The 72,089-nt window shown below is 33.4% G+C and overlaps 1 protein-coding gene, 1 long non-coding RNA gene and 1 pseudogene across 2 annotated transcripts; 2 read left to right on the top strand and 1 right to left on the bottom strand.

Moving 5' to 3' along the window:
• The first annotated feature begins 23,114 nt into the window (after positions 1-23,114).
• LOC107960081 (polyvinylalcohol dehydrogenase-like) lies at positions 23,115-35,741 on the top strand (annotated as a pseudogene).
• Positions 35,742-47,851: 12,110 nt separating this feature from the next.
• On the top strand, positions 47,852-50,172 carry LOC107960080 (mitochondrial outer membrane protein porin of 36 kDa). Its single transcript, XM_016896293.2, has 6 exons — positions 47,852-48,008; positions 48,104-48,171; positions 48,603-48,713; positions 48,971-49,057; positions 49,229-49,437; positions 49,612-50,172. Exons 1-6 carry the CDS (start codon positions 47,960-47,962, stop codon positions 49,916-49,918), a joined length of 831 nt encoding a protein of 276 aa, XP_016751782.1. The 5' UTR covers positions 47,852-47,959; the 3' UTR covers positions 49,919-50,172.
• Positions 50,173-55,475: 5,303 nt separating this feature from the next.
• LOC121229128 (uncharacterized) lies at positions 55,476-59,801 on the bottom strand. Its single transcript, XR_005926678.1, has 4 exons — positions 59,462-59,801; positions 59,249-59,329; positions 59,102-59,144; positions 55,476-55,794 (listed from the first exon to the last, which is right to left on the bottom strand). It is a non-coding gene; the product is annotated as an uncharacterized lncRNA (long non-coding RNA).
• Positions 59,802-72,089: the final 12,288 nt, after the last annotated feature.

Raw genomic sequence — 72,089 nt, 5'->3', positions numbered from 1 at the left:
TATAATTTCATTAATCCGATATCTTTTCTTTTCCATGATCAAGTCTCGTATTTGAGTCGTCCGGATCTTTATAAATAAATTTGATCATCATTTTCATTCATTTCATATTCTAATGCATTTAATTAATTCTCTAGGCAAAGTTACCATTTTGCCCCTAAACTTTTAATTAATGACGATTTCATCCTTAGGGTCAGGAAAATAAAATTCTTGCAATTTAATCCTTATGTCCAGCTATTATTCTCATACATATTGATAACAGTCCATGAATTCTATAAAATATTAGAATTTTCCATAATTTCAACTCTTTTCAATTTAATCCCTAAAACATGTTTTCCCCCGATCTTGAACTAAATTAATAATTTCATTCAATTTTATAATTTAAATAATAAAATAATCCATTTCATGTAATTTGATCATTTCTGACCTTTTTACAAAATTGCCCATAAAGTTTTACTTTTATTCAATTTAGTTCCTGAGCCTAAAATATGCAAATTAGCCATGCTAGATGAATATTCATACATATTTTCCTCCTCCTCCTCTCCATTCCACATCCTTGATGTATATAACACACTTGTAAGTAACATCATCTATAATTTTTATTATTTACTTTTATGAATATTCAAGCTGTCTATCTTTGTCATAGTCACTAAATTATTTATATCTGGAGCTGTAGAACTCCAAATTAAGATCCGATAATTTTTCCTGAAACTAGACTTATATATCTTCTTACCATAAAATTTTCAGAATTTTTTGTTTAGTCAATAAGTACAGTTTATTCTTTAAAGTTACCCCTATTCTGCTGTCTGACAGTCGTGACCCTTCTTCACTAAAAATTAATTATCTTCTCGTACAGAATTCGAACGATGTTCCCGTTTATTTATCTTGAAACTAGACTCATTCAATATTCTAAACATATAAATTTAAGCCTATAATTTGTTTTATCCAATTTTTTGCGATTTTAAAAAGTAAGAACAGGGGAACCCAAAATCATTCTGACCTTGTCTCACAAAATTCATCATATCTCATGATTTACAATTCCATTGCTTACACCATTTCTTCTATAAGAAACTAGACTTAATAATATTTAATTTCATATTTTATTCATCCTATAATTAGATTTCTACAATTTTTTATAATTTTTCAAAGTTAGACTACTGCTGCTGTCCAAAACTGTTTTAGTGCAAGATATTAATTACCATGTTATAACACCCTTATTTTCTTTTTCTACACCATTTCTCATCACTTTCTCTTATTTTCTCTTCACTAACATATCAAGAATATAGGACCTTATGTAAGAAAACTCTACTATTACATTATTTCCATGGTTTTTCAATAATAACAAACTTAAAAACATATTGAAATCTTGATGTACTTACCTTGTTCTATTGATACTAATCTTTAACTTAATTTTCTCTCTCCTCCAGCTTCTATTTCTTGAATCCAACTTGATATTCTAACTCCTCATGGTCTCCTTAACATTTTTCTCTCTTAGTAGCTATGGAAATTCTTTTGATTTCTAGGTGAAAATGGTGAATTTTTGGTGGAAGGACCAAATTGTAAAGAAAGAAAACTTCTTTTCTTCTTCCTCTCTCTCACGTTGGTTTGCATGGGAAAGAAAAGATAATGATTCTTCATCTTTCTTTTCTTATATATACTAAATAAAATAATAATAAAATATCATTTAAAAATCAATTTAAAGTATTAATAAACTAATATTTATTTATTTAATTTATCTAAAATATCTCCAACATCATCATTGTCTCTAGATTTCTCTCTCTTCCAATTGACCATTTTGCCCTTAGTTATCTTTTAAAATTCCATTCTTGAGTCATCACTTACTTTGGTAAAATTGTAATTTAATCCCTCATAATTCTTCACCTATTCAATTTGGTCCTAATTCATCAATTTTCCTTGGTTTCTAGATCATTCCACCCTTAAAATATTTGCACTATTAGTCCTTCAACTTTTCATATTTACTTTTTAATCCCTCAAATTTTGAGTATTTACTCTTGGGCCACAAAACTTTTCTCACTTTTACAATTTAGTCTTTTCTTAAATTAGTATATCATAATATACTTCCCAGTGACATAACTCAATTTTTTTCCTCTTCTTGTCACTTTATTTCCTTATTTTACTATATTAAGGATAACATCTTACTGTAGAAATTTTCAGGGTGTTGCATTTGTAGTCAACATCAAATTGTTGCTTGTAGCCTTTAGCTACCAAACATGCTTTATCCTTGTCAACCTCGCCATTCTTCAGGCTTTTCCTTTTGGAAAGCTATCTCAGGCATCTTTCCAACAACACAATCTTTACATACTTCTGAAGGAGTATCAAATGCAAGGAGACCAACACCATCTTCTTTCATTGTAATGTTTGCAATCTTCCAAAACTCAAATGTCTATACCTGTAATCCAAAGCCATGCCGAATTAGTCTCTCATGTTGAAAAACAAGAGTGACCAGGTTCAATATTCTGAATATACAGTGGAAAGAGCTTATTGGTTGTCATGTCGACTTTAGTGATCAACCTAATATTGCAATATTAAATCTTGCTCACTCCATCCTTGATAATCACCTCATAACCCTTCTTTTGGAGTTGACACACTAATTAAATTTAACTTTATATCTGGAACATAGAAAACATCTGAAATACTCTGGACAGATGTGAACTTTGTTTGGATCTTCACCTTCCCTCGTCCGTAGATAGAAACAAGAGAGTTGTTACCAAAGTTTATTGTTGTTCAGAATGTCTCATCAAGCTCAGATAATGTTGATTGGTTTTCCACACATATGATTGTTACAACCTGTATCAAGATACCAAACATTCTTTTGGGTATTCTCCTTCAGGTCATACACCATCAAAAGAGTAACTTCCTCCTCTTCTTTAGTTGCATTTGCAAAATTTATCCTTTCTCCGCATGACATCTACCACGGCCTCTCACACGACCTCTGTTCAAATTGTTATAGCATTCACTACGATAATGATTGTATATATGGCATCGAAAGCATTCAATATGTGATTTTTCTACAGCTTTCGACTTCTCATCAGATATGTGATGATTCCAACCATTCTTTCCCACACTTTTCTCTTCAACACCATTCGAGTTTCTTCTTTTCCAATTGTTGTTACTATGCTTAAAATCTTTTAGAGTTGATACTGCCTGAAAAGCTTGCTTCTCCTTCTCCTTTAGAGTGAATTTTGACTCATTAATCATCAATGAGTTCTCTAACTCATCAAGGGAAAGTGTATCCAGATCTCTTGCTTCTCCAATTGAGCAACCAACAAAATTATATTTTGATAACAAGGATCGTAAAATCTTCTCAATGATAGCAACATCTTCAAGCTTGTCCTCATGAGTCTACATCATATTTACGATTTCCATCGTCCTGGAGAAATAGTCTAGAATAGTCTCTCTTGGCTTCATACGCAAGGTTTCAAAATCACCTCGTAGAGTCTGAAGTAATGCACACTTTCCCATTGCATTCACTTGATACTTGTTCTTCATGGAATCCTAAATATGTTTTATCATATCCTTGCAAAGAATTGCCTCAAGGATTGAACGACCAGTTGCTTGGAACAGATAGTTCTTAGCCTTCAAGTCTTTTAGTTTCTATACTTCTATAACTATCTTTTGTGCATTCGAAAAATAGGTTCCAGCTTCCGGCTCCTAACTTCCACCCTCAACGATTGGCCAATATTCTTTTGACATCAAGAAAATTTCCATCAGCATGCTCTAATGATCATAATAACCATCAAAGCGAGGAATAGATGGCTGGACGAATTTATTGGAATGATTCTGATGTTGTGACATTGTATTCGAAACAGGTTGCATAAGACGCTCTCTCAACCTGTCCCTGACACCAACAATAAAAGCTAGATGATAATTCTTAACACAGAGGAGATAGAGATAAACTTGAGGAATTCATCCAAAAAATTACTTCAACACCTAAACCTTTATACAGAATTATATAGAAGGCAAAACATGGTCATAAGACCTACTAACTTACCATTGAAAAACAGAATAATCCCACGAAAGACTGAACAAACTATTTTTGACTGATTGACTTCCTAAAAAATAGGAACCAACCATAACAAACCAAACAAAACACTTAATGTGGTGAGACATTGTCAACAAAAATTAGAAAAAAAATTATCAAATTTAGAGACTAACGTGAACCAAAAAAATTTTAGAGACCAAATAAGAAAATATTATCAAATTTAAGAACTAAATGTTGGTTTATCACTTTTACAATTTCTAAATGGATATATTGAAAATTTTTCATTTTGGAAGTAGAGGCCTTAGGCAACCCTTGACTCATTCAAAGTTCAATGCATTTTTTTCTTTAGGTAAATTATAGAAATGATCATTAAATTAAGTTAAAATTACTTCTAAAAGTTACGTAATAATCATCAATGTTATTGTGTCGTAACAATTTAGTCACTCTTCCATTAACTTTTGTTGCCTCTTGGCGAAATAATAGTGTGACATGTTGACTCAAAGAGTTAATAATTAATTTAACCATTGAATTATAGGTAAAATATTAATTTTGCACTTTTCAATTATTTAACGATAATTATAAAAAATAATTCATAATTTAATTTCTAAAATTATAAAAAAGTACTTTATAATTATAATTATGTGACAATTTAAAAAATTATAAAAAAATTTTAATCAAATTCATAACATTTATTATTAGGCATAATGATAAACTTCACCCTTAATATATTTTTACATTGTGGTCCTTTTTTTCAGAATGTCAAACCTTACTTTTTCAATTTTTGTCAAATATATCCAGTTTCAGCAGAAAAATTGATATGATCGTTGCTCGACTAATAGTAAACCATTTCTCTAATATGGCATGACACCTCATTGGTGGCTCCAATAACGTGACATGATATGACATTATATATAATTTTTTAAAAATTACAAATTTAAATTTTATAAAAATTAAAAAAATAAAGAAAATATAAAAAATCTAACCAAAAAAATTTTAATATCATGTTTTAAATCCAAACTCTATTTTGTTCTTTCTTTTTCTTTTTTCTTCTTTTTTTGCGCGCGCCAAAAGGGAAGTCTTGTCTAAAACTTGGGAGCTGACAACATTGAAATTGTCTAAGCTTCACAACCAAAAACACACTTGGAGATAGGCACTCCTAGGGATTTACAGTGTTGATGGTAGCATTCAAGGCCTTTGAGTTGTAATTAGTTGCTTTGTCTTCCTTAGGTAACAATGTTGTTTCAAGTCTAGGAGCGTGAACCCCATTAACTTTTTAGTAGGTGGTTTTTACCTTGCCAAAATTGTATTCCATGTCTTCTTATTAATAAACTTTATATACATTCTTACATATGCCTTCTAGTATGCATAGTTTGAGCCGTCAAGCATAAAAAGCTTGCAAATTGAACTTCTTCTATGATTCAACAACTAACAATAGGATCTCTCCAAGTCCATCTAGTATTTAGCTTGATACCAGTTGAAAGTATTGAACTTGCTAAGTAGTTGTTTGTCAAGTTGTAACTTAAGAAACAACTAGAATAGAAATCAATAAACAAAGAAAACAAGCAAATGTTTATGTAGTTTTGGTTCAGTTTTACATATACGAGCTTTGTTCGAAGTGTAAAAATAGAACGTCGATAATGGCAATATATCGCAAAGAAAAGAGAAATAAAAATAAAGAGCACACAGATTTTTATGTGGAAACCCTTCCGGGAAAAAACCACGGGCAGAGTACAAAAAAATTCACTATGTCAAATTCGAATGATTACAAAAGAAGTAGACTATGTCTATTTTTAAGCTTGTAAAACCATGTTATAATAGAAGTGTAGTAAGATTGAAACACCTTATTCTAATCATATCAAATAGATGGAGTTTAATAAGGTTTAAAAAAAACCTTATTCTAAAATAAAATAAAAGAAGTGTAGTTCTATATGAATTTTAATTTTATTTTATTTTACCACTGTATTTTATTTAAATAAGGATTCTAGTCACTTAATTCTAACAATCTCCACCTTGAGACGAATTCTAAATTAACAAGTTCTTCATCGAGAACTCTCAATGCACAAGTTCTCCACCTCTTCTATAAAACCCCTTAAGGGTTTAACTTCAACAATGAACACCAACCAAGAGTAAGTAATGCTCAAACTTGGTTATGAAAGTGACTTAGTAAATATATCTACAGGATTTTTATGAGTACTAATTTTGCTAACAAAAATATCACCACGAGCAATAATATCACGAACAAAATGATACCGAACATCAATATTTTTTGTTCTCTCATGAAACATTTGATCTTTTGTAAGGAAGATGACACTCTGACTGTCACAAAATACTGTACTAATTTGAATGTCTTCATTGAGTTCACTAAAGAGTCTATTCAACCAAATAGCTTCTTTATAAGCTTCAGTAATCGCCATGTACTTAGCTTCAGTGGTAGACAAAGCAACTGTAGTTTGCAAAGTGGCTTTTCAACTGATTGCACAACCTCCTATTGTAAAGATATAACATGTGGGAGATCTTCTTCTATTAAGGTCTCTAGCAAAATTAGCATCAACATACCCAATGACTCCATCTCTAGTTCTTCCAAATTGTAAGTAAACATCAGTAGTACCTCGTAAGTATCTTAAAATCCACTAAAATATTTTCCAATGTTCTTTACCGAGATTCCCCACGTATCTGCTAACTGCACTGACTGCATATGATAAATCTGGATGTGAACAAACCATAGCATACATGAGAGATCCCACTGCACTAGAGTATGGAACATGTGACATGTATTTAATCTCATCATCTGATTGTGGAGACAAAGCCGACGAAAGCCTGAAATGGGTTGCTAAAGGAGTATTAACAGGTCTAGCAATCTGCATATTGAACCTGCAAAGAACTTTCTCAATGTACCCCTTCTGACTTAGGTACAATGTACTTGCTTTTCTATTTCTGAGAATCTCCATACCAAATATCTTATTTACTGGTCCCAAATCTTTCATCTCAAATTCTTCAGTTAGTTGGGCTTTAACCTTTCTTATCTCTCCTTTATCTTTTACTGCTATCAACATGTCATTAACATAAATGAGTAGATACACAAAAAAACCATTACTGTTTTTCTTAAAGTAAACACAATTGTCAAAACTACTTCTTTTGAAATCATGAGAAGTCATAAAGTAATCAAACCTCTTGGACCACTGTCTTGGTGACTGTTTCAAATCGTAAAGTGACTTTTTCAGCAAGCAAACATAGTCCTTTTTTTTAGAGACTGTAAAACCCTCTGGTTGTTGCATATAAATACCCTCATTAAGTTCTCCATGCAAAAATGCAAGTTTTACATCTAACTGCTCAAACTACAAATCATGTATGGCCACAATACCAAGCAAAGCTTGAATAGAACTATGCTTCACAACTGGGGAGAACACATCTGTGAAGTCCACTCCTGGAAATTGACTATAACCCTTTGCAACAAGCATTGCTTTATATCTGGGTTATTCAACTCTTGGAGTCCCTACTTTCTTTTTAAACACCCATTTACAACGAACAACCTTTTTATCTTTAGGAAGTTTCACAAGATCCCAGTTTTGTTTTTGTGGAATGATTCCATCTCCTCTTGCATAGCAAACATCCACTTTTCTGAGTCTTCACACCTAACCGCCTTAGAATAATTAGATGGCTCTTGGTTTGCATCTATATCTTCAGCAACATTTAAAGTATAAGCAACTAGATCAACCTCGGCATACTTCTTTAGAGCTTTAATTTCTCTTCTAGTTCTGTTTTTAGCGATAAAGTATTGTAGTGAAGAAACAACTCTATTATGAATTTTTGTACTAGCTTGAGCAGTCGACTCTGTTGAGATTCTAGGTTAATCTGATGCTTCACTTACTTTTGATTTTCTTTATTGGAAGAGTCTTTAAGAGATAAGTTAGGTAGCATAGCAGTTTTATCAAAAACAACATCTCTGCTAATCACAACTTTTCTATTTTCATGACACCAAAATTTATACCCATTTACATCAACTTTATAACCAAGAAATACACATTTAATGGATTTCGGTTCCAATTTTCCATTATCAACATGAACATACGTAGGACACCCAAAGAACTTTAAATAAAAATAGTTAGTAGGATTACCAGACCATACCTCTTGTAGAGTCTTTTTCTCAATGGCAATGGATGGAGATCGGTTGATTAATAAATATGCAGTAGAGGCTGCTTCGGCCCAAAATGAATTTGGTAAGTTGGCATTTGAGAACATACATCAAACCTTTTCCATGATCGTTCTGTTCATTCATTCTGCAACGCCTTTTTGCTATGGAGTATAACAAACTATCAAGTGTCTCACGATCCCTTCTGACTTGCATAGTTTATTAAACTCATCAGAACAAAACTCTAAGCTATTGTTTGAACGGAGGTATTTTATTTGTTTTCCCATCTATTTTTCAATCATACTTTTCTAAAACTTAAATGCGAAAAACACATCACTTTTCTACTTCAAGAAGAATGCCCAAACTTTTCTAGAAAAATCATCAATAAAAGTTAGCATATAATTAACTCCACCTTTCGAAGGCATTCTAGATGGACCCCACAGACTAGAATGAATATACTTCAACCTTTCCTTCGTGTTATGGATTCCTCTGGTGAATCGAACTCTCTTTTGCTTCCCAAAAACGTAGTGCTCATAGAATTTTAGTTTGCAAATTCCTTACCCATCAAGAAGTCCTCTTTTGCTCAATTCTGCCATGTCATTCTCACTCATATGCCGTAGGCGCATATGCCAAAGTTTAGTAATATCATCATCTGACAAGGAAGAGGAAGCGACAGCTGCATCACTAGTTACAGTAGAACCCTGCAAAATATATAACTTGACAATCTTTCTCTGCCCTTTCATCACAACAAGGGAACCTTTGGAAATCTTCAAAACTCCACTTTCAGTTGTGTACCTTTTGAATAAATAGTACTAAATGAAATTAAACTTCTCTTCAATTCTGGAACATGTCACACGTCACTAAGTGTTTTGAAAACTCTGTCAAACATCTTAATTTTAATCGTTCCAACACCTGCAATTTTACACGAAGCATTATTTCCCATCAAAACAACACCTTTAGACATTGTTTCATAAGTTGTAAACCAATCTCAATTATGACTCATGTGGATGGTGCAGCCTGAATCAAGGATCCACTCCTCGGATACTTTAGAATTGTTAATAGAAGCGACTAGAAGTTAACCATCGCTGTAGTCTTCTACAACATCAGCTTTACCAGATTTTTCTGGTTGTTTTCCCTTTTGATTCGCAGTCTCCCTTTTGATATTGTTCTACAGCTTATAGCACTCAAATTTAATGTGCCTTTTTTTCTTACAAAAGTTACAAGTTTTACCTCTGTTTGAATACTTTGATCTACCTTTAGATTTACCACGAGGATTTCAATTTTGTATCCTTCCACGATCATCATTAGCATTTCGATCTTATCTTCCACGAACAATGAGACCCTCTCCCTGAGAGTCAGGTTTAACCACAAGATACTTCATCTTATCATACGGTGTCAAAGAATCATAAATCTCATCAACTGTGAGAGACTCGCGGCTATAAAATCGTGTCTCTAAAGATTGAATAAGATGGGGGCAACGAACAAAGTAGAATCAACCCTAGATCTTCCTTATCATACTGAACGTCCATGGCCTCCAAGTTTGAGAGAATTTCTTTAAGCACTGTTAAGTGTTCATGCACAGACGCACCTTCCTCCAAACGATGAGCATAAAGACGCTGCTTCATATGCAACTTGCTAGTTAGAGTTTTCGACATACGTATTTGTTCCAGCCTCTTTCATAATGCAGCGGCGGTCTTCCCCTTCATCACATCTTGCAAAATTTTGTTAGACAAATGCAGATGTAATTGTGTTAATGCCTTTCGATCCTTACGCTTCTTTTCTTCATCCGTTAATATCGAAGGCATTTTATCTATCCCTAGCAGGGCATTCTCTAGATCCATCTGCGCAAGAACTGCTTGCATCTTAATCTGCTACAACGCAAATCTAGTGTTGCGATCCAACAGCGGAATTTCATACTTCAAAGAAGTCATTACCGTGATTGAGATGAACAACCCGAAAGCTTTGATACCAATTTATAAAAATAGAACGTCGATAATAACAATATATTGCAAAGAAAAGAGAAATAAAAATAAAGAACACAGAATTTTATGTGGAAACCCTTTCGAGAAAAAAACCATAGACAGAGGAGAAGAAAATTCACTATATCGAATTCGAATGATTGCAGGAGGAGTAGACTATGTTTATTTATAGGCTTGTAAAACTATATTCTAATATAAGTGTAGTAAGATTGAAATATCTTATTCTAATCAATATCAAATAAATGGAGTTTAGTAAGGTTTAAAAAACTTTATTCCAAAATAAAATAAAAAAAGTGTAGTTCTATGTGGATTTTACTTTTATTTTACTTTACCATTGTATTTTATTTAAATAAGGATTTGGGTCACTTAATTATAACACGGAGAAAATTCTATTATAAATTCACAATACAATATTTGATTTAAACTCAACTAGTTTCACTCATATTGAAACTTTACTACTAAATACACTCTCCAAAATAAAAAATTTCAAAAAAAAACTTTAGAAATGATAAGAAAAATTTAATCACACTAATTTTGCACTTGTGAGATGCTCCTTACAATAAATAGAATTCGTGCTTGTGGCATCCAATACGAACAGGATAAACGAAAGGCCAATATATAGAAATCGTAGTCCCAAAATTGCCCGCATGAAAAGTGTAATCAGCCCAATTTGCCGGGGCCCATACAGAAACCAAAATAAATATAAAGTCCAAAAGTTTTAACAGTCTATTTACATATCAAGCCCAAAAACACTACCCAATTACAGCCCAAAAATTAAACCATTTTCAGTAGCAAAAAACAAAGGGAGAAAACCCTAGTCGCACCTAGGCTTGCCCTTCAGCTGTCGCTTCTCCCACGCACGCCACCACCATCTCACGCCACGTCAACCTCCGTACATCCACAGCTAGCCTCCGTACCTGCAAGGACAACAGCACAGAGAAGAAAAATAGTAGAAAAAATAAAAATTTTGTATTTATTTTCTTTTCTTCTTTCGGCTATAAAAAGCCACAAGAACCAATGTATTTTTTTTACGAACACACAATAGACAATAAAAAAACAGAATTGAAGTTGAAAAGGTGTTTGCTTTTTTTCTTCTCTCATTTTTTTCGTTTTCTGTTTATCCTTTTTATTTTTTACGAATCTATTTTAATAAAAGAAACATAGAATATAAAGAAAGAGCTCACCGTCGATTCATTTTTCGTCACTGTCGAGGAGAGCTCCGGCAATCCTTTGTGGTCTATTCCTCTTTTGTTGTGTGTTTTATTTTAAAACATAGATCTAGTTTTCAAAAGTTTTTTAAAAAAAAAACAAAGGGGGTTTGAAAAAGGTTGAAAAACCAAACTTTTGGTAGACCTGTCCACCGTCTACGACGGAAACGCGGCGGAGGCACAGCGGAGGCGCGATGGCTTCATGGCCAGCCTTTGGGCGTGTAAAAAAGGGTTTGAGAAAAAAGAGGAACCTTTCGATTTTTTTTTAAAAAAAAACAAAAGTGGTAGAAATGAGTAAAAAGAATTTTTTTTTTATTTTTATAAGGATATAAAACGACATCGTTTTGGTCCCAAACCACAGATGCCAAAACGACATCATTTAAGGCCTATATGCGTGTGACCCTACCCGCTCCAAAGGGGGATCCGCGTGTTTTCGTTCAATGGGTTATTTGCACCCCTGACCCTTCCGCATTTCTATTCTTTTAAATTTGGTCCATTTGGTTTATTTTCTTTTTATTTTAATTTGACCACAGAATTTTGTTTGGTTTTCAATCGGGTCCCCAGCCCACTAACCCCCTGGAAAATGGACACGTGTCCAGGGATTGGTTTTTTTACCTATTTGGCCCTCTGCCCTTTCGCGCCCTTTCATTTCAGTCATTCTTTGTTTATTTTATTATAGTTTTTACCTTTAATTTCATTTTTATCCTATATAGTTCCAAATTTGTTTGATTTCAATTTATTTTCACAAATTTGTTATTTATTTATTTATTTTAAAACTTTTTCTCATATATTATTTATTTTTAAATTGTTTTATTATTATTTATTTTAAGTTTTCTACATATTTTAAACTATTTCAAACTATTATCCATTTTAAATTTTTCATATATTATTTATTTTTAAACTGTCATATATATTATTTATTTTGAATTATTTTTTTATATATCATTTATTTTTAAACTGTTTTGTATATTATTTATTTTAAACTTCTTTTTACATATTATTTATTTTAAATTGCTTCGTATATTATTTATTTTAATTTGTTTTACATATTATTTACTTTAAATTGTTTTATATTATCTACTTCAAATTTTTTTATATATTATTTATTTCGTTTTCTTTTGTTGTTAATATTAATATTAAAGTGACATGTGTTGTGTGATTATTGCCATTATGTGTATTATAATTTGTTTATTCGTTTTTTCATGTTATTGTGATTCATTAGTGTAACATTTTATTCATAAATTATTTCTCCATGTAGTATATTATCATTCCATCACATTTCGTTAAAATCAATTCAAAGGTCGCGGTTAATTTTTTTTCCTTTATCCATAATGGGCCATTTTATTATATTTCAACTAAATAGCACTCATCGTTTAGGTTTTGTAATTGCTATTATTCAAAAAAAGAAATTTTGAAAATAGGCAATGTTTCGCATTTTAGAGATTCGAGAAAGTTGTGCCCTAACTTACGGGGTTTCGATTTTTCTTGTTAGATCTAAATAACCGAATATCCTTATAAATTAAAACATATAAGATTTCAAAAATAAAAAAAATAAAGACAAGCTTATTCTCAAAGGTTCAAGGTGTCATGTCCTAACTTACGGGATATGGCATTTTTCTACTTCGAGACAAGAAGGTCTTTAACATTCATTTCGATTTATTCAAGCAAATTTTTCGTAAAAATCAACATTAATAAAGGAAGGATCATGTTGTAAATTCTTTCAAGTTTTCAAATTTTCGACATTAAGACATTAGTTAATCAAATAGGTACCAATTTTAGGCACTAGGAGGGTGCTAATCCTTCTTCGCACATAACCGACTTACGAACCCGTTTTCTTGAATTTCGTAGACCAAAATCGTTGTTTTAGTAAATCAAAATATTTTATTAAAACAATCAAATTATGAGGTGATCCGATCACACCTCATAAAAAAATTAGTGGCGACTCTCATTTTTTTTATTTTTGTTTTCAAAAAGTTGACCCCAACCTTTCAAGAAAAAGGGTGGTTTCGACAAAAAAGATAAACTCTTTATCTCCACGACATCATAGATTTTTATAACTGTTAACATGTTGAACGAAGGTCAAGGTGTTGACTTGTTTTGGGCCGAACGAGTCGGAAGCCCAAAGAGAAAAGGAGAAGATAAGGCCTGTATAAAGTACTGAACTACGTGTGTGGGGCTAAGAATTAGACTTTGATTAGAGCAATGCTGGCCCATATACTTACCAGTGAAACAAAAAAGAAGGCGAACTATCAGTCTCGAACTTCGGTTAAATTTAACTATATCTTGTAAATAGATAGTTTAAAATTCGTTTAAAGTTGGTGCATATTTTTAATTGAAAATTAATTTCCGTTCTTTTTAATTTAATATATTTGATTATTATATATTTTTTCTGTTATTAAAATTTTAACATATACAACTTAACATTTTTTTTAATATTTATATTATAATATTTTATATTAAAGATTTACTTTTTTATCTAAATTACACAAATAATAAAAAATATAACAATATTAAGTTGGGTCCGTATTTTAAACGAACTCATATGTTATGTCTAAACTAATTTTCTGAGCCTAATATTTTTATATAACATATCTCATATATCAGGTGTAATCACAAGTAGCACAATGACATTGATATTAAAATAAACTCAATACTTAACCTTTAAAGTAAAATATAATATCCCGTTATTTCATAATATTATCGCTTTCTATTTTAAATATTTCAATAAGACATACATTTTGAAAATGGTAAGATTTATTTGTTGTGGGTTATTATTGTAGCTCTAAATGATGAACTCCTCTTTAAAATTGTTCAATGCGATCTGGCTGTTGATGAAGTTGGTACAACTTACACTAAATCCTTCAAAACCGACACTTTATTTCTAGATCTAGGACAAACGACAATTGCCCTTCTTACAGCTGATCGGGGAATCAGCCAGTACTCAATAGTCGTATCACCATGGATGGACATCATTGTTTATGTTGATACCTTAACTGGAACGGCATACTTAAGCTACAACCACACCCTTCCCTTTATTCCAACTACCATGACCACTATACCTCCTATAATGCATCGGTTTTTACCAAATCTCTTCGAAACCTGAATTCCAAAGAATATCTTGCTAATGTCCCTTTAAAGATTGATCATTCACTGTTTTTCACCGTTGGTGTTGGGATTAACCATTGTGTTAATTGCTCCATGTTAAATTTCAAGAATATTGAATAAAACTTCATCTATCATTTCTTCTTGTATATCATCTCATGCAAAGTACGTATGTATATTTACAGTAAGTCAACAGCAGTTACAACTGCCCTTACCTAACTAACTGTTAACAACTAACCAACACTTCTTTATCTCCTAATATTCCTCATACTCATCCATTCCCTGACTAACTAAAATCCCCCTAGTTTGTGTTAACCACTCGAAGTAAATCCCGAAACCGGTTAAACCCTGAGGCTGACAAAGGCTTTGTTAGTATGTCTGCTAGCTGATGGGTCCCTGGGACATGACCAACTTGAACAACTCCAGCAGCCACCTTTTCTCTAACAAAGAAAATGTCTAGCTCCACATGCTTGAACTTGGAGTGCATGACTGGATTTCCTGCAACTGCTATTGCTGCTGAACTATCACACCAAATTAGTGCCTTTGGTAAGCTTGGAACACGTAATTCAGTCAGTAGGGATTGTATCCACGTCATTTCAGCGGTGACATGTGCAACACTCCTGTATTCCGCCTCTACTGTGGAACGAGACACAACGTGTTGCTTTTTCGAGCTCCATGAGACCGGATTTCCTCCAAGGAAGATACAATACCCCGAGGTGGACCTTCGATCGTCAACGTCTGATCCCCAACTCGCATCCGAATAACCTTCAAGAAGGAATTTGGAAGCTCGAGTAAACTGTAATCCGTAATTCATTGTTCCTTGTAAATACCGTAGTATCCTCTTGACTGCTTTGAGGTGACCGGTTAGTGGTTTGTGCATGAATTGGCACACCTTGTTGACTGAATAGGCGATGTCAGGCCTGGTGATTACGATATATTGTAAGGCTCCTACGATGCTTCGATACTGATGTTCATCTTCAAAGGGGTTTCCTTCCTCAGCAGTAAGACGATTATTTGCAACCATTGGTGTTGAGAGAGCATTGGATCTGTCCATAGCTACTTTTTGGAGCAAGTCTCTAATGTATTTAGTTTGAGACAAAACTATCCCATTCGACGTGTGCTTGACTTCAATACCAAGGAAATAGCTCAACTGGCCAAGGTCCTTCAATGCAAACTGACCATCAAGTGTCTTGATAAACTTATCAATTTCCTGTGAGTCACTGCCTGTAACGATGATGTCATCGACATACACTAAAACGTACAACAATGCATCCTCACGATGTCGAATGAAGAGCGAGTTATCCGCTTTGGAAGTGTCGAACCCCATGGTCACCAAAAAATCCCTTAGTTTTTGAAACCAGGCTCGTGGAGCCTGTTTGAGACCATAGAGAGCCTTCTTTAACTTGCAGACCAGAGGCTCTCCATGTAAGCCATACTGTTCAAAACCTGGTGGCTGTGACATATAGATCTCCTCGCTCAAGTCTCCATTAAGAAAGGCATTGTTTATGTCAACTTGTCGAAGAGACCACTGGTGAGAGACGGCCAGGACGAGGACGACTCTAATTGTGGTGGGTTTAACGACGGGACTGAAAGTGTCTTGAAAGTCAACACCGGCTTCTTGGAGGTACCCTTTGACCACGAGTCTGCCCTTGTATCTAGCAACAGACCCATCTGCATGCCTCTTAATACGGAAGAGCCATTTACATCCAACGGCTCGTCGACCTTCAGGTAAACCAACTAGCTCCCAGGTGTGATTGGAAACCAACAATCCTGTGTTGGACACCAAGAGAGGACAACTCACGAGCTAGTACTCGATACTCACCACCACCATCAGTTTGTAGCATTTTAATAGACCTATCAAATTGCACTTTAACCAGCTGATAGAAATCTCTAAAACACCGAGCCACTTCCGATTTGTTTTGAAGAAAATAGACCCAGGTAAATCTGCTATGCATGTCCACAAATGAAACGTAAAAACGAAAGCCATTGGAAGGTAACCATGCAGGGCCCCATACATCAGATACAACGAGTTCAAAAGGAGAGGAATACATTGTTTTAGATGCTGTAAACGGAAGTTTGTGAGCTTTACCTAGTTGGCAAGCTGTACACATATGTTGAACACAGTTCTTTTTAACTGGAATATTACAAGTTTTTAAAACTCGTTTAAGAACCTCAGTACACGGGTGACCTAATCTGTCATGCCACAACGAAGAAGGTGCACACTGAACAGAATTGGCAGTATTCAATATAGTTGAATTTGACTCTGGAGATTTAGCACCTGAAGCTGACACAGGCTTTGTGAACCGAAACTTGTAAAGGCCATCATGCATGCGGCCCTCGAGAAGCGTCTTCCCTGTCTGAACATCCTTCACAAAACATAGAACAGGGTGAAATTCAAAATAAACATTGTTATCTCTAGCAAATTGACCCACAGACATTAGATTTTTGCACACTGCAGGGACATGCAGTACGTTCTGAAGCTTTAGGAGTCGGGTTCCAGTTGAAAGAACAGTTGAACCAACATGAGCAATAGGCACCGAATCACCATTACCCATGGTGACACAACTCTTACCTGTATATGAAGAGGGAGCCGCAAGATTAGACACCTCTGGTGTTATATGGTTCGTCGCTCCAGAATCGGGGTACCAGATAGAACTACTTTGTGAAGATGGATGAGGAGGACAAGAACCAGAGGAAGGCTGAGGATTTGTGTGACAGCAGTGAGACATCGCTTGACATGTTGGAGCAGCTGGCACACAACTGGAAGCGTGCAACTGATGACAATTAACTTGAACCATACCAGCTCCTGCATTCCCAGAGAACGACTCATCAAATCTATGGTAACATGTTTGAACCATGTGGCCTATCTTCCCACACAACTGGCATTGTGGCCTCGAACGTGACCATCCTCGTCCATTTCCCCGAAAATGACCACGAGACCACCCACGGCCCTGTCCTCTATCATTCTGCTTGGAGTCTTGAGAATACTTAGCAGAGGCTGCTGATTGTTTACCCGTATCATCGCTATTTCGCTGATGAGTTGCCAAATTTGCTTGACATGGGGTGTCTTTTAACAGCTCTAACTGACGTGCTTCACAGTCAAGTAACAATTCACTCAACAAATCAAGAGATAACGGAGTTGCAGTAGCTAGAACTCTAATGGAATCAAATTCAATAGAAAGTCCAGCCAATATAACGCTCACTTATTCCTGTTCGGATATAAAGCTCCCAGCCGCAGTCAAATCATCACTGAGTTGCTTAACTTTCGATATATACTCTTTAACAGAAAGATTGGACTTCTTGAGAGAGTATAAAGCATGCCGTATACTCAAGATTTTTATGTTTGATTTAGCACTAAATTTCCTTTCAATGGCATTCCACAGATCACAACTAGTTTTTGCCATTGTAAGATGAGCCAAAATATCATCCGTAATAGTAGATAAAAGCCAAGAGGCAAGAAATTTATCTTGCTTTCGATGAACGATGAAATCTTGATTCGCAATTTGTTGACCATCAGGACCATCAATAAACTGAGGAGGGGAGGAAGTGGTACCTAGTACATATCCTTCAAGTCCATACCCTTCAAGAATCAGCAAGAGTTGATGTTTCCACAAAAGGTAGTTGTGTGACGCAAGCTTTATTGTATCATACTTGGAGAAATAGTGCACTTTAGTCGAGCCTTGAGCACCATTACCTTGTGAGTGTTCAGCTTCTCTAGTGTTGGACGAGTGACGGGGAGTATCACCTGCTGCATCAGTGGCCATGAGGCACCCTTTTTTTTTTCTTTCAGAAAATCAGCAAGATTAACCTGGCTCTTGATACCATGTTAAATTTCAAGAATATTGAATAAAACTTCATCTATCATTTCTTCTTGTATATCATCTCATGCAAAGTATGTATGTATATATACAGTAAGTCAACAGCAGTTACAACTACCCTTACCTAACTAACTGTTAACAACTAACCAACACTTCTTTATCTCCTAATACTCTAATGGTTCCAGGGATGCTGCAGCTATTAACAATGTTACTTTTGACATGCCAACCACTACTATCCTTGAAGCACATTACTGTGGCATAAAAGGGGGGTTTTACAAATGATTGTCCTAGGATACCCTTGATGCCTTATGATTATACCAGTATTGTCCTAGGAAACCCTTGATGCCTTATGATTATACCAGTGTTCCACCAACCAATCTACGAAAAATGCATGGCATCAGGGTTTACAATTTGGCCTATAATTCAACAGTTGAGTTAGTGATTCAAGGGATTTCTATATTAGAGCTAGAGAGCCATCCAACCTATTTGCATGGATTCAACTTCTTTTACAGTTGGAAGACACTGCAATACTGCAATCAGATTCAAGACAAATAATCTAGATACCACCAAACCATAAAAATTATTTAATGCTTATTTGGATATTCATAATTACAAAAGAAAAATAAAACACAAGTGGGAACATCATGATTTGGTGGTTTTGTGTAGAGGTGCCTTTTGGAAGTTCACAGAACATGGCAGTCCAAGTGGAGGACAGAAAGGGTCCGAACAAGTCAGTCGTACCACCCCCGAGTGATCTTCCATAGTGCTAGAGATAAGACAAAACTTCTAAAGAGATTTCAGGAAGCTATTAGACAGTATCGATCAATAGTAAGATTATGAAGTAAGTTAAATCCCATGTACTATTATTATCTTAAATACGCGCCAGATAGGGGTCGAACCTTTGACTTTCTGCTTAGGAAACCGACGCTCTATCCACTGAGCTACAGGCAGTTTTTTGTCGCTAACTGGCATTTACTTATATAAAAAAATTATTCTTTACTTTAACTATAGCCTATAAGTTACTCGTAAGGTTGATTTTGATATATGACGAATATGCATGGACAAAACCGACTATTTCCATTTCATTCAGCAGAATTAACCAATAGTAAAGCGTTTCAAAATTTTAAGGGCGGAAGACAAGTGTAAATATTTTTGTTCAATAAAGACATGAAACGTGAGACATACCTCTTAAAAAATTAAAGAGACAGGGTACAATACTTTTATAAACAGGTGCTATATATATATATATATATTTGTTCAATAAAGACATGAAACGCGAGACATGCATATAAGTAAAGGTTTCTTTTTTTTAATAAAAATGACCTAAATATTTTATTATTTACAAAAGCAATTCACTTTGGAAATCATGTACCTAAGTCACATGTTTTGAACAGTAAACATAAGCAACGCCATTGTTATTGGTATCATCACCTATCACTTCAACTCAATGATTGACTGCAAGTAGAGATGAGCAAAACTCGATTTAACTCAAAAAAATTGAAAATTTTTTGAATTTTGAATTAAACGAATCGAGTTATTCGAGTTTAACTCGAATATTTTTCGAATTTAAAATTCGAATCGACTTGAGTTTTCAAATTCGAATAAACCGAACATCAAACTATAATATTTTATATTTTTACCCCAAATATTTTTACTTTTTCCCCCAAAACTTTTTCTCTTTCTCACTCTTCCCCAAACTTTTACTCTTCTCACATCCCATCTCCTTTTTTTTTTTGGAATATTTTTCCTTCAAAATTTTACTCCCCAAACACCCTCAAATTTTTTTGTTTTCTCCCTAAAACTTTTACTCCTCTTCATCCCATCCTCATCTACCCCAAACCCATTCCCGCCTTCTTCTTTTTTTTTAATATTTTCACTCCAAAATTTTACTTTTCCCATTTACTTTGCCCCAAAATTTTACTCCTAAAAAACCCCTTAAACTTTTACTTTTCACCTTTTATACCTAAATTAAAAATCAAAACCATCCAAAAAATCCCTAAATTTAGATAGTAATAACTTTATTTATATATACTATTTATATTATTAAATTAAATTTCACATTTGGTACTATTTACATTATTGAATTTTTAATCATAATGAATCTTTATATTAAAATTAAATTAATAATGATGCTATAAAATATTTGTGTTAAAATTTTATGTTAGTAGAAATTTCACATTTTATCTTTAAACTAATTTTTATTAAAAAATCACATTTTTACATTTAATATATTTTTTTAATTTCAAAATGCATAGTGACAAGAATCAGAAGATAATTGAAGCAACTAGCAAGCAAAGAAGCTAACCCGTATATAAAAGATTAATAAATAAATTATGAGGTGATGAAAGTTAATAACAAATTTGATTACGGTGGAACCCAAAGTTATTTTTTAAAAGTTAACTCGAAAAAATATATTCGATTTGAATTCCTTCTCACTCAACTGGATTCGAGAAATTTTCAAATCGAGTTAAGATGATAAAATAGGATTGGTCAACTTGGTTAACTCGAATTTTTTTCATTCGATTCGATCGAACGCTCACCCCTAGCTGCAGGGCATAAAAAAATATTTCTTTGGGTCACACCCATGCTTTTGGCGTCACCAGTATTTGTACATGTCCAAAAAAACATATATATTCTGAGGGGAGAATACAAAAAAAAAATTAATAATAGGTGGAGCCAAAGGCATCGCTGTCACCAATTTGTTGATAGTGCCATAGCATTTGGCATCATTAGTGTCAAGGAATTCAACAATATTCTTGCACTGGCGCCATAGAGGATGGCATGACCACCATAGTGTTTCCATAGAGAATGGCATCACTAGCCCTAAATATATTGATATTTATTTAACATGGTGTAATTGTTCAACTATAAAAGAAGAAAAGAGAGAGAAATTGTTGTGTTTAGCACAAGAGAGCCTGTAAATTGTTTTGAAGATGAATAACCTTGTGTTTTTGGTGTATGTTCTTTTTTATGGAGAAATTGTAGAAAGTGACGTTGGCTGTATATTTCAAGGTTGGCAGAGAGTAGGGATACGATTCAATAAAACTGTGAAGTAGTAGAAATGAAAAAAAAAGTAGGATTAAATATAAGATCGGTACTTGAACTTATCCACATCTCCCAAATTAATACTTAAGGTTTTTTTTTGCCCTAGATTGGTACCTGAACCTTTTTCCGTCAACTAGTTTCGTACTTTTTTTTTAACGTCGTTAAATCTTAGACAGGTGGCACAATAAGATTATGACACATGGCATGATGATATCATCATGATGTCATAATCTAAAAAATATATTATAAATTAGTAAAAATTATTTCTATTTTTTTTATTTCCTTCCTTTCTCGTATTCTTTTATTCATTCTTCCTCTTATCACTTTGCCTTTTTCTTTTCTGGGTTCTTTCAACATTTTTGAATTTCTTTGAAAAGAAATTTAAGAACATTTCTAAGCTCATTTTTTTCTTATTTCTTCCTTTTTCCGATAATTCATTAGAACACAAAATCCAGAACATCACAAACACATTAGAACACCCATCAATCCATTAAAAATATCAAGAAAATTAACATCACAAACAAAATCCATTAAAAAATTAACATAACAAACAAAAAATCCATCAATTTATAAGAACACAACCAAACAAAAAGAAAATGATGAGAAACAAATCAAAACCAATACCCATTTCAAGTTTTTGGGTTCTTAAGATTTAGGCCGGGGTCGATAAATCTAAATGGTCAAGACGCTGGATGCGGTGAGGAGAAGCCACAATCAAAGTTCCATGATTATTCAACAGTGGTGGCTCAGTTTGATGTTGAAGAGTAGCGACAGTGAAACGACGACCAGAGGCTTTGAAAACAAAAATAAAGTAGAAAAAATTAGGAGTAGAAGAAATAGAGAGAAAGAAAAGTCAGTCAGTACTTCTCCGATTGGTGAGGGAACTGAAACAGGTAGAAATGACATCAGAGCAAGGTGACAGCAATGAGAGAACAAGGAGTTCTCTGTGAAAACAAATCAGAAATGATAGTGCAAGAGGAAATTTTTGATTGATGCTATTATTTGGACTGGAGAATGAATGTCGATGATAGCGTTAGAATGCGACTGTGGTGTATGCTGACGACAACTAGGGTTTGGACAAAAGGGAGGAGATTAAGAAGAAAAGAAAAAAAATAAAAAAGAAAAGAAAATGGAAACTGGAAACTGGAAACTGGAAACTAGAAACTAGGAACTGGAAACTGGAAATTGGAATAGGAAGGGAAAGAATAAAAGAAAAGGGAAAAAAAAGTGAACTAGAAAAATAATTTATGACATCATGATGATGTTATCATGCCACGTGTCACAATCTTGTTGTGTCATTTGTCTCATATTTAAAGGCATTAAAGAAAAGTACCAACTAGTTGACGGAGAAAAAGTTCAGGTACCAGTCTAGGAAAAAAAAAGAACCTTAAGTACCAATCTGAGAAAAGTAGACAAGTTTAGGTATCAATCTTATATTTAACCCAAAGAAATATCAGTGCAAAAATAGCTTTCCATTGTGGGAGGGCGATGTCAAGATTATTTTACAAGTTTCCAATATTTGTAGATCCGTAGAAATTTACAGAGATACAATTGTTAGATGATGATGACTTGGGCACTATGATGGCAATATGGCGCTCGACTGGGACCAAGAAACCCCAACTAGTTGAGTTGTTCACTGAGTTTGTCGATTTAAAGTCCGTTGAGAATGTCACTCCAATAAGTTAATATTACGGGTTTGATTTTGATCTTAATGTCGGATGGATAGATCAGTCAAGCTATGGAGGGACATCGCAAATTTCCAAAAATCCAAATTATGGTGGGAGTTTGTATAACAACTATATTTAGGGTCCCCATCTATAGATACATCCGGAGATGATAGGCACTAATGCAGACGGTGAAAATGGGTCTGATAATGATGCAGATTCTCATCATGATATTGAAGATTATAGTGACCTCGATCCAGATGAGGTTCTAGACGATATCGACGATAAAGGCTCGGAGGAGGAGGAAGATGTACACCCCCTTCTTTCAGGAACCCAAGTCATGACATTGTTATATAGAATGACCTTGGGATGTAACACCCCCACGCCTAACCCGATCGTCGAATCTGAGTAAGGAGAGTCACAGGTTGTTTCGATTAGAAAACACACATATTCACTTTTCTTTAAAGAAAAGAACATTATCCATTTGGCAGGTACCCCCTTCATCAGAGCGGTATTCCCTTAGTTCAAGACCATTTTTTATTTGGAAACATAATTTAAATAAATACCCATTGCATTGAGGATGCACAGAATAACCCATTGGTAGCCACTTAATTAACATTAATAAGTCACGTTAGCATTATGTCGTCAAAGCTTCCATTTAGCATTCAACGTGTTCAAAATATCATTCAATACAAATTACAATTTTGAAATTGGCAGTTTCTAACAATCAACCTAACACCCTCAGCAAAATTCATGCTAACCCAAAATTAAGAAGGCTCCCAAATGGCCACAGATCTAGCTGTATCCCTTCAATCACCACACTTGACCTAATAACTTGAAAGAAAGAAGAAATTGGGCAAGCTCATATGAACTTAGTGAGCTCTAAGGAAAAACGATGCCACCTTCGTTACTATCAGACATTAAGAGAAAGGGACTCAACTAGTTCACCATATTTGGCGAATACATTACTCTAGCTTGCAAAGTAACTAGTGGATGCTGCCACAAATCAACTTGGCCTATGGCGAACAACACTATTTTCTATACTCATATATAACAATTGTAACACCCTTAACCCGTACCCGTCGCTGAAATAGGGTTACGGAGCATTACCGTAAAAACATAACTCAAATCATTCATTTCTAATGTTTCATAATCATTGCAAAATCCAATTAAACACATGCATAGCATCCCTAATTCGAGCTCTCAAGGCCTTAGAAACACTTTAGAAATGATTCAAGACTAAATCAAAAATATCTAAAACTTTATAAAAAAGATGGAAAAATTCACATTGCAGGGTTCACACGGCCGTGTGATTCATAAAGCTGAGACACACGCCCATGTCTCAGGTCGTGTAAGCATTTAAAGTAGGGACACTCGACCAAGTCCTAGCCCGTGTCTGTGCCAGTGTAACTTTCTGACTTGGTTTACACGGCCAAGCCATATGCCCGTGTGCCAAGCCGTGTAACTCTCGTAATGTAACCTTTAAAAACCTACAGGGGACACACGACTGTGTCGCATGACTGTGTGGACAAGAAATAAGTCATTTTCAAGCCATTTCTCTCACTCAAAACATGTTCATACATATAAGCCATTTACACCTATTTCAAGCATTAAAAATTGTACTTAACATATGCATAATAAAACTAGATCACTATGGCATTTTTGCATACAACCAATATTGTAACACCTCTCACCCGTATTCAACGACGGAATAGGGTTACAGAATATTATCGGACATACAATACATTTAAACAATACATGCAATCATCATTCAATCTCAACAATTTGTCCCTAATACGAGCCTACGAGGCCTTAAACATACATTAAGAGTGATTCGAGACTAAACCTTGAAAATTTTTCTGAAAACAGAGGACACACGCTCGTGTGGCCAGACACACGGCCACCAGACATGCCCATGTCATAGGCCATGTGGATATTCAAAATGGGAGCATATAGTCGTGTCCCAGCTCGTGCCTGACCCCGTGTAACTCTCTGACTTGGGTCACATGGCCAACACACATGCCCATGTGGCTAGCCCCTGTGCCCTAAAAATGGCCACACATACCCGTGTGCAAGGTCGTGTACTAGGTCGTGCCAAACCTGTAGGGTATACTGAGTTATCCCACACCGCCAAGTCACACGCTCGTGTGTGAGGCCGTGTGGAACATGCTGACTTAATTTCAAAATTAACACCATGGGACACACGGCTGTGTACTTGATCGTGTGTCACATACGGCTGAGACACACACCCATGTCTCCATCGTGTGGACAAAAATAGGCTATTTACCAAGCCAATATGCCACCCAACTTTGCATGTACCTACACAACCCAAATAGCACCAATTTAAAGCATAAATGAACATCTAATTTAGCCATAATCAAGGCTAATTCATACCATTTCCAATACTAACAACCAACATGCTCATAACTTATGTTTTACTCAATCAAAACATAACAAAACACATATACAAATCAACTAACTAAGCCTTTACCAAACATTCATCATTTTGCACCAATTCACAAGCACAACTCAAATCTAATATCAACCATATAACATTTACTATATCAATATCCACAAGCCTCATAATATAAGCTATTCACATATCCATCCATGAACTCAAAATATCAACCATATATGCACATATATGTACATAACCAAATTCACCAAATTAAGCCATATCTCATGGCTATATTTATAATTCAAACATAAACATTTACAATGCCAATTCACATGGCCAAATTCATTAACAAGTTATAACCAAAATCAGTATCAACCCATATTCAAAATGACTCTAAATACCTGTACATGCCATATATTTAAATACCAAAGTTCATAGGTACCAAAAGATAGATGGATAGTGTGACGATGTCTCCGACGATCCCCAAATCCGAGCTAGCTTTGAATTCACTATAAAACATAGAAAAGTAAACGATGTAAGCTATAAAGCTTAATAAGCTCATATGTAATAAATTTAAAGCAACTCTATAAACATAATTCAATAATTTGAATACACCAATATGTAGCTTACATTAGCTAGCAAACCTTTCAAATACTCATTCACAAAAGTATATACTTTCATCATCATTTCTTCGATCCAACGCTAAAATGATTTATGCACATACCTGTACTGTCTCGTATCAATCTCATACAAATTCTCATCTTTCATTTACCCATTGAACCATTCAGAATAGAAGTCGGATACTCAAAGGTCTCACACGATAAGTACCTATACCATGGCTCGTAGCTAAATCAAGGTAACTTATCTCTGAAGTACTGATATCATGGCTCGAAGCCAAATCGGCCGATATGTATAGCCCAAAGCCAAATCGGTATAATTCGCATCCAAAGTGCTATATCATGGCCCGAAGCCAACTCAATATATCCCCTAATGACATGTCACTAGCATCCTAAACTATTCCTAAGGTTCAATCGGGATTTAGAATATCAAATCGTCGTCGAATCACAATCATTTATATCCATAGTCTTGTATTTGCAATTTATACAATATCAAAACATATGAAATACATTTATATTGAAATTTATCTCATACGAACTTACCTCGGATGTGGAAACGACGAAATAAGTCGTTTAGTTAACAACTTTCGCTTTCCCCCGATCTAAATCCGAATTTTGCTTTTCTTAATCTAAATATATTCAAAATTAACTTATTTAATCATTTATTTATTCAATTCAATCCAAGATATACATTAGGGCTATTTTACACATTTGCCCCTAAACTTTCACATTTTTACAATTTAGTCCTTATTACACAAAATCACAAATTCATGAAATTTCAAAATACTCATGCTTAGCTGAATTACTATTATGCCCTTAGCAGCCCATCTTTTTTATTTATTTCACATTTTATCCTCAAATTTTCAACATTTCTTAATTTAATCCCTATTTTGCAATTTCACTAAAATCACTTAACAAAACTTGTATATCTATCAACAAGCATTCATAATCTATCAAGAAACTTCAAAATACACATGTATTCATCAATGGCATCATTCAAAATCTTTAACATTTTTGCAAAATAGTCCTTGTGCTAGCTTGTACTAGATGCAACGATCACAAAAACATAGAAATCATTAAAAATCGAGCAAATTGCACTTACATGCATGATATTATGTTGGCCAAACCTTAAAAAAACCCCATGGCTTCTTTATATTTTAAATTTCGGTGAATATGAAGTAAAAGTGATGATATTCATGTTTTGTTTCATTTAATTTAATCTTTAATAAATAATTTACTATATTAACCTTATAGTAAAACCATTTAAACACCTTAATATATGTCCATATATGTCCACTCATGCAATTAATGGTCTAATTAGAACATAAAGACCTTTACTTTAAGGTTATATAGCTATTAGACGCGTTTAGCTAATAGAACAACATTTTTGCACTTTACGCGATTTAGTCTTTTTTCTCAAATTAACCAACCAAACGATAAAATTTCTTAACGAAATTTTCACACCAATATAATATCATACTATAAACATTAAAATAATAATAAAATAAATATTTTGACCTCATATTTGTGGTTCCAAAACCAATGTTCTGATTTGACCAAAAATGGATTTTACAAATATGCCCAAAAGGCACCTCAAACATAAATATTAAAATCAACCTAAACACATACATGTTTTGGCATGAACCAGTATACACAACCACAAATTATCATTCCATGACACCTTAACAAAATATACCAAATTGATCATTAAAAACATACATCTACTTGACCATTTTAACATTAACCATTTAAGCACCAAAATGTCAAAATGTCATCACTCATAAAACCAAAAATATATACATGCCAACACATACCAATTTAGCCATAAAACCATGCATCAATTTGATCATATTAACCACAACCAAAAAAACATCAATAGTACCTTAAGTACCTCAAATCCAAGGCAACATTTCATGCCAATATCATCAACCAAAATGACATATACATGCCAAACTCATAAATTAAACATTAGACATAGTCCACCTATACATGCCATTATAACCATGACTAAAACATCAAAATCTACCTATAAATTCGATGGATAGTGTGATAGATCTCTGACTAGCTTCCAACCTGATCGAGCTTCGGATAATCTGTCAAGTAAAGGAAAATAACTACGTAAGCTATGTATGCTTAGTAAGTTTTTATAAACTTTAAATATAATATTTCATTTCAATAATAGACTTTATAGAGTAAACATAAATCTATGTCAATGCCATAAGATTCATAAATTGATATAATCATCAACCCACAAATGTGTAAGTTCATTAATGTCACATACATGTATCATTCATAATATGATAGGATTTCATGGGACTTAATAGATAATCATCAACTTTTCTATAGATTATACACTTTCAATTCTACTTTCTTTTTATTTCGTTCCCAATGCCTATCATAAGCCTAACCCATATTCTAAATTCCCGACTTAGTGATTTTTCCATGACATAGTTATATTCATTCATAGCATATGTAAACTTCTCACATATAATACATCATTCAAACTCATTACTCCCTTTTAATCAAATTTCATTTCAACTATGAATTTACCATTTCATTACCTTTCCTCACCCGTTTCATATACATAACACACAAGATATACGTATAATATCAACCATGACTACAAACTAGTGCATTTAAACATAGCTCGTTTGGAATCAACTACATAATCAACCATTGCACAAAAAATTACATGCTTTGATTTATTTCCCCTCTTCATGGACATAAGCACGTTACCAATTAAGCACTTGCCGTTTCAATGTATTTCATTAAGATTAAGCATGATATAATTCAACCATAAACTTGGCACAAGCCCAAGCACCAACAACAACACATGATGGCATAATTGAATATAATTCATGTGAACTTAACATAGATAACCATTATACTAGAGCATGACCCAATTGGATCTATTATCCTTCATAGCATATCATTTTTTCCATATATCATCTTTTCAATAAGTTTCATATTCACCTGTCTTGGTTCATATTGAACATTTATCATTGTCACAGGATAGTGATTAAAACATAACTTAGCAATATCATCACATGGTAAAATATGGTATATAAACATGACATCACTTAAACCATACCTTTCAAATCATGAATATTCATACTTTTATTATTGGTACATCATACCTTTCCATATTTGTCGTAGTGAAGTCAATCGAAACCCTTATTGCTCACATCAGTATGCTAAACAAAAGTCGAAACCATTTTTTTCTTTAATCGATGGTCGAAACCATCCCTTTTCATATTCGATGAACACTGTAAAGATAATTGAAACACTAGTACACATTTCATATTGTGTCATAGTCCAACTACTGTTTCACATGTGCACTGCCATGGTCTTAAGCTCATAGAGCCATAATCTGGTTATAGCCTTATCATTAGAATGCCATAGCCTAGCTATGGTCTTATATATATATATACACTGTCATGGTCCAACCATGGTCTTATGTCTGAAAAACTGTCATAGCCTTGCTATGGTCTTACATAAACATTGACATGGTCCAACCATGGTCTTGTGTCTAAAAAACTACCATAGTGTCTCATTTGTTTCCTTCAAGTTAACAAATTTGATTCAAATATATACAAAAATAGATAATAATTTATTGAAACAGTAATTAATCAAACTAACCAAGTTATGAACTTACCTGGCTAAATTGCAGAAATGACAAAGTACAGGGGCACATTGTTAATTTTTCATTCTCCTCGATTTTCCACTCGATCTTGATCTAAATTAATAATTTATTCAATCTATTAATTTATACAGTAAAACAATGTATTTATGCAATTTAGTCATTTTTTAAATTTTTACAAAATTGCCCCTAATATTTTACTTTTATTCAATTTAGTCCATGAGCCTAAAACATGCAAATTAACAATTTTTATTGAAATTTCGTAATATTTGAATATTTTTAGCTTCCAATACAGCCCAATTTGCAACAATTTCACATCAAATCCTTGTACTTTAACTATTTCAATAATTTAGTCCATAATCGGAAAATTCATAAAAATTACTTAACAAAAATTTTTTAAATCCCAACCAACATTTCATATTCATTATTTAACATCTAAAATCACAAGGTTCATCAATGGCAACATTCAAAATCTTTAACATTTTCAAAATCGAAGGTACGGGCTAGCTGGACCTAGTTGCAACGATCTCAAAAATATAAAAATTATTAAAAACGGGGCTAAAACGGACTTATATGCATCATCATCCAAAGCATGGCTGAATATTAAGCTCTAGTTATGGCTTCCTTCTTCAACAAATTCGATGGAACCAAAGTTAAAAGAAGATGATGCCATTTTTTTTATTTGTTTTAATTTTCTTTTAATAAGTCAATTACTAAATCAACCTTTGTTATAATATCAAAATTCACCTATTTAATGTCCACCTTTGTCCATTATTTATAATAATGTTCTAATTACCATCTAGGCCCATTTTCCTTCATTCAATAAGCCATTTAATTACTATAATCAAATAGTGATCACATTTTACACTTTTTACGATTTAATCATTTTTTGCTTAATTAACTATCGAAACGTTAAAATTTTTCAACGAAACTTTAATACCACTTTAATGCCATAAATATTTATAAAAATATTTACGGCTTGGTCTATAGAAACGAAGTCCCGATCCTCATTTTCTAAAATCACTTGGCCTTAGGGTCTTACCACTTGAATTTAATTAATCATTTGAATAGCATAAATTATCATATCAAAAATCTTTTTAAAACCATATTTGACTCGTAAATATTAAATAATAATATTTATGAACCTACTCGTCAGATTTGGTGGCCCCGAAACCACTGTTTCTAACACCATTGAAAAACGAGTTATTACAACAATCATGGGCACATCTGCTCCGCGAATACGCTACTTGTGTGGACTATCATTTATGACTGACAGACTTACTGCTCATGCTTTCATACATATTAAGTATTTAAGTTATTAAATTTATATATTGACCATTGTTTCTTAAATTATTTTTTTATATTATTTATATATCGTTAAATTTTTTTTTACTTCGCTTATTCTTTTTTGAATTGAATTTTGATTTTATCCTTCAATATATAATTTGTTTGTTTATTTTAGTATCCTTTATGTATTTATCATTTTAATATAATAATCTTATCTCATAAATTATTTGTTACTATTTATTGTTTTTACACATTTGCATGAAAATTGATTATTTATGGCATTACTCCAAGTCGTGTTTGCATGAATGTTATTGCACATATATTATAACTGGTATTGTTCTATTCATTATTCTCTACGTTGTATTTTGCATGGAATGATAATGCATGAATGTGTATCTTATTTACAATTACATATGCGTAAAATGATAATGTATATTGTGTGATTTACATCATTATTTATTTTTCCTCTATACTACATTTGGGTGAAAAGTTGAAGCGTATATTATATAGCTTAGTTTATTTAATATTAATCTTTTGTAATATATTAAATATATCATTGCTTTAAAAATTATTACATTCGATCCAAAGGAATTAAAAATAAGGCAATGTTTTTGGTACTAGGGAATTCGGGAAATAGTGCCCTAACATGCTAGGTTGCGATTTCCCGTTTGTCTAAATGCCTAAAATATCATTCTAAATAAGTTTTAAAAATCTCAAGATGATTTCAGTTACGAAAGTTTAAAAGTATCGTATCCAAACATGCTGGATGTGATGTTTATATTCTTTGAAGTGAAAGGATCTTGATTTTTAAATTCAAATTATTACGGTTTTAAAAGAGATCATATTTCTAAATCCTTTCAAACTTTTGACATTAAGACAAAACTATTCAATTTGGTACCAATTTTGGACGTTGCGAGGGTGCTAACCCTTCTTCGTACGTAACCGACTCCCGTGCCCGTTTTCTCATAATTTCGTAGACCAAAATGTTTTATAAGATGATCCAATCACACTTTAAAAGGTTGGTGGCGACTCCCGTCTTTTCAAAACCTTTTTCATTTAAAAGGAGGTTTCGACAACGAATTTTATTGAAACTGCATGAATTTGAGTTTACAAGGGCATGAAAAGTGTGTATATTTCGTGTTTCCAGTGTACCATTGCAGTGTCCTCTGTCGGTGGTGTGGTTGTTGGTTATGGTCCATTTTCTCCTCCCCCGACCCGTGCTGGTCATTATTCATGTACGACCCTTGAGTTGTATTCAACACATCAGAAAAATCGTACGTCGGGTTGAAGCTTTGGCCAAGCGAGGTGGAGTACACAAAATACAAGGGTGTCAATCCAAACGTATGAACCACCATTGATGATTACGATTGCTACTAATTTGAACTGCAACTGGCCATATTCGGATGATATGCATAGCTTTAGGAACTCTCCCCAAATGTGTCAACCCACAACTCTAGATGGGAAGTAGTCACCAGTGAAGTGTGTGGGCTCAGAGGTTAGGGCTTTGAATTGGACTCCGCCACAGGTTGGGAAGCACGAGATAGCTGACCTCAATGGTGGTGTCGTTCAGCCACAGGTTGAGCCCCTTTTCTATACCTGTGATTCAGTGCTACCATGAGTTGCCCACCATATAAATAAAGCAACTCATTCTTGAGCAAACTGAAAAAGACCATGTTTAACGGTAACATGAGCAAGTTTCTCAATACTAATATTTGTAGCTTGGATGCTGCTGACCCAGATAATCTCACCTGTGCTATTCAACTGGGATCCTATTGCGACCTTCAAACATTCCCTTGAACCAAGGAATCCCAGGTAATCCCACCTATTGGCTGCATAACCAATTTGAACCCGTTATCACCCTACCATAACCAACGGAAAGCACTACATAACCAATTTGAACCCTTTATCGCATAAATCACTGGCAACCAATACCCTTATTGTTACTTGAAACCGTCACCGCATACACTCCCGAAAAAAACCATTAAATTTTTTGGTGTCAGAGCTCCATCAGATCACTGTTAAATAAAACACACGTTCAAATAATAAAATTTTCTAAATAAACATAAATAAAAAAAGTCTAGTCCTGATCTCCATGTTTTCTCAACACTAAATTTTTTTCTCTTCTCTCCCCTACAACTAATCAACCAACTTTCTCACTCACATTTATCCTTCAACATAATAAAATAAAATAAAATCCTTCACCTTATCTTTCATCGGGGCCATGGGTATATATAGTCTTTTGGTGCCACTAATGTAAATGTCCCCAACCAAAAAAAAAATTCCCTCATCTGGCAAAAGGTGATCACTTCATTATCTATGGCACCACCAAGATGGTTACCCCATTCTCTATGGTGCCACCTCAAAAAAATTTTGTTGGATTCCCAAACACAGGTAACACCAAATGCTATGGCATTACCAACAAATTGGTGACGCCAATGCCTTTGGCACCACCTATTAAAAAATATTTTTTTCGTATCCTCCCATTGAAATATATATTTTTAAGACATGTACAAATACTAGTGACGCCAAAAACATTGGCGTGACCCACGGAAATTTTTTTTATGCCCTATAGCTAATTATTGGGTGAAAGTGATAGGTGACACCTATGTTTACGGTTCAAAATAGGTCATTTACGTACATGATTTCTAAAGTGAGTCATTTTCGTAAATAATTAAAAATTTTGAATCATTTTTATAAAAAAGGCATAAAAGTAAACCAACAACAATTTTTTACCACTGTGTAACTGTTTACCAGCTAAGCAGCTGGAATTCAGTCACTTTAACGCTTATAATGACTGCTTCTGTCTGGTATGGTTCACGTTTATACATGATACTTGTCTTTATTGAACAAAGGAAATAAAGAAACTAAAGACCCTTTCAATTTGATAAAAGTCACACTTCAACATTCAATAGCTTCCTTGCCATGCCACGTACCCAGACTCCCCCAAGTAATGGCTTCAGAGTCATTCTTCTCGTGGCTATGTGTTCTTTTGCAACCACGGATTGTGCAGATGCGGCTGTAAGTTTCATCATTTTTCTCAAGCTTCATTTTTGTATCATCATCTTTATTCATTATCTCATAAATTTCGGCCCTGAAACAAAGTGTTTAATTAGTAACATAAAGTTCTGCCATATGATTCTCAGTGGATAAATCATGGAGGTGACTTAACTAACAGAAGGTATGCTGCTGGAGAAATACTTCTCAACCCGCTAACTGTCAGGAACTTAGCATTAAGATGGTCATTCTTTGCTGGCAAAGACATATCAGCAACTCCAGCTGTTGCAAATGGAGTAGTCTACTTCCCATCATGGAATGGATATTTGTATGCAGTGAATGCATTCAACGGTGCTCTAATATGGAGACAGAATCTCAGCGAGTTAACTGGACAATCTGGCACTGGAGTTGTTGTAAATGTTACGGTCTCGAGATCGACCCCGACAGTTGATGGGGACCTGTTGATTGTAGGGATATATGGACCAGCGGTAGTGATTGCTGTTGCACGATCAAATGGGAGACTTGTTTGGTCTACTACACTAGATCCCTGTCCCAGGGTTCTGATCACAGGATCTTGAACAGTTCACATGGGGTTAGTCGCCTTTAGATCTGCGTTTCCAGTGTTTCTTGTTTGCTAATGATTTTATTTACCTGATTTGCTTGCAGGGCCTACTATGTAGGAGTTTCATCTCTAGAGGAAGGATTACCACCAGAGCAATGCTGCACTTTCAGAGGCAGCGTTGTAAAGCTAGCCCTACGAACTGGGGCAATGTTATGGAAAACCTATATGCTTCCAGATAATGGAGGCAGGTTGGGAGGATATGCGGGAGCAGCTGTATGGGGAAGCAGCCCTGCAATCGATACAAATAGGAGATTAGTTTATGTGGCCACTGGGAACCTCTACACAGCTCCTGCTGAAGTTTTGAAATGTCAAGAGGAGCAAAACAATCAGACAGCTAAACCAAGTCATCCTGATAGGCCCTGATACAAACTACAACTCGATTGTAGCACTGGATATCGATTCTGGAAGGATCAGATGGTCCAGGCAATTGGGGGGCTATGACATTTTTTATTTCGCTTGTTTAGTTCCAAACAACACTGACTGCCCTCCGGGTCCTAATTTAGATGCAGACTTTGGAGAAGCTCCAATGCTCCTCACTATAAGGTCTAATGGAACATCTCGTGATGTTGCAGTTGCAGTGCAGAAGAGTGGCTTTGCCTGGGCTTTAGACCGTGACAATGGTGATATAGTCTGGCTTAATGTAAGCATGAACAAAAAGAGATTCTAGTCACATGACACATTTGGATTTTTTTTGTTAAATTAAAATTTGAGTTTCTCAGCTGGCAGGTCCGGGTGGGAAGGAAGGAGGAGGACTATGGGGTGCAGCCACAGATGGGAGAAGAGTTTACACCAACATAGCAAACAGCGACCGCAAAAGCTTCATGCTCACACCTTCTAACCAAACAACAACAGCAGGAGCATGGGTAGCTTTAGATGCCAACACAGGAGAAATCATATGGTCCACGGCAAACCCAAGCAATGACACTGCCCAAGCACCTGTTATGGTGGCAAACAATGTCCTTTTCACAGGTTCCGTAGCTTCTAACGGACCCATATATGCCATCGACACCAACACAGGGAACATACTATGGACATATAACACTGGTGCTACAGTGTACGGTGGAATATCAGCTAGCTATGGGTGTATTTACCTGGGAAATGGGTATACAGTCGGCCTGGCAAAATTTCACCCTACTTGGACTCCAGGAACTTCACTTTATGCATTTTGCATTGTCTAGGCTAGGCTATGCCAAGCTAGGCTGTGACTGACCTTGGCAAAGCCTGCCACTAAGAAAGAACTAAGCAGAACCAACAGAAAACAAACAATTAGTTCAACCCTAAAAATCATATTCATTCAAACTCATTAACAACGTCAAGTATATAGTAACTGCAATAGTAATAATACTAGTAATAAGCTTTGCCTTTGATAGCAAGTACCAAAGGCAAGTGAGGACAAAGTGCTTTCGAAACTTGGCACTCCAATTCCACATCCTGATCTTTAAATTTCAAGCTCACATTCAATAAAGTACTACACCCTCTTCAATAATTTAGTGCATGTTAAACCCTAAAAATCAACTTACCGTAACCAAACATCCATATTTATGATAGTGAAAGGGAACACTCCATTTGCAGATCAAGAACACTGTATTCTTCATGGTATTAAATGGAAAGAGATTATCATGTTTGAACTTTGATACTGAAAGGGTGAAAAAGCGGGAGCTAAAATTATGCATACAACAACAACAAAAAAGTAGAAAGGATGAAAAATTAAAACCACACCTTGGAGGGAATATTCATATAGCAAAAATGATAAGCAAAGATCTTAAACATCATGCAACAAGAACTAAAAATGTTGATATGTTAACAAAGTATTAAGGAAGTCAGACTAGTTTGGCGGCACAAGAAGGAAATTTTAGGAGCACTAAAACTATCCTATAGGCCAAACATCATGCAATCTCCGTAAGCACAGAACTAAAAAATAGCAGTATCGGAAAGCAAAAATTAGAAAAAAGACTATACCTTCAGAACAAATGCATTATTTGATAAATTCTTCACCCGAGAAGATATGCTCGCTCAGCAAGAATCCAAGCTTTTAGAACCCTGCTTAAGTCAATAACAACTAACTTAGAAGCATGATATTTTGCCGTTAGCTACTTAGAAAGCCCTATAATGAAACAAAAAGGACGTATATTTTTATTTTATATAAAACCCTGAACTAAAATAATCACTTATTACTAATGCATGGATACTATCATGCTATATTCAGTGCCCATATTAATACTGATATAATCATAAATATACCTTTATTCTCAAAGGCACTTTCACATAAACAAAAAACATAGCTAGAACATAAAACAACTAGTATTTACGATTTGTTTTTCCTTTAGAAAAGCAAGAAAAGACAAGCCACATAACACACAGGTCTGTATAAGAAGATTACCTGTAGCAGTCTTAGATGTTTTTCCTGAACTATAATGACAATATCTGCAAGCCTGACCTTTTTGACCACGAGCTAGTATTGGGAACTTAGCAATTCCCCATGTAAAGCATAAAACAGCAATAGCCTTTGTTCTAACCAAGTGACCACAAATAAGTGCTGCCTTGTAATGCCCTTGAGGGATCCAAATGCCCGGTGAGCCTTCCAACATATAAAATGCATCAATAAAAGTACAATACTTTAGGGAGGATAACAATCCTAATCTAAGATCATGCAAACATTTGAAAGCAGATTCTGTGATTTTATTACACTTTTTGTATATCCATTCTTACTGAAGTTGATTTAGAAGTTTACGTGTAATACAAATCAGCAGGTAGTTGGATATTTTCAAACTGAAAGATCTAAACAAGAAGATACTGATAGGAAAATGATATATGTGTTGGTAGTAGAAGCCATAAACTAGTTTAATGTGTAGCAGACCACTCAAGTTATTGTAAGATACAGTCGTAAAAGAGTTTTGTGCTCACTATAAGTGGTTGGAAGAAGTCACGGTGAACTTTTTCTCCAAATATTTAGATTTAGTTTGGATCTTAGATTTATCACTGTCGAGAGAATTTTACTTAAATACCACCTGAGTCAGATTAAGGTTAAACTCAGAACGTGTAAAACGGATGAAGACATATGTAGTTATACCAAAAAGGTTTTGTGCTGACTTCCTTGTATTAATTTCTTCAATGGCAATTGCTTATACTAGCTTCTTCAACAGAAAGAGCCTAAATCTAATATACACAGAAATAGTTAGGAAAGTATGCAATAACCATAAAATACAGAGCCAGCTGTCATTTGTACAACTTGACTTTCACAAGCTTTTGAACCTAGAACTGATCAAATAATTTTACCAAAAAATAAAATAAGGGTCTATATACATATCATGAAAGAATGAAGGACCAAATATATCTCATTCAATCTCTCACATAAATTTACCTTTAATTCAAATATGACCAATCATCAACAACAAACACAAGGCATGATGTAGAGTGAGAAAGGTCCAACATTACCTCCCAATGGCAACTCAAACAAAAACAGCAGAATTCTTTGGAAGGGTATACCTACCTAATTGCGAAATTCTGCATATGGTAATCCAACAAAAACTAGAATATGCAGCATTGCCAATCTTCATCGTATGAAGATAATCAGTACTTTCTTACCAGCTTCTGTCTTCCTTTTGAGAGACTGGATTTTGAAGATTTCTTCCCAAGAAGCGAGGTCTTTATCTAGTAATTAAAATCCCAAGTTTCTAAATCAGGAAATCTGCGACAGTCCCCATTTTGTTGGTTTTTTTTTTTTTGAGCAAAAACCTCCGGTAATTATTACACAAGTTCTAGCATAACGTATAATTTAGAAAAGCAACCGATGTAAAATCTTAGTAGAGCTTGCCATTGATGGTAGTTAAAATTTTACAACACTACATAATTAAAAAAAACACCCACACAAAAGTGATATCCAACAAGTTAGCTACTGATAATGTGAAACCAGGATAAACAAAATACTACAAGCAAACAATGGTTAGAAACTTTACCAGCATTTGCAGATTTCCTTCACAGACTCTTTGTTGAAGTTTTTGATTGATTTATTTGAATACCATTACCAACCCAAAAATAAACACTTTCTTCTTCCTTTTTTTTCTTTGTTCTTTTTTTTTTTTCTGATTTAGTTTTTCTATTAATTTTTTATAATCGTTTTTATTGGTTTCTTTTTCTGATTTAGTTTTTTATTCATTTTTTTTAAAAAAATTATTAGTTAAATAATTTTCTTTTTATATTAATTTAATTTAGAAAAATTAGAAATAATAATAATAAATTTAGACTCAACCTTTACAATTTTTTTTTATCAATTTGACCATTATTTATTTGTTTTTAAGTTAAATTTGACTTTCGATTTATTAAAAAGAGTTAAAAAAATATTAAACCAAAATGTTGATTAAATATTAATTTTATAACCACCCATATCCGGCCTAGATGTTAAGATCAAGTCTGAAAAGCTACATCAAATAATTTCAAAAAAATTCAACCTTTAACCATTCAAAGTTTAACAGTCGAAAATCATTTAAGTAGTTAACCATAGATAATTAGAAGAGAGATGACCGAGCTCCTGCCACACCGACCCGTGTAAGCTTGTATGTTACCTGTAAACCAAAAAACAGACTAAATGAGTTTACAACTCCTTATGTAGCTTACATTTACAATTAATCAGTAACATAATAGATATGATTTTGATTTTCATTAACCAGTCAATTCTCGAAATCAAATACAGAAATAGAAACAGAAGACATCAGATATAGTTGTAGAACATTTCAGATTCAGATGCAAAGTCCTACCCCCAACCGTTATACACCATCTCCGTCCATCCTTACACACCGCATAGTGACTGTGTGTCACGTTTTAAAATAATTGTAGTCTAGCTGTCAGATCAGAATGCAATAAATCATCAAAGTTAAATGTATGTTTGTGGCTTAGCCACTAAATTCGGCAGATTATTAAACTGCCCACACTTTCTCCTTTTCACAATCTCAACCCAATGCAGATACAGATTTAATAGATATCAGATATACGTATATAGTAGTACAAATTCAGATCATGCTCATGTTATGCTATCACACTTACTTATCATATTTCATATCAAGTATTTATATGAAATAACATATTATTTAGTAACAGATCGTCAAATGACTATTACATTGTCTAATTCAAATGATATGGACCCTACAGTAGGCCTATGTTCGATTTGAACGACGATTACAGCCCTAAGGAAAAATCCTGATTGTGGATTCACATGGGCACGGCTTGGGTGACTAGACTGTGTGGTCCACACAGCCTAGCACACACCCGTATGGCCTACCTCAATGTCGTACATGACTTATCATATGGCCTAACACACGCCCATGTGGCTCAAAACAGTGAGTTACACGGTATAGCACACGACCCAGCACATACCAGTGTGGCCTACCTCAGTGTCGCACATGACCTGTCACATGTCCTAACACACGCCCATGTAGCTCAAAATATTGAGTTACACGGTTTAGCACACAGTTCAACACATGCTCGTGTGACTCAAGACCCAAAATATATCTTACACGGCCTGGACACATGCCCGTGTCTTTGGTCTGTGTGTCTCTAATTCCAAAACAGTGAGTTACACGGCCTAAACACACGCCCGTGTCCTTGGCCCGTGTGACTCTAATTCCAAATAGTGAGTTATACAGCCTAGACACACATCCGTGTCTCTGGCTCATGTGACTCTAACTTCAAAATAGTGAGTTACTCAGCTGTGTGGATCACACGGCCTACCACACGGCCATGTGGCTTCGACAATCGTGGTTCCCGCCTCTATTATTCACAAGACTTCGGGTTTTCGTTACACACCTGTTATGGATTTAATGTAGAAGCAGTACAGACAATTCCAGAACCTAAAACGACGATCAACTAATCAATTCAGACAAATTATCTGAATCAAAATGCTAATTAACCTCAAATATCCAAACTACATCAAAGAACTTCAATAGAAACCCTGAGTCAAAATTAAACACTTACCCTCGCGCAACACTACAATTACATGAATTCTACAACTCTGGAAGAACGTTACTCTTGAGAACTTCGTCTAACAAGAACTTACACAAGTCAAAAATTCATTTCAGTGAAAAGACCAAAACCTTGACAATTATCAAACTCAAGCAAAAGGAACAAAATATAACACTTACTTAATCTGAGTGAACAATTAACGGCACAAATGAAACTTGGAGCACAAAAATAAACAGATTCAACCACCATTGATATAACCAACGAAACGTGAAACACAGTTGAAAGTGTAAGAGTAAAAAGGGAAAAAAAAGAAAGGAAAAAATAAAACAAGTAAAGAAGAAGAAGACATTTTGGGGAACGGTAAGTTTTGGGAAATTAAAAAAAATTGTTAATTTAAAATAAAATTAACTTTACATACAACATAAAAAAAAATTCCTTATTACCTACGCAGAGATTCAAACACAAATTAACCCAAATTAACGTAAAAATAAACTTAATTCGAAAGTTCAATGATAGGGGTTAAACCAAAATAAACAGTAAAAATTCAAGAACAAAAACTTAAACCCCCAATTTGCATTTAACCACATATACAAATACTTAATTATAACATAATTTAGCAATCAAACATTCAAATTTTTAGTGATATTGGTATGGCAACTTACATGATAGTATATTGTATTTCATGCTAACATGACATTATTTATTTTATAAATCACCTCAACAATTAATTTAAAAATTATAAAATATACCAAAATTTTTAAAATTAAAAAAATATTATAAATAGTTCATAAAAATTTTTAAAAAAGAGAGCATGAAACACACATTAATTGCCATGCATGCCACTATGTTAAAATTTTAACATTTTAGTAAATTTTTTTGTTCTAAATAACAATTAGACTCATTTTTGAATGGTCAAATTTTAAATGTTGATGGTTAAATGTTACATTTTTTAAAAAAATATTAATGACCAAATTTAGCTTAAAAAAAAAGAAATATCAAAATTGATAAAAATGTGAAAACTAAAAATTAAGCTTGTCATTATGCCAAAAAAAAATACTTGAAGTTTAAAAAATAAAGTATAATTGTTTATTTAGTACAAAACGGTTTAAGGATATAAAAAATTTAAATAAAAAAATCAATTAAATTTTTGTTGATGAAAGGTGATGCGAGTCTCAAGCCCAATTTCAAGTCCATAGATGTGATGGGCTTACATTACCTCAAGATCCGATAATAAGGTCAAAGGTCAAGCAAATCAAACCAAAATTTGATAATAATAAATAAAAAACAATATGTGAGGATGAACCTTTTCGAAGAGAGAGGAAATGATACATATACAAAATGGGTGAAATTTATTAAAGTCAATTCAACTAAGCTGTTAATTTTAAAGCTGAAAAGATTAGTCAACTTACGATGAATTTTTGGATGGGATCCAAATATTCATGTGCTTAGATGTTTGCATAGCGTCGAAGAGCTATCTCTTAGCTTCGAAATGCACTTTGAATCATTAGATTTCAAGTTCGAGAGCTCAAGTTATAACCGTTTAGTGAAGACTGCACGAACAAAATTCTTGGACAAGATTATTACAAAAAATTATGAGTTTCAAGCTTAAATTTTATTATATACGAACCCAATATTATATTTATTAAGTTTTATTATTTTATTATTTATTTATTTCGAATTTTGAATAACTTTTAAGTATTTTGAGTTATTTAGAAGTTTTATGTCTATAAAAAAGTTTAGTTTTAAACTACTTATTATTTAAATTAACTAAAGTTTTAGTATACTTGAGAGTTTTATTTAGATGTATTTAGCTAGCCTATAAAAAGGTCTATTCATTGTACGAAAGCAATTCATTCATTATTCACTTTGAATTAATAAAATTTTATTTGAGTTTTCTTTTTTAAAATTTCTCTTGAGTTTTCTTTAAGAAAAAGTTTTAACAATCTTTTTAGATTGTAAGGATCATCTTCAAGCCTTTTTCTTACCAAGTTTTCTTTCTTGGAAGGAAAATTAGAACCGTTTGAAAGGGGTTGTGGAGTCTTTTTATTTTCAAGGCTCCTTAGAACTTTTACACGTCACTTTCTAACTTTTCCATATATCTTCTTTATTTTCTTCTTTATTATGTTATGTTCTTGTTTAATTGTTCTAACCTTTAATTTATTTATTTGTTCTTTTTCTCTATCTTAATTATCTATTTTAATTACTTCCTTTAATTTTTAAATTCTTAGGTCTGAATTGGATTTGTTTATGTTTCAAGTTGTATTATAATCCAAGTTCCTTTCTGATTATCTAGAGCTCTAAGTCAAATCCGCTACTTGGACAAACTTATGATTCTGTTTCTCTCTCATCTTTATCATTTGGTTATATAAAGATACTTAAAACGCCCAAGATACTGATACCAAATGATAAGAATAAGGCCCAATGATAAAGATAGGTGTGTGGAAGATGATTGCAAGTTTGTTCACATCGCAGATTTGACTTAAGGCTCTAGATAATCGAAAAGGAACTTGAATTTTGACACAATCTGAAATGCAAGCAAATCTAAGTCAAATCTAAGAATTTTAAAATTAAAGGAAGCAATTAAAATAGATAATTAAGATAGGAAAAAAAAAGAACAATTAAATAAATTAAATATTAAAATAGTTAAATAAGAAAATAACATAATAAAGAAGATGGATGGAAAAGATGGAAAGTAACATGTAGAAGTCCTAAGGAGCCTTGGAAACAAGAAAAACCTAACACCCCGTTCAAACGACTCTAACTTCTCCTACAAGAAAGAAAACTTGACAAAAAAAAAAAGCTTGAAGATAATCCCTACAATCTAAAAAGATTGTTAAAACTCTTTTAAAAGAAAACTCAAGAAAAATTCTTAAAAAGAAAACTCAAAGAGAACTTTATTAATTGAAAGTGAATAATGAATGAATTGATTCCGTACAATGAATATGCCTTTATATAGGCTAGCTAAGTACATCTAAAAGAAGCTTTCAAGTATACTGAAATTATAGTTAATCTAAACAACAAGTAGTTTTAAACTTAAAAATTATTCAAAATTTGAAATAAATAAATAATAAAACTTAGCAAATACAATATTGAGCTTGTATATAATAAAATTTAAGCCTGAAACTTGAACATAAGATGATTTAAACTCAAATAAAAAGCTCAAAACTCGTAATTTTTGTAATAATCCGGTCCAGAAATTTTGCTTGTACAGTCTTCACTAAAACGATGTCACAAGTTGACTAATCTTTCAACTTGAAAATTAGCAGCTTAGTTGAATTGACTTTAATAAATTTCACCCATTTCGTACATGTATTATTCTCCCTTTCCTCAAAAAGATTCATCCTTACATATTGTTTTTTATCTAATCTTGATTTCATTTGCTTGGCCTTTGACCTTATTATTAGGCCTTGAGGTAGTGTAAACCCATCACATTAATGGGTATGAATTTAAACCTTGGGACTCACATCAAGGGGTATCAACAAAAGAGGAGATAATGAGGAGAATGTAGTGATGCAAATGGGGCAAGTTCACATAAATAGGCGGAGAACCAAAGAAGGACAAGAGGAGGAAGAAGGTTGTTATGAACATAAGGAAGATTGAATGTAGATAGTAAGTGCTCAAAGATTATAACAGGGAAGAAGATCCCTTTTCCTTTGATTTGGAGGGTATTTATAGAGGATTATCTTTTTTGGTAGTGGTGGTATGGCAAAGTAGTTATCATTATGGAGTACGTGAGGGACATGCACGATGAGACTCATTCTGTTATTCCTTTTTAAGGGAGTACGAGCTTGTTATGTTTAAGTGGGTTCTAGTAGTCCCTAAAAAGAGTGTTTACACTTGGAGGAGTGTTTATACTAAAAAGTGGGTAGCCTAATCATAGTAGCAGGTAGCATAACGAAAGGGGATGTGTCCTCTATTAGCAAGTGGTCTCACAATGGGTGGCCAGTTCGAGAGCTGAGCAATTGAGGATGAGTTGGAGGACGAAAAATAGGGAACTGTCTTCAAGCATCAACTTAGTGCCTTCTAAAAGTGCCACGTGTCTAGCTTGAATGGGGTATAACAATTTTCGTTTTTAGATGCCACTATCTAGCATAACTAAAGCAGTAAAAGTACCACAAAACCCTCTGCACTATACATTGGATTGCATTTTAGCCTTTTTACCAAAAAATGAGTAAATTAGCCCTTATACGTTAAATGAGTGAGCAAAATAGTCTCCCTGCTAAAATTTGGTGTCTATATATAAGGTATAATAACAAATTTAGCCCTCAACCTTTATACATTTATTCAATTTGGCTTCTCCTATTTTGTTGGAAGTAAATTAGAAAATTTTGAAACTAATAACGCTAAAGGGTAAAAAGAGCCTTAATAACAAAATTTTTAAAAAAATCACCAAGACACTTTTAAAATTTAAAAATAATTAAAAAAATATAAAAATTATAAATAAAAGTTATAAATTTTTTAAAGTTATAAATTTTTTATTAAAAATAACAATATTAACCTATTAAAATCTAATGGTATAGTTTTATTTTTAAAAAAGACCCTACTCTTTTATTGGGTTGGTATTGTTATTTTTTAATAAAAATTTTATAACTTTTTTTTATAAATTTTGTTTATAATTTTTATGTGTTTTAAATTTTAAAGGGTTTAATTAATTTTTTTTAGTTTGTTACTAAGACCTTTTTGAGCTTTTAGCTTTATTAGTTAAAAAATTTCTAATTTACTTCCAGTAAAAGAGTAAAGGTAAAATTGGATAAATGTGTAAATGCTAATAACTAAATTTGTTATTATAGCTTATATACAAACACCAAAATAAACATTTAATGGTGCAATTTTAACAAAAGAGTTGTTTTTTCACTCTTCTAACTTACAAGGTTAATTTGTCCATTCCTTTAGTAGAGGAGCTAAAATGTAATTTGAAATATATTATAGGGGTTTTTTAGTACTCTTATCAACTAAGCCAGTGAAATAACATATCTATCTATAATATATATACAAACATGAGTTTGGAAAATTTTTTAAATTGATGAGAGTACCCTTTATTGTTAATTATATTACTAACTTCACATTATAGGTGTGCATGGGTCGGGCTGGGCTCAATTAAAAATTTAGGCTCATTTGTTAGGTTCGGGCTCTGCCCAGCCAAAAAAATGGGCCTAAAATTTTAGTTGAGCCCAGCCCGGATAAAAATATTAAAACCCGGGCCCGACTTGGCCCCTTCCATATTAATTTTTATATTATTTTTTATATAATTTTAAAATATATATAATACATCAAAAATACTAAAAACATCAAAATAAATATTTTCTAACAAATTGAAAATAAATTTTAAAAAATATGTATACTTAAATAACACTAAAATAGATGCAACTTAACAAGCAAATGCCTCTAAAATAATAACAAAGATGTCTTTAAAATAATAACAAAATTAATAATAAAATAAGTTTTATACAATATTCAAATAACAACAACAAAATAGTAATAATATAATAGTAAAATGGCAGTAAAATAGGGAGAAAATAATAAGAAAATAATATTTAAAAAAATAGATTTTTTTGTCATTTAGTGAATTCGGGCCGGGTCGAGCTCGGGCCAAAAATGCCTCACTCAAGGCCCGGCCCGTTTTTTAAACGGGTTTTATTTTTTTGTCCAAGCCCATTTTCGAATTTATATTTTTGCCTAAACCCTTTCACATTTCGGGCGGGCCTTCGAGCCTGGCCGAATGGCCCGACCCATAAATAGGTCTACTTCACACCAAAAATAAATTATTAATATTATTATGTGATGATTAAAATAATATTAATTAATATGGTACTATATTAATGTGAAATTAATTAATTTGATCCTAACTTTTAAAAGTTTTAGATAAACAATAACATAATATATTATTAATTAATAAAATTGTAAATCTATAAAATAATTTGAAAATATAATTAAATAAATTTAAAATAATAAAAAACCAAGTTTTTTAATTAAATATTTTAATTAAATAAATATAATTTTTATTTATAAATAATATTTTATTTTAAATAGAATAATAATTAACCATGTTAAAATCAGTTTTTTATAATTAATAAAATTGAATCTATAAATATGATTTTATTTAAAAAAAAGATAATAATGATTTTGTTAATAATGTTTTTTATTAAATCCTCAATATAAAACTAAGAGATAGAACTTTTGTTCATAACAAATTATTAATAATTATTTTACTAATAATGTTTTATTATTAATGTAATAGATATTATCACTTAATTATATTTTGAATCCATATTAAATTACATATATCATTTTAGATTAATTATCACTTAATTATTGTTGCTTTGTATACCAATTAAAACTAATATCCTGCACTATAAATATATGCATTAGCATGACATTTTCATTCAAATAACATATAAACAATTACAGGAAAGATCGTATTTTAGGGTTCTGTTTCCATTATGGGTGAGCACTTGATTAAATTAAGTGAAATTTTTTTGAATTAATCGGGTTGATGAGTCTTAATTTATTATCCTAACTAGATTTGAAATTTTTTAAAATCGAGGCGAGTGAAATGAAATTCAAGTAGAGTCAAATTGAGTGAAATTGTTCAAAAATTAAACATATCAAATTAAAATTTTATTGCAATATAACTAATTCCAATATTCATGTTAGAGCTTACAAATTTGAAATTATATATATTTGGAAACTTTTTCAAAGCAAAATGATTGAAAAAAAAAGACAGTTTAGTATGATAAACTTGAATCATTAATTAACTTACGACTCGAAAAAATCAAATAACTCAATTTAATTAACTCGAAATTAAATTAAAAATTTCAAATCCAATCTAATTTTAGTCACTTCTAATTTCCATTGCAAAAAATGTATGACTTTCATTATTACTTGATAACTTTAGTTGTTATTATTTATTGTTGTTTAATTTTAATAATACATGCACAACAATTAAAGTTGTTTACTATTTTGTTTCGAAATACTATATATGTCAAAAGCAATGGAGTATTAAAATAATATTTTACTACAAATTATATTTCATTGTTTATTTAATTATTTTTAAAGCATTAATTTATTCTTTAAATTATTTTTAAATTTAATAGGTTTTTATTATAAATTATATTAACTCTAATTTAATTAGTAAATATGTTTTTTAACTTATAAAAATATTATTTAATTAAAAACACGTAAAATAACATATTAGTTGCATGAAAGTGCAACGAACATTGAAAGAAATGTACCATTGGATACCATTACCCAACAAGAGGCCCAACCTTATAATGTTGCTTTAGCCTGACCCATAATTTCAACGGTCTAGAAGCGAACGCGTTTCTCAACTCAAGATCAATGGTCCGTAAAACACCAACTATTTATTAATTTAGGGTTATTATTTATTATCAATAATCTATATTTTTTTTCTTCCCTGTCAAAGTCAAACAAACAGCCAGAAGCAGCCAGCCAGCCCTCGTTTCCCTCATTTTCCTCTTCATTTTCTCGGGAAAAAAGAAGCATGGGAAAAGGTCCTGGTCTCTACTCCGATATCGGCAAAAAGGCTAGAGGTCGAAATTTCCTCATTTTCTATTTCGTCTTTTTTCATTTCATTTTCATTTGACTGCTTTTTATTAATTTCTTTTTCTTCATTGTTTTAATTCAGATCTTCTTTACAAGGATTACCAGGCTGACCACAAGTTCACTGTCACTACTTACACTTCCAATGGAGTCGTGAGTTTCCCTTTTAGATTTTGGATTTTTCAATATTATTTAATTTCTCAGCTGAATTAGTGATGCTGCTTCTCTTCAGTTTTGATTAATTTAGTTTATTTGATATTGTGTTGATGAACTCGTAATTGAACTTTATCGACTCTTCTAGGGTAATGCGTATATATATATTTATTTAGTTTATGTTTGTTGAATTTCATTCAGCATGTTCTTTACTTATTATTGCATAACATCTTTATTCTTTTCCCTAATTCTAATCAGTAAGTTTCAGTAGAATTCCTTTGGGTATATCTTCGTTTCATATGTTTGCATAAATGATTTTTCATGCTTCATTTTATGATTGATATATAGATTTATTTTTCACGGGCTACCTTCTTGTCTAGTTCATATTCTAATTCGTTAATTTGATGTATGCATGTATATATGTATGTCAGGCAATCACATCAACCGGGACTAAGAAAGGTGAATTGCTTTTGGCTGATGTAAATACTCAGCTCAAGAACAAGAACATCACAACTGATGTGAAATTCGACTCCAGATCGAATGTAAGTTGTACAGTGCTTTTACAGTTCAGTTAGGGTTTATATCTCTGAGGTCATATTTATAGTTGTTATATCATGCTACCATATGTCATTCTCATGAATGGGAAAATAATGGAGGCTTTCGTCCCTTATAGATGTACAAGTTGTTATGGTCCATTTCAATTGTCAAACCATGACATTGAGACTTCTTTTTGTTTTTTCTTGACGTGTGAATTTATTGTAGTCTCGGATATTATCTCATTTGTTTCTCATTTTTGTAGCTTTTCACCACTGTCACTATTGATGAACCTGCACCAGGATTGAAGACCATCTTTAGTTTCGTTGTTCCTGATCAAAAGTCTGGCAAGGTAATGGACACTTTCTTACTCCTGTTCCTATCATTAAGTTTTTTGTTGCTAACAACGAAATTTTCAGCATCTTTGTTTAAGTAATGAGTTAAAGCTATAGTTGTGCATCCCTTCTGTTAATCTTATTATAGGTTTTGTGAGGAATGGCTGTCCTTATTGTTGTTGTAACAGGTGGAACTGCAATACCGGCATGAATATGCTGGCATAAGCACTGGCATTGGATTGACTGCAAAGCCTCTTGTTAGCTTTTCTGGTGTTATTGGAAACGATTCTGTCTCTGTTGGGACTGATCTCTCATTTGACACTGCCAGTGGAAACTTTATCAAACTGAATGCTGGGTTAAATATCACCCATTCTGACCTCATTGCTTCCATGACATTGTAAGTAGTCATTCCTGAGTTGGGATTAACATTTTAGGTATTTATTTACTTGGAAGCGTGAAAAGTTACCTGGAAGTATCTGCATGAATGGTTTTCTATCTTCACTTGTTCATGTATTCTTTTATTCTGCTTGTTGACTTTGCTTTAACGGGGTTATTTTGTTGATTACTACAGGAATGATAAAGGTGATACTCTTACTGCTTCCTACTACCACATTGTTAGTCCATTGACTAACACAGCAGTTGGTGCAGAGCTGACCCATAGTTTCTCGAGTAACGAGAACACTCTCACTATTGGTACGCAGCATGCTCTTGACCCATTGACCACAGTGAAGGCTCGTATGAACAACTATGGCAGAGCAAGCGCACTGATCCAGCATGAGTGGCGCCCAAAATCCCTCTTCACTATATCAGGAGAGGTGGACACCAGAGCAATTGAAAAGAGTGCTAAGGTTGGGTTGGCCTTGGCACTCAAGCCATAGGTAAATTTATTATCATTGTTGTGCAGTTGAAGGGAAGGCCATAAATTTGATTGGTGGAGACTTGGAGAGAAATAATGTACTTTTTACGGATTTGACATTGATGGTCATGGCCCTCATGGATTGTAAAAATAATTGTGAGTGGCAAACTTTAGCGATTTGTTTTTGTTGAATTTCCAAGGGCATGCGGTTTTGTTGAACAAGCTTCATGTTGTCAAATGTCAATTGACCTGTGAAATTGAGTGTTGTTTTATTCATCTGTGAAATTGTTCACTTTGCTTACATATTTCTTTTCCTGTTTTTCAAGACACTAGTCATTTGCAATTTATCTCAATGCAAGGTGCTCATCTAATGATCTACATTACATGGCAGAGCCTTTCCATCATCAATTACCTTGTTAAGTTGCTCAATAACTCTTCATTCTTAGTTTTTATGACATGAACCATAATTTATGAAGCTCCACGCCCACCCTGCTGTTCCCCTTAGGTTATATATAAACAAAAAGGAATAGAAAGGTGTTTTAAGGTCAATTCTCTGGATTGGCTAATAGCCCAACTCTCTCAACTTGCATAGCAGTGGATTTTGTCAGTTGCCACCATCAGTCATGAACTTTAGACCTGAGTTCTAGTTTTCCTCAGCTGCATCATGGCCAGTTTCATTTCCTCTGTCAACAGCATAGACATGGCTTAATGGCCAGTTTCATTTGTTTAGCTGATCTGGAAGGCTACGTTGAATCACTTGTCATATCCTCTGAAAAACTCATAATATTGTAGCTGCTCATGGTCTTTTTGGCAATTTGAGTTTCCAATATGTCAGTTTCAACAATTCTAAATGATCTAACAACTCATTGCCAAATAATTGATCATTCAGGATAAAGGTGGGTAAAAGGTCTTCAATCAGCAGTTACATACCAAAATAGTTCGGCGTTCATCAGATACAGGATAAAGCAAGAGGTGTATGCAACCAGCACCAAGTTTCCAAATTTCTTTAACAGCCTCTCTGAAGGAGGTAAGAACTTGAACACGCAAAGTTGCATTTAAAACCTCTAGATATTTGTTAGTGCACTTGACTGTGGCCACTAAAATGTTATGTAAGATGTAGAGAACCCAAAAATGATTTAGATAATTAAGAACCATGCCAAAGGAGGACAAAAACTCTACTGAGTTTGGCTTTTTGCCCCAAATGTGTCACATCAGAATATGTTCATAGATTGAAACTTGCACTTGTCATAGGTGCAAGAAAGGGTACAAATTAATAGAAATATGCCCAAAAGATAAAATTAAAAGGGTCAAGGAGCATCATTTTTAGAGATACTCTACGTTTAAAAAATAATGTTAATCCAGTTTTTTGTTTGAAATCTTAATGGTAATTGTTTTACATTGATGTTTGAATTTTTTTGTCTAAGTTAATTCATAAATTTAATAATTATTTTCACATTGAGATTTGAACTTTTTTTTTTGTCCAAATTAACTTCTAAGTTTGGTAATTGTTTCCACATCGAGATTTGAACTTTTATTGGTCCAACTCTTTTTCAAGGAAAAGTCAAGGATTAACTTGAATATAAAAAAACTTAAAACCTCAATGTGAGAACAATTGTTAAGATTAATGATTAACTTGGATTAAAAAAAAATTAAACTTCAATGTAAAACTAATTACCAAACCTAAAAAAAAGCTTCAGAACTTAATATGAAAATATTTATCAAATTCAAGTTGGAAATAATACTCTAGGCCAAAGAAAAAAAAATCATTCAATATGCGAATAAGCAAGCTAAAAGCTACCTTTAATGTCTTTTAACTATCAAGGATAAAGTTGGCAGGATTGATTTTCAATTTCAGGCATTGATTCAACAACATCAACCAACGCACTACTCTAGTCATCCAACACTACAAGTAACCTTCTAAGTAAGAGGGACAAGTCATAATTTATTGTAACCTTACTGAATCCAGAGTTGCACTGGTTAAGCGATACTAATGAGCCCATATGGATACAGTTTTGAAGAAACATGATTGGCTTGATACAACCTAAAAAACAAGTAAAAAAACATTATCTTCAGTCACAAAGACATCATAATCTTGTAGGTGCTAAAGTTAACATTTGGTTTCACGGTTTGGCTAGGTTGCACCATAACAACTTAATAGATCAGCTAGGGTGAAACAAAAGTTTTGCTTGATAGAGTCGAAGAAAATTGAAATGAAGAAAAGTTGGAGAAGTAGAAAATTAGAAGGATGAAAAACATAATTTTTCTTTTTACAGGTGTGCTTGGTAAGAAAGATGGAAAAATGAAAACAAAAATTATCCTTTGCTTAGTAGAGTTGAAAAATGAAAAGAATGAAAATAAATCATTTGCAAAATGCATAACTTTATCTCATCATTTCAATTTAGAAGGATCGATTTTTATACATTAAGATGAAAAATGAGCATCTCTCTTATTTTCCTTTCTCTCACTTTTCTTCCTCACTAAGCATAGTCAATTTTTTTTTTTTTGCACTTTCCACTCCCTTTTCCAATATCCACTTTTTCATCTAACTAAGCATACTCTAAAAGAAGAATCTAGAGACTATTAAACTAAGGATTGTGTCAACTACAAGGTTTTCTCATTGTTTCCAATTGCAATTTTTGTTGGATAAAACACGTTAGCGAAGAAAATATATAAATATAAATAAATAATTATTTATATATATAAAATAAAATATAAATAGAATAATTTATATTTAAATTGTCAAATATGTAGGCCAATAAAAATCGTAACAAAAAGTTGAAATCAAAAAGAAGAATAGAGATTTACTAAACATTGAGGCCTGTTTAACACAGTTTTCTTAAGACAAATACGGTCGCTTCTATGGTAATTGGAGAAACGTTGGTCGAATGTCTCCCAAGATACAACAACACAATGATCAAAGTAGTAACACCTTTGCAGCGATCAATGAACAAACATTGTCTTTTTCTAATCACGGAACATTAGAAAATATGGAGAGGAAAAGAATATTTTTGAGAGAAAATAATCTCAGTGTGAGAGAGTGAAAATTTAGCAAAAAATTCTGAATAAGTCTTAGCCTTTTGCAGCGATCAATGAACAAACATTGTCTTTTTCTAATCACGGAACATTAGAAAATATGGAGAGGAAAAGAATATTTTTGAGAGAAAATAATCTCAGTGTGAGAGAGTGAAAATTTAGCAAAAAATTCTGAATAAGTCTTAGCCTTTTATAGGCATTCAGAGTGGATGAATTTTTGAAACTATCCATGTATAAGGAGACAAAATTTGTATTAATTAGAATAACTAAATTAGGATATATGTCATTTTATATTAGATTTTGTATATATTTGCCGAGAAAAAATAAATTTTATGTTGGGCTAAAATACTCACAAACCCATTTTGGGCTAAATTAGTCTGAACATTTCGTATTGCCCACATTGTGCGAGTGCAGGTCCAACCCTGTCTCACCCCCTACATGCTAGGCAAGGTTCCAAGTTTAGTCATTCAATCACCTTTCAAAAGGGTTCTCATATATAGACAAATCTCACACTTGGTATATAACTAATATGAGATCTAAACTTTTCTTTTTCTCAACAAATAGTTCCAAGTAACTTACTTTGAGTATGAATTTCTCATTCATCACTCAACTATTTTGAGCATATGATATACTGTTGTAAAGGTCTCATGGTATAGAATATGAAACCATAATTTTATGATTCAAATTTCAACCTTTATCTATTGAGAATATGCCTCAAAAGTTCCTATAAAATACAACTTTTCCAACAATTTTCTATCAAATTAGAGTAATTACTCAGCAAGATCGCAAACACACAAGATCAGCTGATCAACTCGAAGTTTCTATCGATCGAGTACTGGGCAGCCCTTCTTGTTGAGAGTCCAAGTTCAAAGACATAAGTTTTGATGAAGGTAATAATTGACTCTTGAGATTGTTAACTCACCTTGTGAACTAGTTTATTCCTAGAGAGCCATAGAACCCAAAGAGAAACACAAATGCATAGACAAATCATAGGTAATGGTAGCTTAAAAAGATAACATACCCATTCCATTAATCCATGAGTATCCAAATTTGCAGGCCAAGAAATGCTCAACCCCGCCCACGCTTCTCTATCAAAGTTACACTCTCGTACTACATGAACGCCCGACTCAAGAAGATGCTGACATCTTGGGCATAAGGGACTTGCAGTGATCCTTCTATTGTATAAAATTTCCAAAGTAGGAATGTAATTTCTAAATAATCTCCAGTAGGAAATTTTAATTTTTGGAGGGATAGAGAGTGCCCATAAAAACTAGTAAAAAACAAATTTATCCACACCTTGTTAGTTAGTTGGGGTAGTAGTGATTTCACCTATTGTAAGAAACTTATACCCACTGCGCACAGTGTACTCCGTTGTGTTATCCCCACGCCACAGCATCATGTCCTCTTGACCCGAAAGAGCCAATTGGATGCATAAAACACGCTTGGCCTCAGCATCTGAAAGTAAGCTCCAGACCAAAGGTACATTCCATCTTGCCTCATTGGGAATCATCGGATCACTAACAACGTTGATATCACTTCTAACCTATTTGGATATTGTAGTTACTAGGCCTTAGCAACCAAAAATCATTCCAAACCAAAATCGACCTATTGTTGCTAACCTTCCAACGGAGACCTGAGCCCAACAACCCTTTTGAACTCCAAATACTATGGAATGTATATGAAGGGTGAGAACCTAACTGTATTATTAAAAAAAATCAGTAAAAGGATAATACTTTGTGTTTAACATACGAGCAACAAGTGAACCTAGATTGGACAAATATCTCAATCCCTGTTTTGCCAAAAAACAATATTAAACTTGCCTAAATTGCTGAATCTAGGGATGTTCAATCGGTTAACTGATCGGTTAACCGACTCTAAATAACATTAACCGAATTAACCGACCTTTTAAAATTTTTAACCGTTAACCGAACTGAAATTTTTTCAAAAAATTTAACCGAACCGAAAATTTTTCGGTTAATTCGGTCGGTTAACTGAAAATTATATGTTTTTTAATTTTTGGTTAAAATAAGTATAAAATTAACCAAATTAACCAAATTAATCGAATTAACCGAATTAACCGAATTACTAAATTAACCGAATTAACCGAATTATTTGTATAAAATTATATATTTTTTAATTTTTATTTTTATTTTTATTTTTAGATTTTTATTTTTATTTATTAAATTATTTGTAATTTTTATGATTGGGTTCGGTAATTGGGTTGAGTTGGGTAATTGGGTTAATATATATTAGATTGGGTATTTGGGTTTATGTTGGATTGGGTTTGAGTGAATAGTGGACTATTTATATATTATAATTTTTTTATTAATTATTTTCGGTTAACCGACCGGTTTCGAACCGAATTAACAGTTAACTGAAAACTCAAAAAAATTTTAACCGACCCCCAACCGAATTAATTCGATTAACCGACTGATTAACCGAATTCAGTCGGTTAACCGAATTTTTTCGGTTTTACCCGAATTTTGCACACCCTTAGCTGAAACCCATACCAACCTTAACTTTCAGTTCACATAGCTGAGCCTATGGATACCAATGAATATGTACCTCCTTATACCTGACCCAATCACTAGATTCAGGTAACGGATGATACAAAAAACCATACAATTTAACAATTCCTGAGTTTATCTACTTATACACTTGCTAGAACCAATATTAAACTCATAAAACTTGGATTTCTTACAACAATTTAAAAGGTTTGAATCTAATACACTAGTTTTAACCCCCAAGGTAAAACCTCCAAGGATGCCTTTCTGTACACATATTATGGCTGCTGCTCCCATTTTTCCTCAAGTTGGCGGAGTCTGGCTCGGTCCTCTCCTATGACCACTATATTAATCTTTTACCCTACAATCAAGGCAATGCATCCGTAAGTTTAAATGAACTTAGTGAGATTCAATGAAATAGTTTCACACTTATTTTTTGAAGAATTTTAAGAAACAAAATTTAATGTGTAAAAATTACAATCCCTGATCATCTTTAGCCTTTCCATAAATTTTCACTAACAAGGTCACTTCCTTGTCCATTTTCCTTACTAACAGCTGGCGGTCTTATTCATTGTCTTAGAAGCAAATATGTTCTCTACAACCTTGGTTTCCAATGGTACTGACTTGATTCTACCTCACTCTAAATTATTTTTTTTATCTTAACCAACTCGATCTTCACCATTCTGTCCTTATGGATGAACCATTTAAATTGACATCCTATCATCGTGGTAGTTTTGTACCATGCCAACTAGCCTTGGCTAAACATTCATCTTACTCTGATTCTTCAATGACTAATAATAATAAATGAATACCTATCGGACCATTATCTTTGAGTGGACCTCGATGGACTTGGCAATCATGGACCATTCCTTTTTACCTGTGGTCACATAGATTTAGGTTTCGCTTGAATGTTTGATGATCATTACTAACCCTGTTTATTAGCCGCAGTCTACTGACTCATACACGCATTCTCAAGCGTACCAATTCTATCAAATTATGCTACTCTCCATGAGAGTTATACTAAGATCTTCCTTTCCTCATCTTGACAACCTTCGAGTTTATTGTCCTGGTGGGAATTTCGTGGTTGCCACAACCATATTATGGTCTTACACGCGTAACCCCATGTTTAATGTCCTAGTAGACCACCCTATATTTACTGTCCTAGAGGACTCTCTATATTGTCATAGGCGAGCCAGAGTTTTACACATTATTTCCCATGTTTCATGTCCTGGTGGACTCCATTGGTTGCCATAGCCAAGCTATGGTTTTACACCTTAAAATTCTTTGAGGTCTCACCTTGAAGGACTTTATCGCCATTATGGTGTCGCCTCATAGAGCCTACTAATGCTGTGCGATGTTGCTCTATGGAACCTAAATACTGTTGTCAAGGTGTCATCCTAAAGAACTTAAATACCTTTTCATATTATACCAAAAGGTCCCCCCAAAAGGCCTAGAGCTTTTCACATCGCGGTTTGTACCCAGCATCACTGTATGATGAAATCTTAACGAAATTCCATTTTCCTATCCATCCACCCATTCCTCTATTTTGTCATTTCGACCTTAATGCTCAAATATCGTAGTGTCACCTCTGCAAGGCTCGAAGCTTCGCACACCAAGGTTTGTACTTAGCAATACCGTATAACAATAAACAAAAACTCAATTTCCTAAACCCTAACTCTATCTAACCCGTCAATAATTTACCTTCCGTACTCCCCTATCGTAAGCATGAAATACAACATTTCATAACATATTATTATGGAGTACGCTACTTTTTAGGCATAAAATATAACCATTTCAACATACAGCCACACCTACGGATAACCAATTACCTATCCCATCCTATACTTGCCTAGCATTCACCTACGGATAACGAATTACCTATGCTATCCTATACATGCCTAGCATTCACAATCAACAGAAAATCATGCATCATCATAGAACTCAAGACCAATTTATGTCCAGCATGCTTATTTACCACATCCATACATAACAATAGTTTCAGACAACTCAGAACAACTAAGGACAAACACCATCAAAATAGTGCATGGTCAATAATCACGCAGAAATAGTGCACCGTAACTCACGGTGCTTCCCATTCTTACTTGTTTAGCTTGTTCAAAGGTCAAAACTTTCTTTGTAACACCCCAAACCTGACCCAAACGTTACGGCCGAATTCGGCGTGTCACATTGAAGTGTTTTTCGAAAACCATGTTTTAATTAAAAATCTTTGAGAAGAATATTTTCGTTATAGATTAAAGTGAATGGAAGCTGTGCACCAGGTAGGAAGCCAGAAAAGAGGAGGTGAGTCTGTCGGACTGCTTCAGTACCAAGCTCTTCATGGATCCAATCCTAGACATGCACACATCCATTGCCACACTTAAAGCATATTACTTGTCCACGAACAACAAATTAAGTTTAAGTCCATTTAAAATATTTATTTCCTTTGAAAATATTTACGTTACGGAAGCTTTGCTCAGTAATTGTGATATTTTGAAAATAAGTAACTTTTATAAAACGTGCCCTAGAGCTAACCAATTTAATAGCCCAAAATATTAAAAATAATAAAAAGAGCGGCCTTATTACAACTTAAACCAGAATAAAAATAATCAAAATAATAAATGCGAAACTTATTTTAAAGAAAATAGAAACTTAATCTTCGTGGCCACTCTGAATCCCGCCCAGCTCCAAGTCCACCAACTAGGGCTCACTTGCAAGGATGGAAGAGAAAGGGGGTGAGTTTGGAAAACTCAGTGTGTAAAGTATCCCAACCAGAGCCCAAATCAGTTCAAGCTTTACTGGGCCTAAGCCCTATTCAGTGTTAATTGGGCCTTAGCCCATATCAATATTAATCTGGGCCATAGCCCCTTATAGTATCAGAGTATATTGGGCCTAGCCCATATCAGTATCAATCTGGGCCGTAGCCCTATTACAAGTCGAGATATATTGGGCCTTGGCCATATTAACATAGTTGGGCCCATTTCAATACAGTTGGCCCATAACAAAACAGCCTCATATGATTAATGCATGATAACCCCATCCAACCTTGCACTTGCCTCCGTCCATCCCTACACTTCCTGTAGGGAATAAATCATCCACGCCATCCCTACACTTACAGTGTTAACACCGGTTGCGGCACTAACTATAATCCGCAGCAAAATTGCTTATATCAGAATATATGGCACAGCCACCAGAACGGGTTCTTCCTCTATAACATAACCCAGATCCCATGCAACAGATATACATGTCATGGCATACAACAAACATAATCAGAATATCATGCATTTCAGTCAAAATTAACCCTAGGGGTATAACGATCATTTTGCACCTAGGGGTAAAATGGTAATTTTCATACTTAGGGGTATTTTAGTAAAATTCACTATTTTAGGGTTTACATACATCCTACAACCATTAACGCATCAACAGAAACACTTACCGAGCGTTTTTACTGAATTAGACCCGTTGGCCCATTAACCCATTTTCGGCCCATTAAGCCCAAATATACCGAAGTGCATGAAATTGCGCACTCTGCAATCATACCGCTTTAGATTACCAAAACTAACAAACAGCCATCTCACGAGCGCTCGCACGCTCGCAAGTTCACAAAATGCTGGCTTTCCGGCATTTCGGCTTTTGCCGATCTAGTCTATGAGTGGGTGTCGTTTACACACCTATTTTTCGATGAAACGTTGACGAGCTCCACACACGAGTTGCCTACAATCAGTTACTAACACGTTAAACTATGAATCCATAACAACTTAACACATCAAACCCTTACCATATTTGGCCCTTAACACCTTAGGCACTAAAGTTCTTACCTTTGCCGGAAAAAAATGGACTAGATCTAATTCTGGTCGTTCCAAATATCCAAGCCCTCGATTAGTAGCCTTTAATCCACACTAGAGTAAAACAAATCAAATAACACCACTAAACCCTTTTAGTTTAGTCGACAGGTACCCTTTGCATATAGGGGTTTTCGGCTTTTCTTTAAATCCCGAAATAAAGAATGGAAATAAGATTCGAGTACTTACCACCAATGATGTACTTGTCAAGAGCGTTTCAACACTTCCCCAATCTCAGATCCATAGTGAATCCAATCTTAAAATGCGAGTAGAGAATAGAACTAGATATTAATTCCTGAATCACTATGACTTATGAAGGTTTCGGCTTTTGTGAGTGATCGGTTAAGGTGATTGAATGGGAGAGGTTTTTTTTCTTTTATGATTGGTGAAGCAAAGAAGATGGGAAGATGACGATAAAAGAAAGGAGAGGAATGGTTTAATGGCCTCGGCTTGAAGAATTAAGAGAGTAAGAGAATGAAAAAGAGGAGAAAAAAAATGAATCATAAAGGCCAAAAATAAATGACACTTATTTGCTATGGCCGAATGAGTGCATTTCGGTATAATCTTCCTTTTAAATTCCAATCTCCAATTTCAAAGTTTGAATTTCATTCAAACACCTAACCGCTGATCTGCAGCCTTATCCACGCTTCATCATGCTGCTAAGAAGAGTTTCGGTCAAACTCTAACTCTCCCCCATGTGAACAGGCAAAATTGGTAGCCCACTGCGCGTACAACACAGCTCGAACTCCAGACCTCCATCCACCCTTGCGCTTATGCCTATGTTGCTGGCCACTGCACCAGGCTTCCTTCCTTCTTATTATATGGTTACAATTAAATATAAACCTGCTGCCACTGCACGCTGCTGCCACTGCACTGAAGCTCTTCTCATGATGTAATCTACTTACAATTAATTATAATACTTATCTACTACAGTCCCGGTTTGTTTAAAAATAAAACAAGATAGCGCTACTTACCAGACTTGAACCCCTAACCACATGCACACTCTTAACGCCTCCTTGCCACTTGACCACGTGCCTCTTTTGTGTCACATTTCCTCCCAAGATATTTATAAGGCCTCCTTGTGACAAATCCTTGATTGTAAAAACAACAATCATTGGCGCACGCCGTGCCTTGAACCCATGCACCTCCCACGACTTCCTAGCGTGCTTAGCCACTGGGCCAAGTGCTCCTTTATGCTAAAACGCAGCCCAAAATATTATTAAGGCCTACTGCCCAGATTCTCTAAGGTAGCACAAAATTAAAATTTTTCTAGAGTCTTAAACAGCAAAACAACAATACTTTTATAAATATATATATTATTTTTTCCCTATCTAATAATAATAATTATAATAATAATTTTATAAATATATCTAATAATAAAAATTTCAAATATCAATAATACAGTAAATAATAATAATTTTCATAAAAATTTTTCAAACATACATGCAGTAATATTTTTCTAATAATAATAATTTTATCTCATAATACTAATTAAAATTTCGTAAAAAATTAAAATATCCGTAATAATAAATACAGTAAAAATTTTCTAATAGTAATTTAATTCAATTTTTTTTCTTAAACGATAATATTTAAAACTTCTTAATTATTCAGGTTTTCTTCTATCCGAATCCCAGACTCAAGGCCCAATTCTTTCTAGGCCCAATTTTTGGGGCGTTACATTCTTTGTCCTGTAGCTAAGCATGACAACCATTAAAAGTGGTCAGTCTTTAGAAACCCAAAATCTTAAAGTATACAAAAGCTTTGGGAGTTCTTACTTTACTCATTCCTTAAATTCATGAGTTCAGAGGGGTAAGGAAGCTTGCCATTTCCTCAATTTCTCCACCACTAGACTTCAATTCTCGCTCTAGCTATAACATGCAAAGCTTCCTTCAGCAACATCCTCTTCTTCTTCAGAACGAATAAATAAGACGATGATTTAGGGAGAAAAATTGGTAAATAGAATTGAGAAAAATTCCGTTTCTAGACACACCCATATATACTTCATTAGCATGGCCTCCACAAACCAATACCACCACTAAATCCTAATCATTTGTCTCCCATTATGGAACTAGCCAATTTCAATCTAACTAAACTAGGATTGAAATTTAATCATTCCCAACCAGCCACTTAAGTTTCAAAATATCTCATTTAAGCCTAAAAATTTCTATTTCTATGCAATCGGCTCCTCGACTCTTATTTGAGTTTAGGTTCTTAGGAATTTTGAGTGTGATAGAATACTACATTTATTATGAGATTTGGCTTATCAAAACCAACAAATAAATCATTCTCATTCTCTACATAGTGAAACCAACAATAGAAAGCTCGCCATAACATGTTTATTTTGTTTTCATATTTTTCATATTTATTAATGTTGATTTAATTGAAATATTGATTTGTTGATTAACTCTTATTATTTTGTTTCTATAAGAGTTCTTCTAAGGAATCCTTGACAAATTCCAAAATAAACATGCACTTTAAAAGGCTAAATGTCTGTCACAATAAGGAATATTAACGATCATTAAGGCAATGCTTGCGGCCTTACCCCTTTACACGTTCTCTTATTTTAAACTCACATCTTATATCTGAAATAACATTGATCAAATGTTAAGGGCCTTTCCTATATAAGAGGGTGGATTAGGTAATCGACATACAAAGTTGATGAAGGAATCTTTGTTAGAAAAATGAACTTGAAGGATTATGATAATACCGAATGCAATTACAACTAAGACTAAAGGAAAAGTATTACAAAAATAAGGATATTACAAACATGGAATAAAACCTTCTTATTGCTAGATCTGAAAGGGAATAATAGTAGGGAATGATGTTTGTTATTTTGGAGAAGCCATAAATATATGCGGTGGCTTGAACTACGAGTTAAGAACAGGGAATAATTCCATAACCACATGGGCAACTAACATGACAACTACACATAACTCTCTTCTAAATTTCTTAAGAGAGATGGTAGGGCATGGGATGAAAGATCCATCAAAACTACTTTTAGGAATGATTATTGGCAAGCCATATCTAACAGATCATTCTCATTAGTGGAGAAGACAAAAATGTATGGAAATTTGATCACAATAGATTATTATTTGTTATGTCAATATATTATGCACTATGATATTATAATATTAATGAAAGAATTACCCAAAGCAAGACAGACAAGAAGTGGAAGGTTTTATGGAAGCTTAAGTTGACATTTAAGCTCATTATATTTTCTGTGGAAGATTTGTTCTAGTTAGCTCCTTGTGAAGGATGAACTTCAGAATAGATTGATCCTAGTGGATATTTATTATCCGTGTTGCAATTATGGTGATGAATCCTTAAAACACCTTTTTGTGAAATGCAAATTTGCAAGAGTTGTTTGGTTTGGAAGTTGACTTTCAAATTTAAAATTTCAATTTGAACTTACTAAAATATTGTATATTCTAGTAGCTACAGATTGATGATTTAAACGGAACTGAGGTAAGAGAGTTCTATACAAACTTTACTTGCACACTTTGAGGTATATGGAAAACTAAGAATATGGTTATCTTTGAAAAATTTAGTCCAAACCCACTCTAGACTTTGCACCTGATTAACAATTGTTCTTTTTAGTTATGAATGCAAATTTGAGATTAATAATCATGGTAGGTAAGGGAGACTGAAAGCCCAAAATCCTTCAATTAACTAGAGGTAGAGAGTCTTTAAGTTAGAAAAGTGCGATGATAAGGGTTACTACGAGGGTGCCACTATTCTCAAAGATAGAAAGGGAAATATAGTGTTGGTATGCAGAAGACTATTAGCTCTATTGAAGATTCAAGCAAGGATTTCTTTGATTCGTCAAGCTCTCATTATAAAGTTACAGTAAAGAGTAGGGCAATGTAAGTTACTCAAAAAAGGATAAATCTTGGATCAATATCCTTTTTGAAAGAACACAAGGTGAATTGGGAACTTGAACTGAATTTTGTTGATATTCGATGTCTTTTCAAAAATATTGTCATCATGGCAAGGCAAGGAGATAGAAGTATACAACAAGAAACAAATGGTTGGGCCAAAGGTCAACAAGAAACCATTCCTTTTGAAAATTCAATGCTTGTCTAATTTCATAGAGGTCCGAGTAGAAAGAAGGTGTACAAATGCCTACATAATGAAAGATTGTTATATGGTTTTAGTTGTGCATATTAGATAACTCAAATTACTCATTAGTAGGAACATTTCTGAGTGTTTTATATTGGAAACAAATTGCTTTATCAATTAGGACCAAGCTTTCATAAGGGAAAGTCTTAGTGGGATATTTAATCTTTACAATTGCATGAGAGTAAGGCTACAATAAGTGTAAGTGAGTTGAGCTTAAATCATCTTTTATTATGTTGAGATTATAGTGGATTACTCTTTGGACAAAGCTTGCAGACATATTGGATCTAAACTGCATAACCAATTGGTTGTGTTTGTCATTTAATTTTCTAATTTTACATTATTTCTAGTAGTTGCAACTCATATAATAGCTCAAACGATAACTCAACACATTTATTCATTAATCAGTCAAGAAAACTCCTAATCCATCATTTATATCTTTAATGTATTAAAAATCAAGCAATTGAGGGAAGAATTACATTTTCCAAATGAAATATTTTAACATTCAATACAAAATTCATCCTCACACAATCAAAAGATGTATTATCTCTTAAATTGAATGGGATTAGAAAGAAAAATGAACCTCTTCCATACTAATAAAGGAGTACCCAAAATTTCTTGTCTGAGTATGTTAGCATTTTTGAAAATCTTATTGACAAAATCAATAAAATCCAAATTGGACAAACAACTTGGAAAGATATGATAAACATCAAGCTAAAGGATTAATCAAGTATCAACATGGATACAATATGTACCATGATTTAAAACACACACCACATGTTTGCCTATACATATTTTATTTATAAATCGTTAATAAAAAAAACTATCTAAAAGAGGACAAAATGAAAAGTAGATAAGAGTATGAAAAACTTGAGGAAATAGAGAGAAATTAACAAAAGGATGCTCGAGTAATAGTCCGTATATGGAAGAAAGAAGTAACTGGAACTCCTAAAACTCAATATTAGGATTTAACAACAATCTTATGCCTTAATAATTATGTAAGCCTATATATACTAAAACTTGTACTCATAATGAATGGTTAAGGAAAGTTTAACATATCTAAGTCGAGTCACAAAATTTTATATTAATCTATAGGTTTAGCCACTTATATGATAAACTAGTATTCCCTAACCATTTATCAAAATGATAAGTCAAAAGCTCTAATATTTAATTACTAACCATGATCTATCAATCCTAAATCCTAGTGATAAAACTAGGTAGCAGCTATTCCGCTACATTTAAAAAAAAATAGAATTATTCGATTAGGTATTATTACTAAATATGTGGCTAACCTCCTCAACTACTCAAATTATCATGTACTACAAACATATAGGAGTAAAATCACTTGTCATTTCTTCATAAGAATCATATCATAATCAAATTTCATTTTTCTACAAATGTTCACAACTCAAATTTTAATAATCTAAGGCAATTTCATATTCAAATTACTCTCTCTCTCTCTCTCTATATATATATAAAGTGAATAATGTAAATGGTCATGGTTTCAACATATTCACTTGTAATCACATATAGATTCATTACATATTCATCCTTGCAATCAAATATATATATATTCATAATAAAAGGAAGGTCCATACTCATAAAGCAACCTTGTGAAGGTTAAAAAATGTTAGTAGGTACACCATTGTATTTGTCCCAAATGACAAGGCCAAAAACATAACCAAATCAAAGAAATATTGGACTATGACCATGTTCAACCTAATGACAAGGTCTTAATTATAAGGTAATCTCATAATACCCATTGTATTCATTCCCAATGATAGGGTCCAAAATATAACCAAGTCAGATTCAAAATCAATAACTAACAATTCACATATAAAATTTTCATACCAATAATTTTTACAATCATAGTAATGTCCAATACATTTTGGTTAAAAACCTCAATACAAATGCAACCATAATAAACTAGTTGTCTTAAGTAAAAATACATGTATATTCATAAATTCATTTAAATATATGTATTTATACACACATACACATACATATACATTGATGGGACAATTATAGATTTGGCAAGTAACTTACCTTAAAATTTAATCTACCAACTCATTAATCTAGTTAATGTATACCTGAAGAACCTAAAATACATATTAGCCATAATTATTGCTACATTAACTAATTCAAAATACATATCATACAAATACTCGTGATGACTTCTTTCAATTAATTAAAAATAGTAAAAATTCCAAAAGTCAAATTCATATCATAAAATACATATAACTTCGAATTGTAAATGATGGGAAAAATAATCTTGCTTCAAAGTCCAAATTTTCATGGTTTTATCTTTATTCCTTTTACTTATTTTGCCTTGGTTCTTTTCCTTTTTTTCTTTTTTTTCTTTCTGTACTATGTTGAAAAGTAAGAAGACATTTTGAATTACTTTCACCAATTTACACTTAACCCTTACAAAAATTTTATTTATCCTAAGTTTATTACAAAATTAACAATAATTTCATATAAATCATATTATCAAATTAGGCAAGCATATACGAAACAAATTTGATGGGTGTTACAAGAACACAATGCAAATACTCACATAAAGCACCATCTAACATATTAAGGGAGATGACAACCAAGCAACACATGCTTTACGTAAACATGCCATGTCTTTTGATGAAGACTTGTATTGGATAAAGGAATACATAAATACTATTCATCAAATAGAGATGACAAATTCCGTAAATTTTAAATAAAATTTGTTTTATTTTCATAAAAAAATAATTTACTTTTATTTAATAATAAAAAAATAGTGAGGTCAGTACTAAACTCTTTTTAGTCTTGTAATATAACCAGTGGTCTAATTACAGAAAAATAGAGAAATATGCTTTAGCTAATCAATTCATTTATGGATCCTCACCTCACCTTATCTGTTCTCTCTCTTTCTTGGTTAGTTGATTAAATATGGCAACTTTAATGTATCTTCTGAAATAGCTATACTTATAGCCAAACTTGTAGTCTAAGTTGTTGGGTTAGCTTGTTGAGATTTTCTATTGTTAAATAGTTGTTGCTAAGCTTTTTAGCAACAAGTCAGCAACAAGCTGAAACCTTTTTCTAGGCATGAGGGTGTTAGTACAAATCTCCGGTGATGAAAATCTCAAACACATAAACAAAACTCGAACAGAAAATGAAGAAATGGGACAAGACTCCAAGACATGTATGAAGCCACTATCTTTAAAGTTATATTGGCCCTTACCTATATTCGGTGTGTAAAAGAGTTTCAATCAAATTAACCTTGAAGACATAATGAAGTCGATGACTATTTGTGTTTTGCACTAACGAGAATCGTCCGCTAAGCACTGAGCAATGTATAAAATGAAACTCAATTTCTACAAAAAATTTCTGTAGTAACTCTTTATAGAACAATCTAATAATATTAGAAAAGGAATAATAGAAAGAATTTTCAGAACTTTTTGGTGTGATTTCCAAATGAAATCTCATTCTTATTTATAAGAATTTTCATGTCTCTTCATAGAGACATCTTTCAATAGGTGCCTTTTCTAAATAATAATATCTTAAAAAATATATAATTATTCATCTAATGTTATAACTATTCAAATAATATTGTTTGAATAGTTATAATTCTTTTTAAAAAATCAAGTGATATGACTCTTGACAAATGACTAAAAAATTTAACTTTTGATTAACCATACTGATTCATTTATAATTATTGAAACATTATAAATATTTGAAAATATTCCATCAAAGTGTTGGCAATATTTTATTTGTAATTGTAACACCCCAAACCCGGCCTAGACGTTATGACCGAATATGGAGATGTCACATGGAATGGGTTTTGTAAACTAAGTCGTCACAATAGAACTAGTTCAGTTTATTAACTCTTATTTGTTTTTAAGAAATTCAAAAACGTTAACTCAACTCTTAAGTTTTTGTATTTACTATCAAAACATCAATCCATTTGCCTAAAATTCTTTTAGAGCGGAAGCTTATGAAATCGTGTTGCTTAAGCAATACAGTTCGTGATTTAGAAACCTTGTTTTAGTAAACTGTTGTTTTAAAAGAAAAATTTTAAATAAAGCATGCATAAAATGAGCAACAAAACCAAAACCAACCATTAAAAGTCTATACAGTCCTAGAAAACACAAACTCTCAAATCTTAATGCCAAACTTAAATAAAGCTGTAAATAAAATAAAACAATTTATAGTGAGTTGTCACCGTTGGGTCCTCCATTACATCGATCCGCCTAAGACTATGGATTACCTGTACAAAATAGATAGAAAAGAGTGAGTTTACGTAAACTCAATGTGTAACCCCCACAAAATTAAGCATATACACAACCAAAAATTAGAATCAGATAGTTACGGGTTCAGGCTTAAGCCCATTATAGAGATAGATACAGATGTGCAAACGAGAATCAGAATTAGATATCCTACCCCGGTCCTCTACATACCATCTCCGACCATCTCTACACACCATGTGGGGTTTAAAACACCCACCCTGCCCTACACACCATGTTGTACCGATGCGGCACATAATAGATATAATGTAGCCATGCTGCCAGATAATAGACACAAAATGCCTTTCAGAACACTTCCTCCAAAATACATCATCCCATCCCCATTATTAGATAACATAACATGTATACAGAATTAGAAGATAAATCATACTTAACATGCTTTTATAAACAGAAAACATATATACAAACATAAGCATGCTCATAATCATATTTCAGTCTAACATATCACTTGGTTTTAGTGTTAGATAGTGTTTATCGACCCTAAGGTAGGCCTACAGTCAATTAGGATAACCTGTGCGACCCTACGAAAAATCTCAGTAAAATGGGCCCACACGTCCGTGCGGCCCATACACCCGATTTGGCCTAGCCCGTGTGGCCCACACGGCCACACTTGAGCCACCACACGGCCATGCCTTTGTTGATCACACGACTGTGTCCCCTCACACAGCCTACCACACGGGTTACCATACGCCCGTGTGGTGTTGACCGTGGCCTTTTTCGGCTTTTTTTGAAACCTTATTTTCTACTTTTCGGGTACACACCTGGTACGGATTTGATGCGAAAACATTCCCAAAGCGAACAACACCTAAAAACAGCAACAAGAATACCCACGATTACTTAAACCACCGAAACCAATCGAATCACCTCTTGGCTATAACTCGAAAACATAACCGAAACTGCTCTCCAGTGATTCAAGAAAACTTACCTTCTGTAATAGCAGCCACACTATCTCACTACACCACTGAAGGATCTCAATTTCCCTAAAGAACACCTACCAATACAGTTTACTGAATTAACTCGAATAACAAAGGAAACCAAAAATACCAAAAGAACTCTCAATTCACCAACACAACCCTTACCTTCAATAGCGAATGGTAAAACCGAGAAGAGAATCCCCATGTTTGGGAGAGGCAAAATTCAATAGGAAGAAGAAGAAAAACATAGTAACGTCAGAAAATTTGGGAATTTTAAAAGAGAGAGGAAAATTTTGGAAAATAAAAGAAATTATTATTTTTAATCAAAAAGTATATTACCTGACTAATTCCCACATCCCCCAAATCTCTACAATCCCTTAATTTACTCCCACAACCCCCATTACTCATAACCAACACAGAATTTCAATTCAATCGAAACTCTCATCGTTAACAAAACAAAATAATCTCCCACGCTCACATAACACAAGACCTCCAATACACTAACACCTTTACAACTTGAACCAACAAGCTCATTCTAATATGGAACTATAGGCAATTTCATATAAGCCCATTGAACAGAGATGCACTTAAATCCAAAAATACCCAAAATTTGCCAAAGGCAGGGCTTGAACTTGGGACCTCAACACTTAACCACTAAAACAAATACACAATTATGTCAAACAATTGCAGAAACAAAAATAAAAATATTAGGGCGTTATAGTAATTATGATAATAGTAAGCAACAAAATAGAGGATAAATGTTTGTAAACAGAAAACAAGAAAAACATTGGAGCCCAAACAATTCAAATGACTTTAAATTGGAAAGCGATAGAAACAACAAAAAGGAGATAATTCTGATAAAAGGATAAGCAACCGTGTTATTCCCATTTCAAGGAAGTCAAAGTAATTGACATAGTGAAGCTATGCATATTGACGATATAAAGGAAGCTTCTGTTGTCGAAAGAAATAACGAGCTAAATGATAAAATATTTTGTTGTTAGGGACATTTTCTTTAGTGCATACTTACTTCAAATCACTTGTAATTTTGGTTAGTATTTTTTGCTATTAGTTGAAGAGGCTAGTTGACTGAATGTCCGACTGATTAGTTGAGCTTAAATAATTAATTGTATTGTAATTTAATAATGGATTCATCTTTTAAGTAAAGTCTCATAGTGAATTATATAATCAACTTATGATATTATTTTCTATGTTGTTTTTACACTTGTTATCATTGTTTGTTACGATCATGCATATAACAACTAAGCACCACATGTTGTTTGATCTATCATTCAATAGTCTTGAAGCTACAAGCAAGTGCAAAATAATTTGAGATCTGATCATGCAATTAGCATTTTATTTTTAGAAGATCAATAATTACATTCATATATAGTTAATAAATCCAAATATATTTGGACAAATCCAAACATGATAAGATTTAAACCTGAAGGTTAAAAGTATTCAGGACCTCATTCTTACCATCAAGCTAATTATTGAAGTAATGGTCAGCATGCAGCAACCAAGACCATCGAAGGCACAACATGCAGAAGTTGCTGGTTCTTCTAGTCAGCAAGCTGTTTATGTTTCATTTTGTAATTTTAAGTTAGAGTAATGTAACTTAGTTGCTTTATAACTATGTTAGGTTTATGCTTGATGTAATTTTGATGTTGATTGAGCTGATAAATCAGCTTTGTTTATTTGTTCAAGCTAATTAGCACAAGTTACTATGTGTATTAGTGGTAGTAGGTGAAGTTTAGGTCAACCTACTGTTTTTTCAAGATTGTAAACTTGTTTATGTATTGGCTTTGTACCATTTTTGAGTTCAAGGAATGAATTCAACAAGTTTTCATCCATATGCTCTCCATTTTTAATTTTACTTAAAAATCCATTTGAGTTTTTTCTGCTTTGTTTCTCCTACAAGTCACGAGACTTGCCAAACAAGCATTCTGCTGAAGCTTGCTGCTGCTGCCTCTTGCCCCAACAATTGGTATCTAGAGCCATATTCTTAGAGGACCTGTTGTAGCTCAACATCAAAACGATAGCATCATCAGGTTTTTCACCAGCTTCACCACCTGTCTTCAATGGAGAGGGCTTCAACATTTGGGCAGTTAAGATGAGGACTTACCTGCAGGCATTCGACCTCTGGGAAGTTGTCAACTCAGATGCTGAGCCAGCACCTCTTCGAGCTAATCCAACAGTTGCTCAAATAAGGCAACACACTGATGAAAGAACAAAAAGGCACAAGGCCATGTCATGCATACAGAATTGTGTGACAGATGTGATCTTTATGAGGATCATGGCCTGTGAAACACCAAAGGAGGCTTGGAACAAGCTGAAAGAAGAATTTCAGGGGACTGAGAAAACAAGGCAACAACAGCTGCTCAACTTGAGAAGAGATTTCGAAAATCTCAAAATGAAAGAGGAAGAAACAGTTAAGCAGTACTCAGACCGGATTATGGCTGTTGTAAACAGCATAAGGCTCCTAGGAGAGCAATTCAGTGAAGCTAGAATGGTTGAGAAAGTCATGTCCACTCTACCAGAGAGGTATGAAGCTAAAATTTCATCCCTCGAAGACTCAAGGGACTTGACAACTATCTCCTTAACTGAGCTAATCAATGCCTTGTATGCACAAGAGCAAAGAAGAGCCAGCAGACAAGAGGAGCACCAGGAAGGGGCTTTTCAAGCCAAAGAAGCCTCGAGCATCAAAACTCATAAAGGCAAAAAGTTCTGGAAAAACAGGCCTAAGCCTGATGCTGCTAGGAGCAGTGACCAACTCTGCAGATATTGTAAAAGAGCTGGTCATCCAGAAGATAGATGCTGGTTTAAACCAGATGCAGTATGCCAACACTGCAAGAAAAAGGGCCATGTTGAAAAAGTTTGCAAGAATAGAAGCAAACCAAGACAGAATCAATTTCAGCAACAAAAGGTAGAAGCTCGAGTAGCTGAAGAAAGCAGTGATCAAGAAGAACATGTTTTTGCTGTGTCATGTGCAGCAAATCAGAAAAAGGGTTCAAAAGGCTGGCTTCTAGACAGTGGGTGCACAAACCACATGTCACCAGATGCAACTATCTTCAAAACCCTGGACAGAACCTGCAAAACCAAAGTAAAAATTGGAAATGGCCAGTTAATTAATGCTGAAGGAAGAGGAGATGTGCTGATTCATACCTCTACAGGTGGCAAAATCATTTCAAATGTACTTTTGGTACCTGAAATCGATAGGAACCTTCTCAGTATAACTCAACTACTTGAGAAAGGTTACTCAGTTGTTTTCAAGGAGAAAGAATGTCAAATTTTTGATCCAAGTGGATCAAACCTCATAACAGTCACCATGACTGATAAATGTTTTGAAGTAGACTGGCTAAATGACTCACATTCAGCCTGCATAGCCTCCACTGATGACTCGAGACTCTGGCACCAGAAGCTTGGACATGCAAACTACAAATCCATAGCCCGCATGGTCAATGAAGGTCTGGCAGAAAATTTCATCGATTCAGTGAAGAATGATGAGCTTTG

Source organism: Gossypium hirsutum, chromosome A05 (assembly GCF_007990345.1).
Source record: "Gossypium hirsutum isolate 1008001.06 chromosome A05, Gossypium_hirsutum_v2.1, whole genome shotgun sequence".
NCBI classification, from domain to species: domain Eukaryota; kingdom Viridiplantae; phylum Streptophyta; class Magnoliopsida; order Malvales; family Malvaceae; genus Gossypium; species Gossypium hirsutum.
This window is presented reverse-complemented; position numbering and strand designations above follow the sequence as displayed.

Coding starts and splice junctions, on each gene's coding strand:
- LOC107960080 (XM_016896293.2), top strand. CDS start 47,960: ATGGGAAAAGGTCCTGGTCTCTACTCCGATATCGGCAAAAAGGCTAGA. Junction 49,058..49,228: donor CTGATCAAAAGTCTGGCAAG/GTAATGGACACT, acceptor TTGTTGTAACAG/GTGGAACTGCAATACCGGCA. Junction 49,438..49,611: donor CTCATTGCTTCCATGACATT/GTAAGTAGTCAT, acceptor TGATTACTACAG/GAATGATAAAGGTGATACTC.